Source organism: Odontesthes bonariensis, unplaced genomic scaffold (assembly GCF_027942865.1).
Source record: "Odontesthes bonariensis isolate fOdoBon6 unplaced genomic scaffold, fOdoBon6.hap1 scaffold_119, whole genome shotgun sequence".
Taxonomy (NCBI): Eukaryota; Metazoa; Chordata; class Actinopteri; order Atheriniformes; family Atherinopsidae; genus Odontesthes; species Odontesthes bonariensis.
In genome coordinates, this window is record NW_027457371.1 from 1 (window position 1) to 71,902 (window position 71,902).

The window sequence follows — 71,902 nt, forward strand, 5'->3', positions numbered from 1 at the left end:
AGTCTTGGCACTGTGATGTTCTTCAAGGGTAGCACTCTAGACTTCCCAAGTACAAAGGTGACATGCACTACATCTTTCTGGTTCACCTGTCTGATATAGCTCACGGAGCCGTAGCCACTTTCACTGGCGTCGGCAAAATGATGCAGTTTGGCACACCTGGTCACTCCGAAGCCCTCTGGTTTCAGACATCGCTGCACACTGAAGCCTTTGATCATCTCCAAGCTGCTGGTCCATTTCATCCATCGCTGCGATTCCTCTGGTGACAAAGGCTCATCCCATCCAAAGCCCGCCCGACAGAGCTCCTGTAGCAGCTGCTTGGCTGGAAGAATGAGAGGGGCAAGAAAGCCGAGTGGGTCAAAGATAGAGCTGACAACAGACAGTATGCCTCTGCGTGTGTGTGGCTTTTGGCTTAGGTTGATGTTGAATTGGAAGCTATCTGAGTCTACACACCATTGCAGTCCCAATGCTCTTTCAACTGGCAGGCTGTCTTTGTCAAGATCAAGTGACTTAATGTCTTTGGCTCTGTGCTCTTTGGGAATGGATGACAGCACTGCACGGCTATTGCTCACCCACTGAGTTAGCTGGAACCCTCCTTTGCTGCACAATGCAGTGAGATCGCTTACCAGCTGGATGGCATCGGACTCCTTGGACACTGACCTGGCACAGTCGTCAACATAAAAGTTGTGCCTGATGGTCTCTGCTGCCTGAGGGGGAAAACAGCTTTCATAGTCAGTTGCGGTTTTTTGTAGAGCAAAGGTTGCGATGCTTGGGGAGGATACGGCACCAAAGATGTGCACAAGCATGCGGTGTTCTGTTGGATTCTGATTGGTGTCACCTTGAGGCCACCAGAGAAATCGCAGGTAGTTCACATCGGACTTTGCCACTCTAACCTGATGGAACATTGATTTGACGTCTGCCATGATTCCAATGGGCTCCCTGCGAAACCTCATGATGACCCCAAGGAGAGAGTTGGTGAGGTCTGGACCCTGTAGCAGTTCAGTGTTGAGTGACACACCTTGGGATGACGCAGCACAATCGAACACTACTCTGAGCTTTTTCTTCTTGGGGTGGTAAACCCCGTGATGTGGCAAAAACCATGTTGTTCCTGGCTGCTGCAGGAGTTCCTCCTGTGGGACTTCCTCAGCATAGTTGTTGTCAAAGATGTCAGTGAGAAATGCTGTGTATTCCTGTTTGAACTGCTCATTCTTTGACATTTTCCTTTTTAGGCTATACAGACGCTGTTCTGCCATTTGCCTATTGCCTGGCATGTGCACATTTGCTTTCCTGAAAGGCAGTCTCAAACTGTAGTGGCCATTCTCCAGTACTGCCTCATTTGCTATGCCTAGGAATGTTTTGTCCTCGACAGACATTTCTGTCTTTTCCTCTGATGCATTTTTCCTGGAAGTCCTGGTTGTACTGCGAGATTAGCAGCTTTTCCAGACTTGCAACAGAGATCCTATTGACTGTCACACTTCCTCCAGTACCAGCAGCACTTCTCAATGGCCCATTTACCACCCACCCTAACAGTGTTCTAACTGCGTAGGGACCCCCATTCTGGCTATTTATTACCTCCCACGGTTCTAATAGATGTGGAGCATTCGTGCCAATCAACAGTTCCACCTTTGAACTAATGGAGGGAATTGTGACCTTACCTAAGTACGCCCAATGCGCCAGGTCACTTTGCTTGGGGATGCTGCTTCTGGTTACTGGCATGTCCTTTTGCGTCAAGGTGTTAGGAAGATGGAAGAATATGTCGCTGTCCAGTGCTGAAACTTCCATTCCTGAGATGACATGCGCTGTGACTGATGTTTCCTGATTCATAGTGCGCAGTAGTATGCGTGTCCTCTTTCCTCTTAGATTGAGACATGTCATGAGCGCTTCTGAACAGAAGGTGGCAGAAGACCCAGGATCCAACAGAGCGTATGTTTGTATGACATGGCTGCCCTTTACTGCCTTGACATTAACAGGGACAATGGAAAGAACGCTCTCATGGTCTCCGGCCCCTATATGACCACATGACTCTGCTACACTAACAACATATGGACTGTCTGTTTCCTTGGTTGCAATGTGGAGGATGCTGGGATGGGTTCGTTTGCACACGTTGCAGGTAAGACGCCTACTGCAGTCCTTGCTAATGTGCCCTGGGGTGAGACATCCATAGCAGATGCCCTTGGTTTTCAAAAAGCTTAGCTTGTCTCTATGGGCCTTTTTCCCAAACCTTTGGCATGAGTCGAGTGCATGTTTGGAGCTGCAAAAGAGACATGATGGGTCAGACTTTGCTGCTGTGACAGGGGTTACACTAGTCGCATAGCTACTGCTAGAGGACTTGGAGGGCCGTGTTTTAACATGAGCTTTTGCATTTCCTTTAACAGCTGACTGGTCTTGGAGATCACCAAACATGGGGTCACCTGCTATGCGAGCCTGTTTTTCCATAAAAGAGACAAGGTCTAAAATTCTTACCCTGCTTTGGCGTTGTTGTTGTAGCTCAAATGCCTTGTTGCGCCATTTCTCCTTGAGCTCGTATGGCAACTTAACAGCAATGCTTTTCATGGTGGATATGGTGTCCAGCTCCTCCATGTATGACATCTCCTCCATTGCATTGCAGCAGCTCCTCAGGAACATGGCATACTCCTGCAGGGACTTGGCATCCTGTGGTTTGATCTGAGGCCATGAGAGGGCCTTTTCCAAGTAGGCACAAGAGATCTTATACTCATTGCCAAAGTTTTCTTTCAATAATTGCAGAGCCTTTTGGTATCCTCTATCCGGCGCCATATACTCACAGCTCTTAACTAGCCGCTGGGCTTGGCCCTTTGTGTACTGGATGAGAAATTGCAAACGGTCTCTGTAGTTGTCAGTTTTCCTTTCAATCAGGTTTTCAAATCTGTGAATGAATGACTTATATTCAAGAACCTCACCATCAAAGACCGGAATGCTGCCCTGTGGTAAGGTGGATGACAACTGTTGTTTCATGAGCAGTCTGGTCAGTTCATTTTGATTTTCCAACACATTGATCATATGACTGTCATGTGGTGCGCTGGGTATAGAGGGTGTTTGAGCCTGAGGCTGAAGCTGAGACTGTGGCTGAGGTGGCAAATGAAACTGCAGTTGTTGCTGAGGCCATGGTGGGAGCTGGGGCTGACCCTGTGGTGGCCGAGGCTGCAGTTGAGGCTGAAGGGCCTGCTGTTGTCGAAGTTGAGGCTGCTGGTGAAGCTGAGATGGTAGCTGAGGCTGCAGAGGAGCTTGTAGCAGAGGCGGAGGCAGTGGAGGCGGAGGTTGAGGCTGAAGTGCCTGGTGTTGTCGAAGCTGAGGTGGTAGCTGAGGCTGCAGAGGAGCTTGTAGCAGAGGCGGAGGCAGTGCCTGGGGCTGTGGCTGTCGTTGAGGCAGTGGTGGTTGAGTCTGAGTGGGGGGCTGTGTAGGCAGAGCATCTTGAGCTGAACTAACAACTGGCTGAGCTAGGACAGGGGAACTATTCGAGTCGCCTCCATAGGGAAGACTATGCAGTGCTGTGAACTGCTGCACCTGGTCACTACTGGTGGGCCTATTGGGTGATGTAGGTCCGCTCTGATCTGGGTTAAGCAGAGGGAAATTGACTTTAACATGAACAGCACTTGCTTTGGGTTTTACTGAGGGGGTGTCAAGAAACGAAATTGAACTCTCTAGCTCTTCAAAGTGTGCAGTTTGTGATGCTCCTCCTTCCAACACAGACAAATGAGCTGTGTCTAATTCAAACGGAATGGGACCTAAAGTGTTCCTTTCCACCGCCTTTAAGTAATTAATTTTAGCGTTTTCAGCATCCAATTGGACGCTGATCTCAAGTGCTTCTCTTTGCTTGCGCAGCAATAACTCCTGCTCCTCAATAGCATGTTTTTGCTGCAGTTTAGATGCCGTGGCCAATAAAGCTTCTCGCTTTGCTTCTGCGCTAATGCGCAAAGACCGAGTCGATGAGTGGGATTTGGCTGATGAAGCGGCGCTAGACCTATGCGATCGCGCATCTGCAAAATTTAACTCTGCATTGCCAAGCTCTACTGGGGCTTTGCCGGGAACAGATGGGGCAGGTTCATGCGCTTCATTGGCTGAGGAAGTCACCTCAGTTGCGCCAGGGGAGCTAGAATGTTCGGCAGACTTAATCCATTCAAACACCTTATCAATAAAAGCAACAATGTGTGCAAGCTTCGGCTGATACCATTCCTCCTCATCTTTGTCGCGTGCGGTTTCATCAAGCATACCCGCATATAATGCATGCAACACCTTGAATTCTTCAAAAAACTCATTAAACCTCGTCATATTTTGCTTCACTTCTTCAATGAATTCTTTGTCTGCCGTTAAATCATTTACAATGTTGATTCTCCTCGTAATGTGAGACATTTTTCCTTGCCTTGCGCATACGCGTCACTTCATCCTCCATATTCTCAACAGGTGTCTCGGTCTGAGATTCATTTGAATCGGCCATTGTTCAAAATAAAGTTCCAAAAAGTCACAAAAAATAATATTTTTCTTTCTTTCAGATATTTCAATGTCCAATAAACTTAAAAACAGCTCCTTTTCCTTTCAAACTTAAATGTCGGGTTTCCTTCCAAAAAGAATCTGCGTTTGCCGCTTCCAATTGTTTGGTCGTTAATTAACTACAAAAAACAAGGTATCCAAAAAATATTCACAAAAAACACGAACCAAACTTGCTTCTAAATAATCCAAATATTTTTGTCCAACGAAAAAGTTCTTAATCTTCTGGCATTTTGCCGTACATACCCTCAAACGAGTGGTTCCTTTCTTCCTTTGTGTAACAATTTTCCGCGTGTAATGGCGACAGTTCCTGTTGTCCTCCAGCGCGCAGTGGAAAAGTTTCTCCTGGTGGTCCAAGATCCAAAGTTGCAGAAGTTATTGACTTAATGTACTGGTGAAAACAGGGTTTGGCTTTTCCTGTAGCCCAAGTCCTATCCGTCTTGTCCAGAAATGAGAAGGCAGGTTGGCAGTGTTTGACTCGCACTCTGAATAATCCAATGAGATGGTTTTGTCCGAGAATGTTGCCGTTTTTTTTACAAATTAAAATAAATACAAACAAAAGGATGCAATGAGATGCAAAAATGGTAAAGTCTATTGAAATCACAACTGCAAGACAATATAGCGCATGAGCAGCGTGTCTTGGGGTGAGCGAGGTCAATAACTGTATTCTGCGGCCTGCTCTCCTCCCGTCATGCGCAGTTGGCAACGCTTTATCAGTTCAGTTGGTGGCACCATTCACCACCTATAGAGGGCGCAAGCTCAAAAGTGCAGAAAACAAGAAAATATAAGTCCAAGCAAAACAAACTTAAATGTGGCTCCTACAGTTCTGTTTGTTTGTCTGTTTGGTTGGTTGGTTTGTTTGTGACCCGTTTGGTTAGATCTGTTTGTTTGGTTGGTTCTGTTTGTTTGTTTGGTTGGTTGGTTCTGTTTTTTTGTTTGTCTGTTTGGTTGGTTGGTTCTGCTTGGTTGGTTGGTTTGTTTGTTTGTGACCCGTTTGGTTGGTTCTGTTTGATTGGTTGTCTGTTTGGTTGGTTGGTTCTGTTTGTTTGTTTGGTTTGTTTGTTTTGTGACCCGTTGGGTTGGTTCTGTTTGTTTGTTTGTGACCCGTTTGGTTCTGTTTGGTTGGTTGGTTCTGTTTGTTTGTTTGGTTGGTTGGTTGGTTGGTTGGTTCTGTTTGTTTGTTTGTTTGTCTGTTTGGTTGGTATTTTGTTTGTGACCCGTTTGGTTGGTTCTGTTTGTTTGTTTATTTGTTTGTCTATTATGTTGGTTGGTTCTGTTTGTTTGTGACCCGTTTGGTTCTGTTTGTTTGTTTGTCTGTTTGGTTGGTTGGTTCCGCTTGGTTGGTTTGTTTGGTTGGTTGGTTGGTTGGTTGGTTCTGTTTGGTTGGTTGGTTCTGCTTGTTTGTTTTTTTGGTTGGTTGGTTCTGCTTGGTTGGTTGGTTTGTTTGTTAGTGACCCGTTTGGTTGGTTCTGTTTGTTTGGTTGGTTGGTTCTGTTTGGTTGGTTGGTTCTGTTGTGTTGGTTGGTTGGTTTGTTTGTTTGTGACCCGTTTGGTTGGTTCTGTTTGTTTGTTTGGTTGGTTCTGTTTGTCTGTTTGGTTGGTTGGTTCTGCTTGGTTAGTTGGTTTGTTTGTTTGTGACCCGTTTGATTCTGTTTGGTTGGTTGGTTCTGTTTGTTTGTTTGTTTATTTGTTTGTCTATTATGTTGGTTGGTTCTGTTTGTTTGTGACCCGTTTGGTTCTGCTTGGTTGGTTGGTTTGTTTGTTTGTGACCCGTTTGGTTAGATCTGTTTGTTTGGTTGGTTCTGTTTGTTTGTTTGGTTGGTTGGTTCTGTTTTTTTGTTTGGTTGGTTGGTTCTGTTTGGTTGGTTGGTTCTGCTTGTTTGTTTGTTTGTTTGGTTGGTTTGTTTGTTTGTGACCTGTTTGGTTGGTTCTGTTTGTTTGTTTGTTTGGTTGGTTGGTTCTGTTTTGTTGGTTGGTTCTGTTTGGTTGGTTGGTTCTGCTTGGTTGGTTGGTTTGTTTGTTTGTGACCCGTTTGGTTGGTTCTGCTTGTTTGGTTGGTTCTGTTTTGTTGGTTGGTTCTGTTTTGTTGGTTGGTTCTGTTTGGTTGGTTGGTTCTGCTTGGTTGGTTGGTTTGTTTGTTTGTGACCCGTTTGGTTGGTTCTGTTTGATTGGTTGTCTGTTTGGTTGGTTGGTTCTGTTTGTTTGTTTGTTTGGTTGGTTGGTTCTGTTTGTTAGTTTGTTACCCGTTTGGTTCTGTTTGGTTGGTTGGTTTTGTTTGTTTGTTTTTTTGTTTATTTTTTTGTCTGTTTTGTTGGTTGGTTTGTTTGTTTGTGACCCGTTTGGTTGGTTCTGTTTGGTTGGTTGGTTCTGCTTGGTTGGTTGGTTGGTTCTGCTTGTTTGGTTGGTTCTGTTTTGTTGGTTGGTTCTGTTTGGTTGGTTGGTTCTGCTTGGTTGGTTGGTTTGTTTGTTTGCGACCCGTTTGGTTGGTTCTGCTTGTTTGGTTGGTTCTGTTTTGTTGGTTGGTTCTGTTTGGTTGGTTCTGCTTGGTTGGTTTGTTTGTTTGTTTGTGACCCGTTTGGTTGGTTCTGTTTGATTGGTTGTCTGTTTGGTTGGTTGGTTCTGTTTGTTTGTTTGGTTGGTTCTGTTTGTTTGTTTGTCTGTTTGGTTGGATGGTTCTGCTTGGTTGGTTGGTTTGTTTGTTTTGTGACACGTTTGGTTGGTTCTGTTTGTTTGTTTGTGACCCGTTTGGTTCTGTTTGGTTGGTTGGTTCTGTTTGTTTGTTTGTTTGGTTCTGTTTGTTTGGTTGGTTGGTTCTGTTGGTTTGTTGTTTTGTTGGTTGGTTCTGTTTGTTTGTTGGTTTATTTTGTTTGTGACCCGTTTGGTTGGTTCTGTTTGTTTGTTTGTTTGTTTATTTGTTTGTCTATTATGTTGGTTGGTTCTGTTTGTTTGTGACCCGTTTGGTTCTATTTGTTTGTTTGTCTGTTTGTTTGGTTGGTTCTGCTTGGTTGGTTGGTTTGTTTGTTTGTGACCCGTTTGGTTGGTTCTGTTTGTTTGGTTGGTTGGTTCTGCTTGTTTGGTTGGTTGGTTCTGCTTGGTCGGTTGGTTTGTTTGTTTGTGACCCCTTTGGTTGGTTCTGTTTGTTTGTTTGTGACCCGTTTGGTTCTGTTTGGTTGGTTGGTTTTGTTTGTTTGTTTGTTTGTTTGTGACCCGTTTGGTTGGTTCTGTTTGATTGGTTGGTTGGTTTGTTTGTTTGTGACCCGTTTGGTTGGTTCTGTTTGTTTGTTTGTTTGTCTGTTTGGTTGGTTGGTTCTGCTTGGTTAGTTGGTTTGTTTGTTTGTGTCCCGTTTGGTTGGTTGGTTCTGTTTGTTTGTTTGTTTATTTGTTTGTCTATTATGTTGGTTGGTTCTGTTTGTTTGTGACCCGTTTGGTTCTGTTTGTTTGGTTGGTTCTGTTTGTTTGTCTGTTTGGTTGGTTGGTTCTGCTTGGTTGGTTTGTTTGTTTGTGACCCGTTTGGTTGGTTCTGTTTGTTTGGTTGGTTGGTTCTGCTTGGTCGGTTGGTTTGTTTGTTTGTGACCCGTTTGGTTGGTTCTGTTTGTTTGTTTGTGACCCGTTTGGTTCTGTTTGGTTGGTTGGTTTTGTTTGTTTGTTTGTTTGTTTATTTTTTTGTCTGTTTGGTTGGTTGGTTTGTTTGTTTGTGACCCGTTTGGTTGGTTCTGTTTGGTTGGTTGGTTGGTTGGTTCTGCTTGTTTGGTTGGTTGGTTGGTTCTGTTTGGTTGGTTGGTTCTGCTTGTTTGTTTGTTTGGTTGGTTGGTTCTGCTTGGTTGGTTGCTTTGTTTGTTTGTGACCCATTTGGTTGGTTCTGTTTGTTTTGTTGGTTGGTTCTGTTTGGTTGGTTGGTTCTGCTTGGTTGGTTCGTTTGTTTGTTTGTGACCCGTTTGGTTGGTTCTGTTTGTTTGTTTGGTTGGTTGGTTCTGTTTGTTTGTTTGTCTGTTTGGTTGGTTGGTTCTGATTGGTTAGTTGGTTTGTTTGTTTGTGACCCGTTTGGTTCTGTTTGGTTGTTTGGTTCTGTTTGTTTGTTTGTTTATTTGTTTGTCTGTTTGGTTGGCTTGTTTTTTTGTGACCCGTTTGGTTGGTTCTGTTTGTTTGGTTGGTTGGTTCTGCTTGTTTGGTTGGTTCTGTTTGTTTGTTTGTCTGTTTGGTTGGTTGGTTCTGCTTGGTTGGTTGGTTTGTTTGTTTGTGACCCGTTTGGTTAGTTCTGTTTGGTTGGTTGGTTGGTTGGTTGGTTCTGTTTGGTTGGTTGGTTCTGCTTGGGTGGTTGGTTTGTTAGTTTGTGACCCGTTTGGTTCTGTTTGGTTGGTTGGTTCTGTTTGTTTGTTTGTTTATTTGTTTGTCTGTTTGGTTGGTTGGTTGGTTGGTTGGTTCTATTTGTTTGTTTGTCTGTTTGGTTGGTTGGTTCTGCTTGGTTAGTTGGTTTGTTTGTTTGTGACCCGTTTGGATCTGTTTGGTTGGTTGGTTTGTTTGTTTGTGACCCGTTTGGTTGGTTCTGTTTGTTTGGTTGGTTGGTTCTGCATGGTCGGTTGGTTTGTTTGTTTGTGACCCGTTTGGTTCTGTTTGGTTGGTTGGTTTTGTTTGTTTGTTTGTTTGTTTATTTGTTTACTTGTTTGTCTAATTGGTTGGTTGGTTTGTTTGTTTGTGACCCGTTTGGTTGGTTCTGTTTGTTTGGTTGGTTGGTTGGTTCTACTTGTTTGGTTGGTTGTTTCTGCTTTGTTGGTTGGTTTGTTTGTTTGTGACCCGTTTGGTTGGTTCTGTTTGGTTGGTTGGTTCTACTTGGTTGGTTGGTTCTGTTTTGTTGGTTGGTTCTGCTTGGTTGGTTGGTTTGTTTGTTTGTGACCCGTTTGGTTGGTTCTTTTTGGTTGGTTGGTTCTGCTTGGTTGGTTGGTTTGTTTGTTTGTGACCCGTTTGGTTCTGTTTGGTTGGTTGGTTCAGTTTGTTTGTTTGGTTGGTTGGTTGGTTTTGTTTGTTTGTTTGTCTGTTTGGTTGGTTGGTTCTGTTTGGTTGGTTGGTTCTGCTTGGTTGGTTGGTTTGTTTGTTTGTGACCCGTTTGGTTCTGTTTGGTTGGTTGGTTCAGTTTGTTTGGTTGGTTGGTTGGTTGGTTTTGTTTGTTTGTTTGTCTGTTTGGTTGGTTGGTTCTGTTTGGTTGGTTGATTCTGTTTGTTTGTTTGGTTGGTTGGTTCTGTTTGTTTGTTTGTCTGTTTGGTTGGTTGGTTCTGCTTGGTTAGTTGGTTTGTTTGTGACCCGTTTGGTTCTGTTTGGTTGGTTGGTTCTTTTTGTTTGTCTGTTTATTTGTTTGTCTATTATGTTGGTTGGTTCTGTTTGTTTGTGACCCGTTTGGTTCTGTTTGGTTGGTTGGTTTTGTTTGTTTGTTTGTTTATTTGTTTGTCTGTTTGGTTGGTTGGTTTGTTTGTTTGTGACCCGTTTGGTTGGTTCTGTTTGGTTGGTTGGTTGGTTGGTTGGTTCTGCTTGTTTGGTTGGTTGGTTGGTTCTGTTTGGTTGGTTGGTTCTGCTTGTTTGTTTGTTTGGTTGGTTGGTTCTGCTTGGTTGGTTGGTTTGTTTGTTTGTGACCCGTTTGGTTGGTTCTGTTTGTTTGTTTGGTTGGTTCTGTTTGTTTGTTTGGTTGGTTCTGTTTGTTTGTTTGTTTGTTTGGTTCTGTTTGTTTGGTTGGTTGTTTCTGCTTGTTTGGTTGGTTCTGTTTGGTTGGTTGGTTCTGCTTGGTTGGTTGGTTTGTTTGTTTGTGACCCGTTTGGTTGGTTCTGTTTGTTTGTTTGGTTGGTTCTGTTTGTTTGTTTGTTTGTTTGGTTCTGTTTGGTTGGTTGGTTGTTTCTGCTTGTTTGGTTGGTTCTGTTTGGTTGGTTGGTTCTGCTTGGTTGGTTGGTTTGTTTGTTTGTGACCCGTTTGGTTGGTTCTGTTTGTTTGTTTGGTTGGTTCTGTTTGTTTGTTTGTTTGGTTCTTTTTGTTTGTTTTTTTGTTTGTTTGTCTGTTTGGTTGGTTGGTTTTGCTTGGTTAGTTGGTTTATTTGTTTGTGACCCGTTTGGTTCTGTTTGGTTGTTTGGTTCTGTCTGTTTGTTTGTTTGTTTATTTGTTTGTCTGTTTGGTGCGTTTGTTTGTTTGTGACCCGTTTGGTTGGTTCTGTTTGGTTGTTTGGTTCTGTTTGTTTGTTTGTCTGTTTGGTTGGTTGGTTGGTTCTGTTTGTTTGGTTGTCTGTTTGGTTGGTTGGTTCTGCTTGTTTGGTTGGTTCTGTTTGGTTGGTTGGTTCTGCTTGGTTGGTTGGTTTGTTTGTTTGTAACCCGTTTGGTTGGTTGGTTCTGTTTGTTTGTTTGTTTATTTGTTTGTCTGTTTGGTTGGTTGGTTCTGTTTGTTTGGTTGGTTCTGTTTGTTTGTTTGTCTGTTTGGTTGGTTGGTCCTGCTTGTTTGGTTGGTTCTGCTTGTTTGGTTGGTTCTGTTTGGTTGGTTGGTTCTGCTTGGTTGGTTCTTTTTGGTTGGTTGGTTCTGCTTGGTTGGTTGGTTTGTTTGTTTGTTTGTGACCCGTTTGGTTCTGTTTGGTTGGTTGGTTCAGTTTGTTTGTTTGTTTGGTTGGTTGGTTTTGTTTGTTTGTTTGTCTGTTTGGTTGGTTGGTTCTGCTTGTTTGGTTGGTTCTGTTTGGTTGGTTGGTTCTGCTTGGTTGGTTGGTTTGTTTGTTTGTGACCCGTTTGGTTCTGTTTGGTTGGTTGGTTCAGTTTGTTTGTTTGTTTGGTTGGTTGGTTGGTTCTGTTTGTTTGTTTGTCTGTTTGGTTGGTTGATTCTGCTTGTTTGGTTGGTTGGTTCTGTTTGGTTGGTTGGTTCTGCTTGGTTGGTTGGTTTGTTTGTTTGTGACCCGTTTGGTTGGTTCTGTTTGTTTGTTTGGTTGGTTGGTTGGTTCTGTTTGGTAGGTTGGTTCTGCTTGGTTGGTTGGTTTGTTTGTTTGTGACCCGTTTGGTTCTGTTTGGTTGGTTGGTTCTGTTTGTTTGTTTGTTTATTTGTTTGTCTGTTTGGTTGGTTGGTTTGTTTGTTTGTGACCCGTTTGGTTGGTTCTATTTGTTTGTTTGGTTGGTTTGTTCTGTTTGTTTGTTTGGTTGGTTGGTTCTGTTTGTTTGTCTGTTTGGTTGGTTGGTTCTGCTTGTTTGGTTGGTTGGTTGGTTCTGTTTGTTTTGTTGGTTCTGTTTGTTTGTTTGTGTGTTTGGTTGGTTGGTTGGTCGGTTCTGTTTGTTTGTTTTTGTCTGTTTGGTTGGTTGGTTCTGCTTGTTTGGTTGGTTCTGTTTTGTTGGTTGGTTCTGTTTGGTTGGTTGGTTCTGTACGGTGGCCGAGAAGGGCAAAACAAAATTACAAACTCTGAAACACTTTTAAATTTTGGAAAACAAAATAACATTTCCCAAAACAAATTAACATTTCAGAAAACAAATTAACATTTCAGAAAACAAAATAACATTTCCCAAAACAAATGAACATTTCAGAAAACAAAATTACAAACTCTGAAACACTTTTACATTTTGGAAAACAAAATAACATTTCAGAAAACAAATTAACATTTCAGAAAACAAATTAACATTTCAGAAAACAAATTTACATTTCGCGAAACACTTTTACAAGTTCCGAAACAAATTAACATTTCACAAAACACTTTTACAACGTCGACAATATTACGGAAAGGGAGGTTCCAAACCTCCAAGCTCCGAGGTTGACCCGGAAGTTATAACGGAAGCCTTCGATTTGAATTCATAGTGATCCAAGATGAACAGCGATATAGCAGCGGGCAGGGGGCCACCGCGACGGCGGCCACCGCGGCGTCGCGACGGCGGCCACCGCGACGGCGGCCACCGCGACGGCGGCCACCGCGACGGCGGCACTGTAACACCATTCAGGATATCTGTTGGAACAGGGAAACACGAGTTAATGACCACAATAATGTCACATATACATAAAGAGAGTAAAGTGAGGAAAGGTGTGTCAGATGGGGCCCCCCAGCAGTCTAGGCCTATAGCAGCTTAACTATGGGATATTTCAGGATCACCTGAGCCATCCCTAACTATAAGCTTTATCAAAAAGGAAAGTTTTAAGCCTGGTCTTAAAAGTGGAAAGGGTGTCTGCTTCCCAGACATTTACTGGCAGCTTATTCCACAAGAGAGGGGCCTGATAACTGAAGGCTCTGCCTCCCAAACTGGCAGCTGGTTCCACAGAGAGGGGCCTGATAACTGAAGGCTCTGCCTCCCATTCTACTTTTAGAAACTCTGGGAACCTCAAGTAAACCTGCAGTTTGGGAACGAAGTGCTCTGTTAGGAAAATATCTTATAATGAGATCTTTAAGATATGATGGAGCTCGGTCATTAAGAATTTTATATGTAAGGAGAAGAATCTTAAATTCTATTCTAAATTTAACAGGGAGCCAATGAAGAGAAGCTAAAACTGGAGAAATATGATCTCTCCTGTTAGTTCTCGTCAAAACTCTGGCTGCAGCATTTTGGATCAACTGAAGGCTTTTCAGAGAATATGTAGGACAGCCCAATAATAAAGATTTACAGTAGTCCAATCTTGAAGTAACAAATGCATGAATTAGTTTTTCTGCATCACTCTGAGACAGGATGTTCCTGATTTTAACAATATTACGAAGGTGAAAGAAGGCAGTCCTAGAAACCTGTTTTATATGCGAGTCAAATGATAAGTTCTGGTCAAAAATAACTCCAAGGTTCCTCACTGTAGAACTAGAAGCCAAGGAAATACCATCTAGAGTAACTATATAGCTAGACAATTTCTCCCTGAAACGCTCAGGTCCAAAGATAACGACTTCAGTTTGTCTGAATTTAGCAGCAGACAGTTCTGAGTCATCCAGGTCTTTATGTCTTTAAGACATGCTTGTAGTCTGACCAACCTATTGGTTTCATCTGGTTTTATAGATAAGTACAGCTGAGTATCATCAGCATAGCAATGGAAATTTATGCCATGCTGTCTAATAATGTTCCCTAATGGAAGCATGTATAAAGTGAAAAGAATCGGTCCAAGCACAGAACCCTGGGGAACTCCATGACTTACTCTGGTGTGTGAGGAAGATTCTTCATTTACAAGAACAAACTGAAATCTATCAGATAAATATGATTTAAACCAGGCTAATGCAGTTCCTTTAATCCCAATAACATGTTCAAGTCTGTGTAATAAGATACTGTGATCGACCGTATCAAATGCAGCACTGAGATCCAACAGGACAAGCACAGACACAAGTCCGCTATCAGAGGCTAAGAGGAGATCATTGGTAACTTTCAGCAGTGCAGTTTCTGTGCTATGATGCACTCTGAATCCTGACTGAAACTCTTCAAACAGATTATTTCTGTGTAAATGAAAAACGATAACGTTTGTCATTGAATTTGCAACTAGAGACTTGTCAAGATGCCTGGCTGGTGTTCAGCATACAACTGCTCAAACGAGCGAACCAAGGAAAACAGAAGTCGTGGGATTACTTTTCACAAGTAAGATTTAACATTACCGTACTATTGAATCTATTTGTTTTACCAGAGTGTTGTAGTATAAATAGATGCTCCTGAGGCCGTGGCTAGCTAGATTAGCTCACAAAATGAATATGAATGGCTTGATGATATGATAATGAAATTAATGAAAATGAAAACATGACATAGGCTACTTGAACAACAAAGTAATAGCGGAGGGCAACGGCAGAGTAATATTGGCGTATTAACACTATGCGACCACATCGTAAATGAATGACCGATCAGCTAACAGATGACAGCTGAGAGCTGACAGCTCGGCATCAACCATAGCATCATATTATATAAATGGCTTGAAATTAAGGAAATGAAAACATGACATACTTTAACAACAAAGTTTAAAATAAAGTTAACAATAAAAAACTGTACAGCATTTTATGAACTTCATTTTAGGCGAACGTATGCTAAGGTTACTGAGTCGTATCACTGTTGATATGGGTGGTGGAGAAGTAGCACATTACAAATGAAAACCAGAACATGAATGTGAACATGATGAACAACAAGGAATGACCAAAGTTACATCTGACACTTTTTAAGGTTTCCACAGGATACAGAGTTGAGAAAAAAGTGGGAAGTGGTGCTGAGGAGAGATGAGTTCGCAGCAACGGATCATTCCATAATATGCAGCCAACATTTCATGCAAAGCAGTTCTCTTTCAGGGCTTATAGTCCTCTCTGTCTCTCCCTCTCTCTCAATTCAATTCAATTGAATGAGCTTTATTGGCATGAAAAAATAAATGTATTGCCAAAGCATAAAATATAATGAACATGTAATGATTAATTTATATTATACACATTGTTTTTGCTGCAATAAAGTGCAGTGTGTCTGAGGGACTTGTTTTGAGGTGCATCCAAAATTGTAATGCTCTTTTTTGTATATTAATGGCCAGTGGATATCTTCCCTACATATATATATATGTACATACACATATATATATATATACATATATAATTGTGGGGAAAAAAAGAAGTGTGAAAAAAAACAATATTGAAATGTAATGTTGAAGGTCCGTGTATGATTCACTTAAGAACTAAAAATAAAAATAAAATGAAAAACTGACTCGTTATCTCATTGTTTGTTTTTCAAAGGTGAACCATGAACTATTAATGACTCATGTAGGCCTATATTGTGTTACGTTATGCCAAGTATGAACAATAAATCCCGCCAAACCATGTTTTTTTTTTTATCAGTGCTTCACGGATGACATTTAAAACGCATAAACACGAGTGTTATTCAGCGATATATTATTAATTAAATGCGCTGACTGTTCATTGCTCCTATCAACCCGGTTATACTGAATGGAGCGAATCACCACTCCAATATGGCGGCCCTGCGTTACGTTCGGCCCAAGAGCGGTTACGTTCGTTGCTCAGTCTAGTGTTCTATATGATGTCTATGTTCAAAACGCTGCTATATCGCTGTTCATCTTGGATCACTATGAATTCAAATCGAAGGCTTCCGTTATAACTTCCGGGTCAACCTCGGAGCTTGGAGGTTTGGAACCTCCCTTTCCGTAATATTGTCGACTTTGTAAAAGTGTTTTCTAAAATGTTAATTTGTTTTGGGAAATGTTATTTTGTTTTCCAAAATGTAAAAGTGTTTCAGAGTTTGTAATTTTGTTTTCGGAAATGTTAATTTGTTTTGGGAAATGTTATTTTGTTTTCCAAAATGTAAAAGTGTTTCAGAGTTTGTAATTTTGTTTTGCCCTTCTCGGCCACCGTAGTTCTGCTGGGTTGGTTGGTTTGTTTGTTTGTGACCCGTTTGGTTGGTTCTGTTTGTTTGGTTGGTTCTGCTTGTTTGGTTGGTTGGTTCTGCTTTGTTGGTTGGTTTGTTTGTGACCCGTTTGGTTCTGTTTAGTTGGTTGGTTCTGTTTGTTTGTTTGTCTGTTTGGTTGGTTGGTTTGTTTGTTTGTGACCCATTTGTTTGGTTTGTTGGTTGGTTCTGTTTGTTTGTTTGTTTGGTTGGTTCTGCTTGTTTGGTTGGTTCTGTTTGTTTGTTTGTTTGTTTGTGTGTCTGTTTGGTTGGTTGGTTGGTTCTGTTTGTTTGTTTGTTTGTCTGTTTGGTTGGTTGGTTGGTTCTGCTTGGTTGGTTGGTTGGTTGGTTTGTTTGTGACCCGTTTGGTTGGTTCTGTTTGTTTGTTTGGTTTGTTGGTTGGTTCTGTTTGTTTGTTTGTATTTTTTGTCAATATTGGACGTTTCTCCTCATACAATATTATTGACGGCATCGTCTTTCTTTCCTCTCAGATTCACATCAAGGATGCTCATGCTCAACCATTCTGGATTGCAGTCTGTGTAATATCTGCTTGAATGAGTCACCATGAGTCGTTATTGTGTGTACTCAACTACACAGACGTCTGAAGGCCTTGAGAGTTGAGAATATAAGAATACAATAAAATAAGTAAGACACAAAGAACATTTTCTGTTGCAGTTGTTCTTTAGTTATTTCTCTTTAAATGTCAGATACAGCTTGTAACACCAGTTAGAAAATAAGTGCCCCAAAATAGACATGTGCTGTGTAGGGAAAAGGATGGTACACGTTGTGCTTTTGGCAAAATCTGAGTCTAAATTAAATCCCTGCAAGGTTGTTATAAAGGCATTAAGAGTTAAGGGAGACCTTTGTATTTCATCACATTCATCATTAGATGAGACAAGGTGATGCATATTTCAAAGGTTCGCAAGACAGGTCACTATGACATTTTATGTCGTAGATGCTGTTGCCTTTTCCTTTAATCATTAAAGAAATGTTTCATCTTTAATTTCACACCTTGTAAAAATCAGAGCCTCTCTTACCTGGTGAGTGTAGTCACGTGAACTAAATAAACTCAACACAAAAGCCTAAACCAAAGAAATTCATACCTTTTGATTGAAATTACGCAGGAGCAACATTAATGTTCCCAGCATGTGAACACTCCTGGCACACGGTGACACAGAGAATTAATTTGGCCTGCTTCAGTTTGATCAGTCATTCATCAATGTCACTAACCCTGTCTGCACAAGAAGCAAAAACTGGGGAAAACTGCACTCTGTGTTTGGATGGTATAAAAGGGCCCACTCAGCTTTCTTAATAAATTAATCATTAATTACATGTAAAAATCGTGTGACTTCCGCTGCAGTGACAGGTCGTTAAGCTTAACCAGCCTTTAGTTAAACTGCTTTACTCATTAAAAACACAGGCAGTGGGCAAATGGGGCTGTTTTTTTTTCTGCTTATTTTAGCTTTCTTACACCTTAATTATGAACATTGTACAACATAATAACCCTGATATGAGACACATCAGTTTTTGTTGAGTGGGAATGTGTGATGAGATCCAGAAATAACCACAATTTGCGAGTTCAATCAGGTTTTTATTGAACACTGATCTTTTTAATACACAAGAACATCATAATGAAACAGACTGGTACCGTGAGCTTACATTGCCTCGAAACCCAACAGTCAATCTCTGACAACTGAGAATAACAAACATGCGGCTGTACCTGCTAAAGCTCGACAGAAATCTAAGAGTCCCTTTAGTTATATGAGTGGCAGAGCAGGACACAAGGGGATGTGCAGGATGTTCAAGGAGCAGCACAACACCCAGAGTTCAAAACAAAGATAGCATTGTTCAAACCAAAGATACCATGCCATGATGTGTTCAGGGTCCCTGCTAGAGAAGTCCGACTTCTGACAGCTGTTCTGAGAACAAGCTGGGGCCCAATAGGATTCCTGTTTTAGTTAGTAAAAGAAGGAATCGAAAACAGTCAACTTCCAGGGTGAATCTATCTAATCTGTTATCGGTACCACGTACAACTCAGATTACATCAGAGACCAGTGTAAACTCCACAAAGCTAGCCTTACTTAATATTAGATCTCTGTCCAATAAGTCACTGTTAGTTAATGACTTCATAATTTCACACAATTTAGATTTTCTTTTTCTGACAGAAACATGGTTAACAGAGAGCACAAGTGCTACTGTTCTTAATGAAGCAGCCCCCCCAAACTTTAGTTTTATGGATAAATGCCGAAATGGGAGGTGGGGGGGGGGGGGGGGGCTGCCTTATTTAAAGATACATTCCAGTGTAAAGAGATCTCTTTTGGTGATTTCACTTCTTTTGAATATCTGAGTTTTATTTTAAAGGGTGTTGTAGTGGCTATTCGTCCTCTTGTGTCGTTAATCAAAAAACAAAAAAGATGTCAAAACCATAATAAACTAAATGAAATCAAACGGCCACTGAGACACCATGGGAGTGAATTTACGCAGGTAATTGAATCCATTGTCCAGGCAAAAACCACGTTTCTTTCGGTTTATTTCTCCAAAACAAGCAAACAAACAAATGACAATGGCCTTTGCCGCCTCTCTTGCCCTGGTAAAAACCTATTTGCCCTCAGGTGCCTGCTCACCTGTGATTGCCTGCTCATCTAAGTAAACTCTCCAGTGCACCCCAGCTCCCCAGTGCTTTCAGAATAAAAGCATAATTAAATACCCAAATTAACTCAAACAATACTAAATATCATAAACAACCAAAAAAGGTTTATTCCCCAAACTAAACCCCCAAAAGATAACTAACTAATAAGTGAGGCAAATATACAAAATAACAAATAGCTCCAACATTCCGGCCCCTAATTGTGAAAAGTTTAAACTCACAATTATATTAATTTTTACAAGGAGCTATTCCCTTTATCTCTCCCAAACTCTACAAAGAGGATTCTTCTGTCTTCTTCTGGTATGCTGTGAACAAAAAACACAGACAGAGGATAGAGTAGTCAGGGAGAAAGAAAGAATAATGTCCAATGTCCATGATCCTATACTGTGGCCTCCAGGAGCAGGCAGATCTTTGTTACAGGCCGCTGGCATCAGACTTGGTACTCAGAACTTGGCCCATCATCCAGGATCCTCTGGGAGCTGTAGCATCAGCGATGATGACAATATCTTCTCCGGTAAATCTGCCATCTTCTGCTCTCCAAGTTTTGGCGTCAAAATCCTCCCTCGAAGTGTGGCTTTGAAGCTCTGAAGTTTCTGTTGAAGAGAATTTTCAGCTCCTGTTTCCTTGTTGGTGTTCTCCATGTCCTTTGTATCTGCAGTAGCATCTGTATGTTCAGTATCTTTGTTGCTTGGAGGTGTCAGACTGTCCAAAGTCATTCTGCCCTCAAACTTTTGCTGCCTTTTTTGATGCTTTGCTTGCTTCTTTGCCTTTTTCTTTGCTTTTTTCTGCTGGTATTTGCTGCCAGCTCCAACAGGAATATCATAATTTCCACTTGTCGAGGCAGGACTGTTTGTGCCATTTTTTTCCAGTTCTGTTGTAGTTTCCATAGTTTTCATGAACTTAATGTCCTCTCTTGACATTTCCAATTGCTCCACTGATGTTTTTTCACTGAAATCATGATTATATTGACTAATAAGCATCTCCTCCAGATGTTCCACAGAGATATGATTAGTCGTGACGACAGAGCTGTTTCCACAACGAAGTGGTCCATTGATTACCCAGCCGACTCTGGTTCGGACTGCGTATGGTCCTTCCCCCTGACTGTTAATCAGTTCCCAGGGTTCCATCACCTTAGGAGCATCTGTCCCAATGAGCAGATCAACCTCTGCATCCAGGGTGTGAAGTTTTATGCTCCTCAGATAAGACCATTTTGCAATATCCTCTTGCTGTGGAATGTTCAATCTTGACACTGGCATGGTCTCTTGTGTCAAAACACTTGGCAACTCAATAAAATCATTTGCATCCATACCAGACACTTCCACACCAGACAATACAGTGGTACTCACAATTTTCTTCTGACCCATGGTTCTCAATAAAATGTTGGTTGGTTTGCCTTTCAGGCCCAGTCTCCTTGCCAGACTGATGGTGCAGAATGTACCTGAACTCCCAGGATCCAGAAAAGCATATGTTTGCACAATCTCATCACTTGTGTGGCATTTAACCTGTACTGCGACAATGGAGAAGACAGCATCATCCTCATCACCGGCCCCAATAGCTCCACATGTCTGCGAAAGCCCAGGAGAAACACTCTGTGGGGGGCTCACAGTAGCTTGTGCATCTTTAAAGGATGTAGCTTTATCCTTTTCCTGAATGTGAAGGACTGATGGATGCTTCTGATCACACACGATACAAACCAAACGACCTCTACAATGTTTGCTTGTGTGACCAATTCTCAAGCAACCAAAACAAATTCCATTTTCCTTTATGAAATTTATCTTGTCCCGATGCATCTTCAACTTGAACTGTGAGCATTTATCCAGAGAGTGACTGTTAAGTTTGCAGAATAAACAGCATTTGAGATGGCTTTGATCAGAGGAGGACTTGATGTTACTGTCCATGTAGATTTTGTCACCTTCCTTCACTGTAGCGACACTGGTGGCAAAAGTGCTTCCACTTCTTCTTTGCTTTGTGTAACTGACATTTGAGGCTTTGCTCCGGCTGACAAGAGGCAGATCTTGAATATTACCAAAGAGCGGATCAGAGACTATTTTGGCTTGTTTTTCCACAAAAGTCACCAGGTCAGTGAACATTACTCTGCATCCATTTTGCTCCTGCAGATCACATGCAACACTCCTCCACTTCTCACGTAGCTTGTAAGGAAGCTTCATCATAATAAGTTTGAGATTGGAGGGCATGTCCAAATCCTTCATATAGATTATCCGCTGTGTCAAATTGGAGCAACCTCGAAGAAACAGGGAAAACGATTGCAATGCTAGTACATCCTCTGCTTTAATGGGGGGCCAGTTGAGAATTTTTTCAATGTAGGCTGAAGAAATTTTATGCTCATTTCCAAAATGCTCCATAAGAAGGAATTTGGCTCTCTGATAACCCACGCTTGGGGGTAGATGCTGACAGCTCCTGACAAGATCTCTTGGCTGCCCCCTGGTGTACTGTTCCAAAAATGACAAACAATCACTGAAATTGTTAGTTTTTCCTTCTACACAGTTTTCAAAGGATCTCATAAAAGACTGGAACTGAAGAGGGTCACCATCGAAAACAGGAATATTTCTCACTGGCAAAGCAGATGCCAAATTTTGCTGAACCAACAATGCAGTGATGTCATTCTGCCTTTGCATAATGTCCATAATATCGTTGCGTGAGTTCCTGTTGCTGGCTCGATTCAGAGCGTTAGGAACCATTTGTGTTGTTTGAGTTTGACTTATTATTGGGCCAGTGTCAGTTTGTGTTGTTGCTGCTCGTCCGAGTCTGACATTCACATGGGTATTAGTTGTCATTGATGGTCTGACGGTGACAGCTTGAACCTCAATGTGAGCTTTCCTCTGAATGTTATTTGCTGCATCCTTTTGTGGAACAAAGTCATCTGCGTGTAGATTCAGCCGGTGCGTTCCCTGAGCATCAGTCCAGTTCCTGTCGAAATATGAGTTCATTGCGTCCGATCCTTTAGAGCCACATTTTGAATTGATTTCCAACACATTCAGTTTTGCATTAGCGGCAGCAAGTTCCGTTTCCAAAGCGAACAGTTCTTTTTCCTTTCTGAGTTTTTCCGCTTTTGCTTCCAATGCATGTTTCCTTTCTAATGCAGCCATGCGCTCTATAAGTGCTGCTTTATCAGCTTCTGTCTTTATTCTTGCAGATGATGTAGATGATGCTTTGGATAACTTAGAATGTGCTCTGGAACGTTTCTCCTCTTGACTTGAAACGTTTGAAACACTGTCTTCGGGATTAATCTCATCAGAAGCCACACTTAAGTTATCAGGAGGTTGTTCATCATCATTTGATTGAGCATATGGATGGCCAGCATCAGACAACCAACATTTGACATTTTTAATGAAATCAGAAAACACAGACCGTTTTGCATGAAAATACGTATTTTGCCGTTCAACTTCATCCTCTGGCAAATTAAGATTCAAAATGGCTTCATGCATATCATTGGCTTCTTCAAAGCACTTAATACATTTGCTCAGCTGAGCTTGCACTGAGTTCACATTGTCATTGGATTCCATCAAATCGCGTATTTTATCCATACACTTCTTTACTTGTTTGCACTTCGTAGACCTTTTTTCTTGACATGTCTTTACATAGAATTCCAGACCCTTTGAGGTAAACGTGACGCTCCGTTTTGAGAGCACGGACACAGCGTCATTTGCTTTAGATGCAGCCTCAGACATGTTTTCCACATCAAATAGTTTTCAGTCTTCTTTAATTTCCACACTCTTTGTTGAACTATTCACAACACACAGGGATATCGTTTGTGACACACGGCTCCGCATCAAATAACTTTATGAATGAGAGTAGGCGTGGTTTACCGTGACAGTAGTAGTATTGCTCAGCACACGCGCGTCATCCAAACTTCCAAAGATCCCAATAAACATCCAGTGAGAAGAAACGATGATTCAAACACTCCAATAGTTAAGCCGTTTTCCAATACAGCCTGCTTGTAATCCGTTGCTCACCGATGCTGTTGAGTGGTTTCGTGCGATGTCCGTCGGCCAGTGACTCTCCAAAACTGACGCGTTTTCCAATCCAGCAATCCTCTTTAATTTACCATCAATCCAATATCCAAGCTTCCAGAGATTCCATCCTCCTAATCTTCACTTTAGGGAAGGTTTTTACTTTATGTAGTGGCTATTCGTCCTCTTGTGTCGTTAATCAAAAAACAAAAAAGATGTCAAAACCATAATAAACTAAATGAAATCAAACGGCCACTGAGACACCATGGGAGTGAATTTACGCAGGTAATTGAATCCATTGTCCAGGCAAAAACCACGTTTCTTTCGGTTTATTTCTCCAAAACAAGCAAACAAACAAATGACAATGGCCTTTGCCGCCTCTCTTGCCCTGGTAAAAACCTATTTGCCCTCAGGTGCCTGCTCACCTGTGATTGCCTGCTCATCTAAGTAAACTCTCCAGTGCACCCCAGCTCCCCAGTGCTTTCAGAATAAAAGCATAATTAAATACCCAAATTAACTCAAACAATACTAAATATCATAAACAACCAAAAAAGGTTTATTCCCCAAACTAAACCCCCAAAAGATAACTAACTAATAAGTGAGGCAAATATACAAAATAACAAATAGCTCCAACAGGTGTTCCTAAAATCCTGTTTTTAATCATTTACAGATCCAGGATACTGTGCAAGTTTTATTGATTATTTTTCTGAATTATTGTCTGTTATTTCGACTGATTTTAACCATTTTATCTTGACCGGGGATTTTAACATTCACATGGATAATATGACGGATGGTAATGCCAAAGAATTTTCTTCTGTGCTGGACATGTTTGGTTTGTGGCAACATGTAACAGAACCAACCCACCTTCGAGGTCACATTCTGGACCTGCTCATTTCTAAAGGTGTTGATATTTCTTCTGTTGTTGTTACTGATTTGGCCTTGTCTGACCATTTTTGTATTTTATTTTATTTATTGATCACTCAGAATGTTCAAACAACCAGCTTCTCAGTTAAGAAGAGGTACATCAATGAGAACACAAGTGCTCAGTTTAGGGAGGCCATAGCTATGTTACCAACAATGAGCGCAGAGTCGGTTGAAGGAATGCTGGATCATTTTAACTTGAAAATTTTTAATGTAATGGAAGCTGTTGCACCGATAAGAATCAAGAGCACCTTGATCAAACAGAAAACCCCATGGAGAAACACCACTACGGTCAAAGACCTGAAAAGAGAATGCAGGAAAGCTGAATGTAAATGGAGGAAAACAAAGCTTCAGATTCACTATGAGCTGTATAAAGAAAGCCTGCGTAGTTATAACAATGAGCTGTGCAAGGCCAGACAGCTGCATTTATCTGAAATGATTAATAAGAATGTCAACAAGTCTCGAACTCTGTTTGCTATGGTTGAAAAACTCACAAATCCTCCTAAACAGTCAAATCCAGACCTCCTCTCCACTGAGAAATGCAACGAATTTGCCCACTTTTTTAGCCAAAAAATCAAAACAATTAGACAAAACATTAACGCAACACAGACAAACAAGAAAACTAATCTGTGTCTAAAACCTAGAAATAACTCTGACGTTATGTCACAATTTAATATTGTTAATTTAAAAATCCTAGAGGAAACAGTTCGGCAGCTGAAATCTCTGGACATAATACCATCCGACTTTTTAAAAACTGTTTTTACCTCAGTAGAAAGTGATCTCCTACGAATAGTTAACAGCTCACTGGCATCAGGCATTTTTCCCAAGTCACTAAAGACAGCTGCCATTAAGCCACTCCTAAAGAAGAGAACTCTAGATGCCTCTATGATGAACAACTACAGATCTGTCTCTAATCTCTCTTTTATATCTAAGATTATTGAGAAAGTTGTATTTAACCAGCTCAACGACTTTCTGAATGAAAGTGGAAGTCTTGATAACTTTCAATCAGGCTTCAGACGTCATCACAGCACTGAAACAGCTCTGGTCAAAGTGTTAAACGACATCAGGTTGAATACTGATTCTGGTAATGTTTCAGTCCTGGTTCTGTTGGACCTCAGCGCTGCGTTTGGTACTGTAGATCACAGAATCCTGTTGCACAGGCTGGAAAACTGGGTTGGACTTTCTGGAGCGGTCCTTAACTGGTTCAGGTCCTACTTAGAAGGCCGGAGTTATTTTGTTACAATTGGCAGCTATGAATCTGAGCGAGTGGCCATGACTTGTGGAGTCCCCCAGGGGTCCATTCTTGGACCTCTTCTGTTTAACTTGTATATGCTCCCTTTGGGTCAGATATTGCAGAACTTTAACATCAATTATCACAGTTATGCAGACGATACACAACTTTATGTGTCTCTGTCAGCGGACGACTGCAGCCCAGCAGACGTACTGTGTCAGTGTCTGGAGGAAGTAAACACCTGGATGAGAGAGAATTTTCTACAATTAAATGAAGACAAAACTGAGATCTTTCCGTTTGGTAGCAAAAAGAAGAGGGTCAGCGTTGGTAAATATCTTGAGACTCGGGACCTTACAATCACTGACCAAGTTGGTAACCTCGGAGTGTTGATAGACTCAGATCTGACTTTCAGCAGCCACATCAAAGCTGTCACCAAGGCAGCTTTTTACCATCTCAGAAACATCAGCAGAATTAAAGGTTTCCTCTCCCAAAAAGACCAGGAGAAACTCATCCATGCATTCATCTCCAGTAGACTCCATCACTGTAATGCTCTTTTAACTGGACTTCCCACAAAGAGCATTAAACATCTGCAGCTCATCCAGAACGCTGCTGCTGGAGTTTTAACCCGGACTAAGAGATCTGAACACATCACACCAGTTTTAAAACCTTTACACTGGCTTCCAGTCAGTCACAGAATAGATTTTAAAAGCCTGCTGATGGTTTACATCTGTGATCTGTTCAGAGAATATAAAGCCAGCAGAGCTCTTAGATCCAAGGACTCAGGTCAGCTGGTCCAGTCCAGAGTCCAGACTAAACATGGAGAAGCAGCATTTAGCTGTTATGCTGCCAACAAGTGGAACAAACTGCCAGTGGAGATTAAACTTTCACCAAATGTAGACATTTTTAAATCCAGGTTAAAGACATTTCTGTTCTCATGTGTCTATGCATGAAATCTGCACAATATCTCTGAACTTATCTGGACTGTTGCTGGTTTTTAAATTCATTTAAATGATTTTATTTGTTTCTCTTTATATTCTTTTATGTATTTTTAATGCTTCTTACACTCCCTGCTGCAATGCTTTTATTTTATGTAAAGCACTTTGAACTGTTTGTACATGAAATTTGCTATATAAATAAATTTGATTTGATTTGATTTCAGCTGAAAAAAAGTGTAAACAGTACTATGTAGAAGAAGGCAGAGACATACATTCTGTCAGAACGCTGCTTTTTAAACCAATGTTGAGCTATTAAAAAGTGGTAGCCTTAGGGCCATTTCAGACCAGGGCGGCAAAGCGTGGCGGAACGGAAGCGATTTTCACCGGCGGAGGTGAAAATACATGGAAACAGATCTGTCCTTGCACACCGACGCGGCGGTAGTCGGGTGGTAGCGGCGCGGAGACGCCTCCCTCCCGCGCTGCTTTTTGAAAATAGAACTCGAGCGGAATTTGGACGGCAGCGGCCGGCGGCGGCTGGCGGTGTCCCGTTGAAATGAATGGGGAATGCAGACAGGGCTGGAGCAGAACTACCACGGCCGCGGACTGTCCGGTGTGAAAAGCCAAGTTGAACACACCGCCTGATAACCGGCGTAAAGACTGCCGTCGTTTCGCTGCCGCCACGCCACGCTCTGGTCTGAAATGGGCCTTAAAACAGTGATTGTCAGCGGAAGTGAAGGAAACAATAAAGAATTTCAATGCAAAAGTTGAGAAATCAGGTGACCACCAACTGTGATTAGCAACACAATGAGAGCTTAAAGGCGGGGTAGGGGATCTTTTTCTGGAAATTTTTTTTACATATTGCTTGAAATACTCTTCACACCCCCATTGCAAACAATTAATTAAAAGTTTTGACACAAATATGAAAAGTTCTAGTGGCTTCTAGAACATACAATCTAGGAAAAACAGTATCCAATCATTGTGAACGGACCGTTAACGATGATTGGATACTGATGCGTCTATCAAACTGCAATCTGCTCCTCCCTCCCCCTCCTCCCCCCCCTGTGCGCGTACCCTGCTCCGTGAACGAATTACGCGTCCAGAAGCTTTGCAGGAAGCTAAACTAGAGCTAGCTTGGCTAGCACCTAGCATTATTAAACGTATAGTTAGCATATACTAAATACGGCAACGATCGATGCTTGCTGTCAAAATAGCGCTTGTGGACCTTTGTGCGCGTTCATGTACTCTAGAGGCGTGGCTTCGGGGGTAAAGTGAAGAAAACGGTTGGGACTTTTTACCTGTGTATTTTCAAAATGCAGCTTCGCTGGACTCAAAATCCAGGATCTCCTGCCCTACCTTTAATGCAAACACTTTCAGTTAAACAGTCAGGGAACCCACTGACAGCCAACCCAGCAGAACAAACCCCTCACAAAGTATATATGTAAAGGTTGTCACATCTGCACGATGTGAAGAACCTTCACACAGATCATTTCCCACACGGTTTAAAAGAACACAAAGTGAGTTGAAAACTGCTAACGGAAGAGTTTTGATAAAACAAAACAGAAAAAAAATCAAACCCAGGTGTAGATATGAACTATTATTAACTAATAACATACAGTACAAATGTGTGGTATGGCGGGATGCAAAAAAAATGTAGTACAAACATCTAAATATCTGTATCTTTTTCTTTATGCACAGTAAACAGCCTCCATGAGTTTGGGATAACGTGTGATAGAATCTGTAAACAACATGAGTGGACTCATGAGATCAGCAACACAAAACAACGTTAAGAAGAGGCTACCAGAGGACGTTATCAGTGTCTGAGAGGATGTAGAGCTAAACATTTTTAAGGGCTCAAAGTGTACTTACATCTAAAAGGATTCGTCTGGTTAATCAGTTCTACAAGTCAACAGACTGAGGAAGTGCTCTGGATCAAAAGATAAAGCTACATATGAATCTATTTACAGTATCCATGCATTTCACTGCCTATGACATTAAAGCAGCAGGAAAACTACAAATAGGTCACATTTGGAATCGGCACAAATTCACTTTACTGAATTTGTTCAGTTTCGCTGTTCTAATTTTACTTTAGGTCTTAGTAGGTGTCTAAGTATCTATTAATTGTCGTAGTTTGAACTAAAACAAAACTCAAGATCACAAACTGACTTTATAAGCAATGAGAGAATCATTTAACAACGGTCTCGTTTCAGATATGATCTGTGTGTGGGAGCATGTGATGGCAGTCTATTAACATAGAGTAAATATTGTGTTGTATCCGGCAAATCAGATCATTTCTCTGGATGTGAATAACATTTTTTTTTAAGGATTTAAGGAAAGCATAAGGAATTCAAAACAAAAACTTCACAGCTGGACATCATAAGAAATTAAGTGAGGTCACTGTTTTATTATTTGGCCGATACACAAAAAACAAATCAAAACTAATCTAATATCAGTAGCTGTGAGATTGTAGTTACAAAATTATACATAGGGGCGGTCTGTGGCGTAGTGGGTACAGCAGACACTCCAGAGGCTGTGGTCCTTGTGGCCCCGGTTCAAATTTTGCATCGGATGGCCCTTTGCTGTGTGTCGTTTCCCTCTCTCTGCCCCTTGCTTCCTGTCTCTCTTCACTCTCCTATAATAAAGGCATAAAAAGCCCCCCCCAAAAAAAAATTATATATAGATTATGTACCTACATCGAGCGCTTCTATCAATTATTATTGAATAACCTCTGCCAAAGAGGTTATGTGATTAGCACCGTTTGTGCATTTGTTTGCAATATTGTGCTTAAATTATCAAGCCGAATTTTTATGAACTTGGACTTGGAGTGTGAGCAAAGAAAGAAACCCATTAAATGCTGGAGCGGATCAGGATGACTTTTGTTCAGATTTCAAAACCTTTCAGCATTGGCCTCGGTGGTCGGTGCGCTCTCTGACATCTCTTGTTGTTCACTTGCTGGGAACTGATAGAAGACCGGACCCAGATGAGCTGAGGGGTCTGGAAGGTTCATACTGGGTCAGGAGGTCCCTGATGTGTTCTGGTCCTGGACCATTCAGAGCTTTATAGACCAGCACCAGAACTTTAAAGTCTATCCTCTGATGGACAGGCAGCCGGTGTAAAGACCTCAGAGCTGGACTGTTGTGCTCCACTTTTTTGGTCTCAGTGAGGACTCGAGCAGCAGAGTTCTGAATGAGCTGCAGGTGTCTAACGGACTTTTTAGGTAGACCTGTAAAGATGCTGTTACAGTAATCAAGCCTACTAAAGATGAATGCATGGACTAGTTTTTCCAGGTCCTGCTGACACATCAGATCCTTTAACCTCGATATATTCTTAAGGTGATAGTAGGCTGACTTTGTTACTGCCTTAATGTGTTTTTCCAAATTTAGGTCTGGGTCCACCACTACACCCAGATTTCGGGCCTGGTTGGTAATAGAGGACATAGAGGACACGCGTGTTTTGCTACTCCACAAAGGAAGTCTGGAGCGTTCTTATTCAGACTGGCAGTCTTTGTGTGTACATGGAAACATTTTGATCACAAAAGATATGGCCCCTGTGCTTTCCCTGTCAAAGTTTTAAAAAAATCCAGAACAGCCCGCACGGTTTCTCTTGAGTCATTTATTCTGAAACACACCCTGTTTCTTAATCATTCACCTTGTCCAAACAAGAGATCGTGGGAGCTGCGTTTCAAGTCATCCAAGATTCTCTGTAGATGTGGCCTTGAGGTCATGTACTAGACTTTCTAGTCCCTATATTTTTTACTGCTTTTTTTTGTTTCACATGTATGAGGTTTTCTCTGGTAACTGTTGTCAAACTTGTACCTCCTCCATCACTTCCATGACGATTTTCCTGGGTCCGGTCAGAATCAGGTTGCTGATGGTCCGGTAGTCGTGACAGAGGACATTCAGTCCATTCACAGACACCACAAACTGACACACCTGGAAACAGACAGACAAACGGGAGAGCTTCTTTGGCTTGTGAAATAAAAGGATAAACAGTACAAACATGAAAGATTGTGAGAAATAAAGGAATACCCCCCCCCCCCCCCAAAAAAAAAAAAAAAACTCTTCTTGTAGTATCAGTTACAAAAGACTTGAAAAGTTTGACAGCTGCTTTGTTTTAAAGCTATGACGATGCTGTCGGGTTTCTGGAATGTGACAAACGTAAAGATTAATGCTGCTGTGTGAACATGTCTTTACTTATTTATGAAATTACAAACGATGGCTCTGGATCATCACTGAAATCAGTTCAAACTATTCATAAAGCTGCAAAATTAGGCTGGCTCCTTTAGAGTCATCCCTTCAGCCCACAGATTATTGGCATTATTCTAAACAGATTAATATTTGATGTATACACTCTGTTTATTCAGTTTAGACACAGATTTGATGCTATCCTTTTTGTATGTGCCAGTGAAGTGAATGGCTTTGGGTTTGACTTTTGGCAACATAAAACAATCTCAACAAATGACATTGGTGATTTAACAGGCATTTTTTTATGCAACAACAAGCACACAATCATCTGATAAATCCGCCCCAACACAATCCATAAATCTACTACTTTCATGTCTTTTTTCTATTCATTTTTCTCTGATTGATGATTATCTGGATTCTTTTTTTAACATTTCTTAGAGCTCAGCATTAGTGTACAGTTCCAACAAATAATTTTTTTGTTACACATAGGGAGCATGTTTATAGCCTTTGGTTTGGGTCTTGATACTCTTGATACTAGATTGTTTTGGGGTTTTTTTTCTTTCTTTTTATTACTCTTCCAATCACAACTGATAAAGTTCATAAAAAGCAACCAAACACAGGGAGAGTCAGTGAGCATAATCATAGCTCCAAAGTCAACAGCATGAAGGCTGACTGACATGAAGTGATAAGTGATTCTAAACAACACCAGGACACACACCGAGTTCACTCTTCTGCCACACCTGAACTCCGCTGTTCTTATCAATAAATCAACAGTGCTGCAACGCTGCAGGTTCCAGATTAAATTAAAACACCTCGTCTGAGCTGATTTTTAATCATTCAGATCATAGGTGTTGTTAAAAAACAATCTTTTTAAAAACCTAAGAAGTGCTTGAAAACACCCTCCTTAAATTTTCTCGAAAAAAATATATATCTCAGCCTTTGAAGACACTTTAAATATGTCATTCAACCCTTTTACTTTTACCTTTTACCCTTTTACCACTACCATACTGAGCAAGCTCCATGAAATTGTCTGATTTGTTTTATGGTAAATGATGTGGCCTCTTTTTCTGTTTCAACCTCATATCAGGGTTGCACTGCTATAAAAACGTGTTTGCACATGGTCTGAAGAATGCACGAGAAGCACACATTCTCACAGCAAATTGTTCCTTTATAAATACCAGTTTGTGGGTAGAAAAAGGTCCGCACATAGTTCTGTGTGTAAACTTCTTTTAGTTATCTTGCCTCAGGTCTTCAAGAGAAGATACGGGCATATGCGAACAGTCCTGATTCTTTGCTGGCAAGAGCCCTAAAAGCATGATACATGTAAATGAACACACATACTTATATTTGTTTTTAAATCAAAGGACAGACAGAAACAGCTGAGTGAGGAAAAACTGAGTGAAGAAAAACCTTTACAGATGTTTCGTGGACTCTACAGCACAAGAAGTATCACAAACAAAGAGAGCAGCCATTCATAAATTATCTCTTGCGTACATGTAGATGCTTTATGTACATATCGTGATAGTTTTTACAGCGAAAAGATGTACTACCCCCCTCAATATTTCAGTAAAAGAAAGGCGAATAGGTGACAGATGGATTAAGAGATATAAAGATACTTTATCTTCACACCAGCTGATGACTTTCTCTGTTCTAGGTTTCCTATAAACCTGTTTAACTCTCTCCTTACACCTCCCCCTCCTGTCTCTCTGCCATTGCTATTCTTTTTTCAGGCCCTTGAGTTGTTGGTCTTGGCTGGGGTCCAGCAGAACTTAATGACTCCTTGTGCCGAGTGTTAAAAACAGAAAAAAGAAAAGACAAGGAAAAGGATATGAAGAAAAGACATGGCAGCTGAAAAAGGCAAAGGTGAGCCACTCATAGCAAAACTACTCAGGTAATAGATGAGCCAAGACAGCACATTTAGGCTGAATGCAGTCTATATACTGCATGTTGCATTTACAATAATAAAAGCCCAGCCTCACTGAGAAAGTAGAAGACTGATACCACTGATACCTTAAAGCTAGGAGACAGCTGGCTCAGCTTAGCATGATGCTGGGGTTTTATTAGCCAAAAACGAGTTGTGGTTTCACAGTGTGATACATGCCTGGATCACAGCCAGGAGCAATGGCTTGCAGAAGTCCAGTGGTTGCCTGGCAACCTCAATGTGACAACAAGATTCCAGGAGTACTAACAAGTGAGGTTTCCAAATGTCAAACTACTCCTTGGTATCTTTTTCGATTTTTCTCAACATCTCATGACTGTGTGCATCTAAAGTGTAATGGAAGTATTCTTCATTTAATAGCTCACGTTTAAGATGTCACATTTTTAATTTTATGCCTAAAATTTATTTTATAGTGAGGTGAAGAGACTCTTTTGTCCATGTTATAAAAATACAATACCGGGACCTATTATTTTCTGAATCCGTATTGTAATGGTGAAGCATTCAGAATAAATGGACATGAGGTGAGACAGACACCCTGCTCTATGTTCTGCTTTAGAAAGTGCATCTGATTAAGCTCAGAAATAATGTATCCGACAGTTAGATAAGTGCTCCAACGGCAACGTTGACGTGTGTCTGTGTGTGATGGAAAAAGAGACACACAGACCAAAATTAAAACGTTTGTGAGCGTGTGTGGGTGATGAGAAATTAATGTTTTTTACAACATGCAGTCAGAGTACAGTGGGTGTACACCTCTCCTTTGGTCTTTTACCTGGAAGTGGCAACTCTTTACAAACTCAGTAACTCATCATCTTAATTGTGTTCTTGACTCATCACACATCACTAAAACTATACAGGTGAGGGGAAATGGGAGTTACCTACTGGGAAGTGCAAGCAAATAAACGGGTGAGGTCCTAACAAACTGCTGCACACCAGAACTGCAGCAATTTAAGGCAAAAAAGAATGTGATAAATCTAACCCAATATTCAGATTCTTCAGCTTCGCTCTTAAAGCTGCAGTCTGCAACTCTTTTTCAAGCATAATGCCTGGAACTGTCCGGGGATTCTGAAAGTAGTACATTAAATACCCCAATACAAAATAAAAAGAGTTCTCTAGGTCCCCTATATGTCCCGCTAGGTCCCTCCAAAGCCAGCAGGTTTGTTTACAAAATTGCAGACCGGACCGGTAAAAGGTAACCAATCAGGTTTACGAGCTGGGCTCTGCTGCCTGTCAATCACCGATTGTGCACGTGCGATACAAGGTAGGCTCGTCCCCACGCTTATTTATCTGGACTATTGAACTTCATTACGGGCTAGTCTACTTACTGTGTCTTCCATGATCGCAAATGACAGGTGAGTTGATGAATGAGGAGTCGTGTACGCGCATCTGGCGTGCACGTCTACGTGCACGAGTTCTCATGTGTTTTGATGGGGCGGGACAGGAAGTTGAATAACTTTTTATTTTTCGGTTAAAAAATAAGCATTTCTTGCATTTTGCGACTACGGAGGTCACCGTTTTCAACTTCAAGCGTTCTGATAGATCATGTAAACTCTTAAAATGCCAAAAATTAGGACTTTACGTATGACAACAACAAATCCTGCAGACTGCAGCTTTAAAGACTGAATTGTGATAAACTCACAAAGAAAGTTTCAAAATCAGTCCACCATGCCTTCGAAAGGACAAATCACACACATAAAAAAATATTAGCAATGAGAAGTTTATGACCAACTTGAACCATGATACAGTAGATGTTTCCATGGTAATAAGAGTAAGCAGAACTGATATTATTTCCACTGACCGTTTCCTCTTTTTGTGTTGATACTTAAACTGTTCCACATCTACCTCCTTCCTCATCTTCCACAAACTTCAACTCACATGCTTTAATTCAAACATGACAATAATCACTGCAGTTACTAGTGATGGGATTTTCGGCTCTTTTTCGAGATGCGGCTCTAATTGCTCATCTTAAATGTGGAGAGCCGGCTCTTTCGGCTCCCAAACGGCTCCCCATATATATATATTTTACATTATTAATTAATTTATAGCTTAAACCTAATTTTATAACTTTTTGTTTCATTATTGACATTGTTAAGCACTTATGATGAGTAAAAATGCTGCATGACAATGCTTTATGAGTAAAAGTTTGATTATAACCACTTAAATTTTTACAAAATAGCACCACTTCCACAAAAATAACTTTAAATAAAGTAAACGGTTATAAATACAAACACCCACTACAATATGAAAAAGTATCAAAGCAGCTACATAACAAAAAAGGTGCCACAATACAAATATCAAATACAGTGCTATTAAATTAAAGTATAAAACTATGAAGGATAAAAAACATGTGAACAACAAGTTTTGAACCACTAGAGATGAAGAACTCACTGTATTAAATCGCTCAAAGACTTACAGATTGGCGTTGAGAAACACCAGGTGTTTAAGCTTTTTGTTTTTAAGTTTTAAGGTGTTTAAGGGAGGGAGAGGGAGAGGGAGGGGGAGGGGGAGGGGAGAGACAGCGAGGCACCGAAGGACAAAAAAAACGATGTGGGGAAAAAACTGTCGGCTCTGTGGCAATTGCAGAGCACAAGCGCAACGACAGGGAGGCGGAGAGACAGCGAGATACTGAAAAAAAAACGGCTCCACAATGGGAGCCGTTTTGGGATCCTATTTGGGAGCCGTTTTTTTCCTGTCGTTCACTTCAAAGAGCCGGCTCGAGCCGGATCGTTCGCGACCGACACATCACTAGCGGTTACTTAAAAAAAAGCAAAAAAACACATCACTTCTTTTTTAGGGAAAACAAAAACAAAAAATAATAGTTTCTCAGTGGCTGGGGGATATCTTCGGGTGGCTGGATCATTTTCATTATGCTTTAAAAGTTTTTTATTTCATCAATATCAATCAACGCCTCAAATCATTATTGAAATGTTATTCTTTCGCCACCAGAAAGATTTTTTCCCCTCCCACTGCTTTTTCCATTTAGTCCGTTCTGGTTTTACCTTCATGCCAGCAGCAGCTGCAGGTCCACCAGGGTCCACAGCCTGGATGTGACAGGGTTTGCTGCCTCGCACCACGAAGCCCCAGCCCACAGCATCGCCCACAATCTAAGAAACCACGGCAACGGATTACATGTCAACATGATGAATCACTGTGTTTCGCACGGAAATAAGGACCTCTGTACACAGATCCTATTCACAACATGGTGTTTAACAAAACATCAAGTGTCTATAAACTATCGCATGCACTTGTATGTAAAGAACTCTGCAAAGGTCTTGACCCACACCTTGTTCATTTACATATTGCTGAAAAACCAGGAAATAGTTGCAGCGATTTACTGACACATTGGCAAACATAGATGTAAATATAGTATGACAGTAACAGAGTTTGTACAATTACAATAAACTTGGAAGTGAATAATTGGTCCGACCACCTTTATTCTTCAACACGGCCTGAGCCCTCTTAGACAAGCTTTCTTGTAATCCTTTAAGTCTTCCTTGAAGGACTTTTCAAAGCTCTTCTTTGGACGTTGGATGCCTTTTGTTCCGTTTTCTGTCAGATTCCACCCCACACTGCTTCAATAATGTTGAGCTCTGGGGATGATTCATTACATCATACGCCTGTTGCCACAGATCTTTAATCCAGTTGTGTCATTTGGCATATCTCAGCCTTTTCTCCCTGTCTCCCTTCCTTAAGGATGGCTTTTTGACAGCCACTCTTCCATGGAGACCATTTCTGATGAGACTTTGGTGAACAGCAGATGGTTCAACTGAAGGCCTAGATGCTCCGGTGCTGCTTCAGGTGATTGCTGGATGTTTTTTTAAGTTCCAGATTTTGTTCAACTACTCTAAATACATTTTTAGGCCTGACACTTTTTTCTTTCGTCATCCACTTGTCCAGTTTCCTCAAGTTTTATGCCAATATTTAACCTAATACCTCTTTGGGAATCATCTTGTTGGGGAAAAAATGTCATGCCTGTCGAATTTAAAAGACATTCTTTATTACATTGTCTGGTATACTTGGACACGACACTGGTTCATCCCTTGAGTTAGGACCCCGTTATTATGCTTAAATGACTCATAGGTCGGTGTTAATTGGCTTGAGAAACTAAAAAGCACATTGCTCAGAAAATGGTCAGGACCAAATTAAAAGTTTGTCTCCTTGGAAGAAAAATGTAAAGAAATGAGAGGTGTCCCAAGACCTTTGCACAGTACTGTATGTGAGAGGGCACATGCGCCTGTGTGTGAGTGTTCCCTACGGTGAATCTCTTCTTTACAAAAGGCCCTCCTGGTGACTGCAGCTCCTCTAGACTCACTTGTCTCTTTAGAACTGTAGAGAAAAAACCCACCAACACAGCACATAATGTTACTTTGTACAGTGAGACAAAATCAGTTACCCACAGTAAGATTAAGATTGACCCAGAAAGCATGGATTAAACAACATATCTGAACATTCAAAATCAAGCATGAGAAAACACATACAGTACAAAGTGAAACCCAGAGATCTAATCTTACAATCATATATTTGTTTTTAAAAATGTGTATGCATGTGTGTGAAGCAAAAAAAAGGGTTGGTCACGTGCTGACAGAGCCTGAAGGAATGTTGCTTCCTGAAACAGTGCAGCATTTCTCTCCTCCAACTTCCCCTTACTATTACTCAGTTCAACATAACTCTATTAAGGGATTAACAATAACTTTGCATCTAAAATGACTTTAAATCAAATTCTTTAAAGCAAATGACTAAAAAATGTTAAAACTTAGATAGCTCAGGGTGACACCTGAGTATACAGATTACATTAAAGATTATACTGTGGTGGACTAGTAACAAGTCCGTGTTTTAACCAGCCTCTCGCCCAGTGCATGCTGGGATAGGCTCCAGCCCCCCAGCGACCCTGAACTGGACTGAGCTGGCACAGAAGATGAATGGATGATGCTTTTGTTTCTTTTACTCCTTCAGACACTTTCTTTTCTTGTCATTCAGTCTCTTTTCTTTAGTATTCTTTCATTCAAATGTGCTTTTTCTGGTCATTATCAAAACATTTTAAACAGAAGCCCTTAAGTTAACAAACCGGTGATGGAAGATGATGACTAAATAAAAAACACTGTCACCTATAAATTAAAAAAATGTGTGTAACAGAACGATGAATTACTCTCACGATGCTTAAATCAGAGTGTGCTCCTTATAATGCCCTAAGGCCTGTGTGGAATGCACTGTATGTGTGTGTGCTGTGGCCTGTGCACTATCTCACACTGATCTGATAAGAAAAAGGAAGTGAGAGTAAAAAAAAAATCCCTTTTTTCAGGACAATTTCATAATATCTCATTTGAATCCTGATCTGATTAGATATACGGAACAACTTCGTTTTAATACTTTTTCCATCTGTCGCTTTCACCTCATATTACAAGCCAATGTCAGGCGAATTCTTTTGATCTGTCTGACTTCATAAGAGCATAAAAGCAATCACACCAGACACTAAGCTCATCATATTTGTAATATCTGCTGTGAATGTTATAGACTTTCCTCCTTATCTTCTTATCATGTGATACACAAAACTAACTATGATGAGGAAAAGGAAGATGGGAAATACCCCAACAGTATATTTTTTATGTGTGTGTGTGTGTGCGTGTCTCCATTCCTCTTTCTGTTCATTGTGTGAGTTATATCGACGGGATTCTGCTGCTTCAAAGACAGTCCTGTCAATAATTCAGTTTGAATTATATATCAAAGGGAAACCTCAAAGTAGTCAAGATACAGAAAGTAGAAAAACATACAGTGAACGATGTGCATTCAATAGTTCAAACAGTTTATGTCAACATTATTTTCCTGATCATTATTATGAACAAGCAGCCTATATCTGTTTTTGTCTCTAGTAAACAAACCCTCCTTTTTAGCACTTATAAATCCCCAACAACAAAAAGCAGGTGAGCTGCTTTGTGGTTTGTGATGGAATTTGAGTCCTGATCTGTTGTGAGTCTTCTACATCTACGATTAATTAATTTTACAATCATTAACTGAAAAAGCAAATTACGATTAAATGTCTTCTAAATTGGTATAATCCTTTAAATTGTCCGAAGAGCTGTTCAGATTTGCAGGGCCAAAGTAAGCCAAAACTCTCAGCTCAGAGTATTGCTGCCCAGCCTCCTCATCTATATCTCACCCAAGTTCAGCTTCAAATAGTGCTGCATTCGCTGTGCCTGAGAATTAGGAAGTTCTAACTCTTTCACTCCTGCTTTATGCTTTTACAGCAGATTCTCACCAGCATCCAATAAATCCCTTAGCTCAAAAATAAAAGGAGCTAATAATGCTTTTCCAGTCCTTTGTTTAATGTTTTATAATTAAACTAGAAAATAATTTACCTCTAACGGGAATTCTTTTACTTTTTTTTACCAGTCAGAAGCTAGATTTGCAGTTTGTCATTGAATGGAGAACACTCAACATTAACTCCTAAAAACTAGAGCAAAAAAGAGAGGAAAGGGCCCACAGTGTAATATCATGTCCTCTTTAACTTTAACTTCTCTTTTTTTCATTTTATCAGTACTTTTTATTGAGCACCGACAATTAACAAATACACAACAAAGACAAGATCCTTGAAACAATGCTCACATATTTTCATTTATGTCACACACACATACTTACACATACACTTAGTCCCCACTCCCCCATCCCACCCCGCAAACAACCAACAGAAGGGACACTCACCCAAAGAAGCAAAGGAGGCATAAAGCCGTGTACTGTTCATAAAGTTATACACTATTTGCTATGTTTTGCATGAAGGAGCATAACTGAGAGAAAAGACTGCTCAGTGAGAAGGAGTAGGCATAGTTTTAGTCTAGCTAAATACGTCAACACCGGGTTCCAGATGGAGAAGAAGTTTTCCCGAGACCCTCTGAGTGTATGTTTAAAGGTGAGAATGGTTGAATGGGGCATTAATCCTTGTTCTGTGATGTGATATGTAGCCCAAAAAAAATTGGTTGGGTCTGTAATGGCTCAGAACCTCCCTAAAAGGCTCTCTGAAACAGCTGTTACTATGCTGGGTTTAGAATGCGTCGTTTTCCCTTATTGGCGTCGTTTCAGAGCTTTTCTGGCAACCTCATTATGAAATGCAGGTAGGTGTTGGCGCTATTCGGTTGCCGTTGCTTGATTGGCTGCCCTTGCTCTCACTGAAAACAGAGCTATAGAGTAACACACTGACTGGAAACAGAGCTATAGAGTAACACACTGACTGGAAAGAAAGCTCATCAGAATCAGAATTCGTTTTATTGCCATTGTTAGTGAACAGTGTTCACTAACTAGGAATTTGCTGCGGCGTAAGGTGCAAACATGTAACATAGGATATAATAATAAAAAATAAAGAATAAAAATATATGAATATAAAATGTACAAGGTGTGTACAACAATACACAGTATCCAATATACAGAGCAACAACAGTGCAGCTTCATTAGTGCAGTTTTAATGATGGTAAAGTGACTGGGGCAGGTTATGAGGTGATTATGAAGTGTTCATAAGTCCAACTGCAAGGGGAAAAACTGTTTTTCTGACGGGAGGTTCTGGTCCGAATGGACCGAAGCCTGCCCGAGGGGAGCGGTGCAAATAGAGAAGGGTCAGCTGTGATCCCACCTGCTCGCCCCATAGTCCTGGAGACTGCAGGTCATGGATAGATGGGAGACGTGCAGGTCATGGATAGATGGGAGACTGCGGGTCATGGATAGATGGGAGGCTGCAGGTCATGGATAGATGGGAGGCTGCAGGTCATGGATAGATGGGAGACTGCGGGTCATGGATAGATGGGAGACGTGCAGGTCATGGATAGATGGGAGACTGCGGGTCATGGATAGATGGGAGGCTGCAGGTTAATGGATAGATGGGAGGCTGCGGGTCATGGATAGATGGGAGACTGCGGGTCATGGATAGATGGGAGGCTGCAGGTTAATGGATAGATGGGAGGCTGCGGGTCATGGATAGATGGGAGGCTGCAGGTCATGGATAGATGGGAGGCTGCAGGTCGTGGATAGATGGGAGGCTGCAAGTCATGGATAGATGGGAGGCTGCAGGTTAATGGATAGATGGGAGGCTGCAGGTCATGGATAGATGGGAGGCTGCAGGTCATGGATAGATGGGAGGCTGCAGGTCATGGATAGATGGGAGGCTGCAGGTCATGGATAGATGGGAGGCTGCAGGTCATGGATAGATGGGAGGCTGCAGGTCATGGATAGATGGGAGGCTGCGGGTCATGGATAGATGGGAGGCTGCAGGTCATGGATAGATGGGAGGCTGCAGGTCGTGGATAGATGGGAGGCTGCAGGTCATGGATAGATGGGAGGCTGCAGGTTAATGGATAGATGGGAGGCTGCAGGTCATGGATAGATGGGAGGCTGCAGGTCATGGATAGATGGGAGGCTGCAGGTCATGGATAGATGGGAGGCTGCAGGTCATGGATAGATGGGAGGCTGCAGGTCATGGATAGATGGGAGGCTGCAGGTCATGGATAGATGGGAGGCTGCAGGTCATGGATAGATGGGAGGCTGCAGGTCATGGATAGATGGGAGACTGCGGGTCATGGATAGATGGGAGACGTGCAGGTTAATGGATAGATGGGAGGCTGCGGGTCATGGATAGATGGGAGGCTGCAGGTCATGGATAGATGGGAGGCTGCAGGTCATGGATAGATGGGAGGCTGCAGGTTAATGGATAGATGGGAGGCTGCGGGTCATGGATAGATGGGAGGCTGCAGGTCATGGATAGATGGGAGGCTGCAGGTCATGGATAGATGGGAGACTGCAGGTTAATGGATAGATGGGAGGCTGCAGGTCATGGATAGATGGGAGGCTGCAGGTTAATGGATAGATGGGAGGCTGCGGGTCATGGATAGATGGGAGGCTGCAGGTTAATGGATAGATGGGAGGCTGCGGGTCATGGATAGATGGGAGGCTGCAGGTCAGGGATAGATGGGAGGCTGCGGGTCATGGATAGATGGGAGGCTGCAGGTTAATGGATAGATGGGAGGCTGCAGGTCATGGATAGATGGGAGGCTGCAGGTTAATGGATAGATGGGAGGCTGCAGGTCATGGATAGATGGGAGGCTGCGGGTCATGGATAGATGGGAGGCTGCGGGTTAATGGATAGATGGGAGGCTGCAGGTCATGGATAGATGGGAGGCTGCAGGTCATGGATAGATGGGAGGCTGCAGGTCGTGGATAGATGGGAGGCTGCGGGTCATGGATAGATGGGAGGCTGCAGGTCATGGATAGATGGGAGGCTGCAGGTCATGGATAGATGGGAGGCTGCAGGTTAATGGATAGATGGGAGGCTGCAGGTCATGGATAGATGGGAGGCTGCAGGTCGTGGATAGATGGGAGGCTGCGGGTCATGGATAGATGGGAGGCTGCAGGTCATGGATAGATGGGAGGCTGCAGGTCATGGATAGATGGGAGGCTGCAGGTCATGGATAGATGGGAGGCTGCGGGTCATGGATAGATGGGAGGCTGCAGGTCATGGATAGATGGGAGGCTGCAGGTCATGGATAGATGGGAGGCTGCAGGTCATGGATAGATGGGAGGCTGCAGGTCATGGATAGATGGGAGGCTGCAGGTCATGGATAGATGGGAGGCTGCAGGTCGTGGATAGATGGGAGGCTGCAGGTCATGGATAGATGGGAGGCTGCAGGTCATGGATAGATGGGAGGCTGCAGGTCATGGATAGATGGGAGGCTGCGGGTCATGGATAGATGGGAGGCTGCAGGTCATGGATAGATGGGAGGCTGCAGGTCATGGATAGATGGGAGGCTGCAGGTCATGGATAGATGGGAGGCTGCGGGTCATGGATAGATGGGAGGCTGCAGGTCGTGGATAGATGGGAGGCTGCAGGTCATGGATAGATGGGAGGCTGCAGGTTAATGGATAGATGGGAGGCTGCAGGTCATGGATAGATGGGAGGCTGCAGGTCATGGATAGATGGGAGGCTGCGGGTCATGGATAGATGGGAGGCTGCAGGTCATGGATAGATGGGAGGCTGCAGGTCATGGATAGATGGGAGGCTGCGGGTCATGGATAGATGGGAGGCTGCAGGTCATGGATAGATGGGAGGCTGCAGGTCATGGATAGATGGGAGGCTGCAGGTCATGGATAGATGGGAGGCTGCGGGTCATGGATAGATGGGAGGCTGCAGGTCATGGATAGATGGGAGGCTGCAGGTCATGGATAGATGGGAGGCTGCAGGTCATGGATAGATGGGAGGCTGCAGGTCATGGATAGATGGGAGGCTGCAGGTCAGGGTTAGATGGGAGGCTGCAGGTCATGGATAGATGGGAGGCTGCAGGTCAGGGTTAGATGGGAGGCTGCAGGTCATGGATAGATGGGAGGCTGCAGGTCATGGATAGATGGGAGGCTGCGGGTCATGGATAGATGGGAGGCTGCAGGTCATGGATAGATGGGAGGCTGCAGGTCATGGATAGATGGGAGGCTGCAGGTCATGGATAGATGGGAGGCTGCAGGTCATGGATAGATGGGAGGCTGCAGGTCATGGATAGATGGGAGGCTGCAGGTCATGGATAGATGGGAGGCTGCAGCCGATCAGCTTCTCAGCGGAGCGCACAGCTCGCTGCAGTCTGTCTGTCCCTGTCGGAACTGACCCTGTACTGAGCATTAAATTCCGACTGAAGCCTGCTCGGAATCGTGCAAGCTTTGTGAAACTGTACTCCGTGAAATGTGCAGAGCAAAGGAAAAGTCGGCGGTTGTATGTACAGGGGATGCTGTTAAAAATAAATAAAAGCCATTGATCGCGAACATTGCTTTCCGGGATCGTAGTCCGCTCTCACAGCCTTGGAAGGCTCACCAGTTCCTGTTTCTCGCCGAAGGGGCGTGTCTGAAACGGGGTGGCTGTGGATTTGGGTGTGGGGGGGGTGATTGCTGAAAAAGTGACATCACTTTTTCACAAAAACGGATTGGCACTTTTTCAGGGGGATATTCAAAAAAGGGGATTACTTGAAACAGAGGTTCTGACACTTGCTGGCACTTGGTGTGTACTCCCCACAGCGGGGAGACTCAGAACTAACACCAAAAACGGGAAAAAGACGATTTTGATTCTCTATCCCCTTTAATCTTTTCTAGTTGTATGAATTGCATCAGATCACATAACCATTATGACACTTTACGTTGATTCTTGGATTTCCGATGTAATAATATTCTCCTGCGTGCCAGTAAGGTGATAAAAGCAATGATATGTTTATCTTTTCCTAATTGTAAAGCAGTTCCTATCTGTGACACCAAATATAGCCATAGCGGCACTGGGTTGTAGATTAATATTCAACCATTCTGACAGTGTTTTAAAGATCACCGACCAGTAGGTTGTCAGGGAGGGACATGCCCAAAACATATGAGTTCGGTTGGCAGGAGTGCCATGACACCTGTCACAGCAAATTGTATTATGCCGGGTTTTGCACAAGAAGTACTGTTATTTACTCTTCGTAGAGCGCTGTTCCAAATATCCTCAAAACAATTCCTCCCCTAATTCATTCTCCCATTCAGCCCTGATCTTTGCAAGGGAGATGTTTTTAATAGGTTATAAAGACATTTGTTCTTGAAATGAGTCTCCTTGAGTCTAAAGGAATTTCTAACAGATTACCCAAGGTAGACATTGATATGTACGGGAAGTTCGGGTCATGACATTTCAGAAAATGATGGACTTGGAAATGGCGGAATAAGTTAGACCGAGGAAGGCTGACTTTTAGGGATAGGTTGTCAAAACCATTTATGTACATATCCTTAAATGCATAAATCCCATGTCTTTTTAACTTTCACTTTTAATATTTCTTGTATTAGATAAGTCAAAGATCATCCATGTGATCATACCAGATTTAGGGTTGCAGAGGACAGGTGGACTGCTGCTGCTCATGCTGCTCCGCCGGGCTCCGACCACTGAGACAAGAGGGAGAGAGAGGCATTGCACTAAATAATATGCAGGTCAATGAGCAGTTGAGTGCTAACATAGAGCCTTTACCTTAACAAATATTCAAAGACCATCTTACTAATGTTGCACATTGGAACTTTAGGAGTGACATGCAAAACTCTGGTCAAAATATAAAAAATGTCTGCATGTAAAAATAAATAAATAAATAAAAACAATGACATCATTTCCAAAAGTCACTAGGTTAAAGATGACACTTTGTTCGGACAAGCTACATAGTCTGAACTTTTAACACAATCTCTGACCCGGCATGATCACTGTGTGTGAGAGCTTTCAGTAGCAGTGAAGAGTCCTTTTTCTTTTTTGGAGAATTTTCTTGCATTCTTCCTAGAAAAGGCTTCTCATTCTGTGAGATTCTCAGGTCATCTTACATGCACTGTTTTGAGGTCTGTCCACAGATATGTGATTACTTTTTAAAGACAGTGAGGGCCATGGGAAAACCTTCAACTTTCACCTTTTGAGGTGGTCCATTTTGGATTTTTGTTACATGTAGTTAGGATCACTGTAAAAAATCAAAGCTTTCCTCTTTTTATATTTAGCTTTTTTTTGTTTGTACAGACCACAGAGTGGTGGTTTTTTTTAATTGTTTTTTTTAAATCAGCAATTTATTCTTTTTTTTTGTTATGTCAAACATGGGCTTTAGATTTACATCTCTATCAATCTTAGGAGCTGTTTTATTGGCCTTGCAGACTTCAAGTTGACTTCCACATTGCCATTAACAGCCATACTCTACTACATAAAGAAATAAAGGAAAAAGTTCTGGGAAATTTCTGTGCTTCCGTCTTATGACCTCTATCTGCTTTGTGGATATTAATCACTTTAATTTTAGAAAAATAGGGCAGCTGCTGAGGAGAGCCCATCGCTGCTGCATGTTCGGATAATCCCTAACAACTAAATCATCAACGTCTTTGACCATACTGAAAGCTACGAGAGCTGGAAGGTTTTACAATTTGATTTGCTTATGACAACAGCTTTATGCCACTCTTGTGATATGAGCCTGTTTCCTCTTGTGTGCATGTAAGCGTCTCCAAAAAATGCTTTGAGCTAAAAACAAACAAACAAACAAACAAAAAAGTCTCTAAACTAAAATTAAAGACAAGAATCACGATAATTCATATCTATTGATATCCTGATCCCTTTGACATTCATACAATGCAGTAGTATAACAGTGGAATAAGGCTTATTCAAATTCCAAGAAGCTACTTATTTTTGGAAATGTTATGATGACAGTTGAGCACTTTTCACAATCTTATTCTGACCGGTAACACAAAGCAGGACAGCTTTGTTAGCTGTACATCGCAGACGCCACCAAGGACATTGGCTGCCTGCGTTTGGGTATGTGTGTCAACAGATGATAAGACAAATGGGATAACTTTGTCACTGTTCAGTAAAGAATAGGGGCAATTTCCAGCTTCTATAATTAGGCTACAGCTGCCTCGGCGAGCACACAACAATATCGCCACATTTAAAGTTTTCGATGAGAGAGCAAAAGTTAGCCTGTACCACTTCCCAGAACATGTGGCGCCATCTTCAAATGTAAGCAAATCCTTTTAAAGAAAGACTTAACCTAAACTTTTTCCTGATTTTAACAATATTACCAAGGTGAGAGAAGGCAGTCCTGGAAACCTGTTTTATATGCGAGTCAGAGGACAGATCCTGGTAAGATATAACTCCAAGGTTCCTCACTGTAGAACTATGGGTTGCCAACTCCTTGATAAAAAAATAAGGGACACCTCATTGGCAGGAACGGCCGACCCGATTGCCTTCACCCTTCCATGCATGGTGATTTTTTTTGGGGTCTTTTTTTGTAAGTGAAATGATTTTTTAACTATTTGACTTGAACCTGAATTGAATTAAATGCATATTTTTGAGTGATATAAACACATGCAAAACAAATGTTTTACCAGAAATGTACTTTCTTAAAAAATAACAATAAACTGAATAAAATAAATATCTTTCTTAAACAGAAATGTCTTAAACCTAAAACTGTATAAATAAATATAAATCGATAGACAACGCAGAACTTGAAGAGGGCAATTATTTGTGTTCCTATTTATCGAGTCATTTTCACAATTTAGTATGTCAGCATTGGTGGTCCAGAGGGTGGACGCCCGCCCGCCACGCGGAAGGGCACGGGTTCGACTCCCGGCCAATGCAATTATATTTATTATTCATTATTTGATATAATATTTATACTCTTTAGGCGGCCGTCGCTCAGTGTTTAGAGTGTATAGTTTCTCTCTTGACTTATGAGGCTCTGGCTTTCTTTGAGATTTTAGTCACAGCATGCATGATAACTGAAGGCTGTATTTTTTTCATTTTTTTTAGGGGAAAGACTTTTTACATGCTGCACCTGATTTAAGTCTAATATAGTTTGATTTGATTTATTAAGATCTCAATTCAGCTCAACCATTGCAGATGCAGGCCTTTATTGGCCGTAATGGTTTTGCCTCTAATGTCCTGTGCCAAGCTAAAATTATTGCTGCATACATTTATTAATGACATTCATGCTTTTGATTACCAACATGGACAGAGCAAGCCGTCTTTTTGGTAAATGCATGTATTTATGTTGTTATTGAATGTTAGGTAAAGAGAATGTTTTCACTTTCCATAGAAACCCTTTGAGAACAGCTAACCATCTAAACCAGTCAGAAATGTACAAAGACAGTATGACTGGATTTCCTGGCAGACAGCAGAGCAGTCAATGGAAACTCCAGGCCTCTGCTGATCTGGTCTCATCTCTACTGAAGTTAATGTAGTTTTAAGGATGATCTGTTCACTGTCAGACAGGCAGGCAGCACTTGTTCTTCCGTTTGGTTTGGACCGATCTAATTATGTGAGCAGTTGTTAAGGTTTCACAGCCTAAAGTCTGATACCTTCATTTTTACAATGTGTACCTACCGGATAGCTTTCATTTTTCTGCTATTTCAGTTGAATAAATATTCAGAGCCTTATTTCAAATGTTCCAGCTATTACTTTTATACCTGAAACCTGTCTGAAGTGCACTGTTTGAGTTTTGGAATGGACAGGTCAGTGAATAACAATAGTTTAAATAGAGTGTATTAGTGTCTCTCTCTCTCTCTCTCTCTCGCTCTCTCTCTCTCTCTCTCTCTCTCTCTCTCTCTCTCTCTCTCTCTCTCTCTCTCTCTCTCTCTCTCTCTCTCTCTCTCTCTCAACGGACATTGTCTCTGATATGGCTTGCAGGGCTCTTTGTATCGTTAAAACTTGTAGGTTATTTTGTTTCTGTGACTCTGTCACCAGTGTCATACAGAAGAGACCAGACCACCAACTTGAGACGGTATACAGATTGAAACACGCATCACATGCACCACAGCACTAAAACACCAGAAGTGAAACATTCATTGAAGTTGTTATGCTTTTTATTTTTTAGCAGTAAAAGAAGAAATCTATCCTACATTAATCATCAGTAAAGGAGATCTAGGAGTTTTTCTTCCCTTGCTGTATTCTGTGGTACGCCAAGTTTCTTATCTCAGATGGTAAAACAGGAGTATGGGTTATATTGTGGCTATCAATTATGAATGTTGGAGCATTCTTGAAAAACCATCTGTATTCTGTCGGCTGCTGTGAGCTGTGGACATTGCTGCTAGAGCAAAGTGTAGCAACATTTGCCAGAGGCAGCTGCAAAATGAATGAATGAATGATCATATGCACCCTTCTCTCATACTTGAATAAATGTTGTGCTGAAGATGCAACATGAATTCAAAACCAAATGTTCTACTTGGTCCTGCTTTACAGTCTCCACAAGGTTACAACATCAGATGGACATTGAGTTTGACTTTTTCTCTCTACAGGATGATGAACATGGAGAACAAGTTAATACAGACTCGAGAGGAGGAAGGCGAGTCGTTTGAGCGGACGCTGGTGGCGTCTGAGTTCGTCGACTGGCTGCTGCAGGAGGGGGAGATGCCAACCAGGGAGGAGACTGAGCGGCTTGGACGACGGCTTCTTGAGCATGGAATCATTCAGCATGGTGAGGACGAGGGTTACTGTGTGCACTGTTTGAGCCCTTAAAGATGTAACGCAACAAATAATCAATTTTCTTATGCTAACTATGAAAATCAAAGTGAATATGAACGGGTCCCTCATTGCGATTAACTCACAAAGATTTAACTATTTGTTACATTTACACTTTATAACGTGGTAACACTGCTTTATATTTATCTTATTGTTATATATGTTACATTTTCACTCTCTGTTTTGCTTTGCCAGCCCATACTTGATAACTTTGGTTACTCTCACTGCTCTCAACACTGTCAGGCTGCTGTCTTTAGGGAACAAATCAAATCAAATCAAATTTATTTGTATAGCACATTTCATGTACAAACAATTCAAAGTGCTTTACATAAAATAAAAGCATTGCAGCAGGGAGTGGAAGAAGCCTTAAAAATACATAAAAGAATATAAAGAGAAACAAATAAGATAATTTAAATGAATTTAAAAACAAGCAACAGTCTGGATAAGTTAAAAGATATCGTGCAGATTTCATGCATAGACACATGAGAACAGAAATGTTTTTAACCTGGATTTAAAAATGTCTACATTTGGTGAAAGTTTAATCTCCACTGGCAGTTTGTTCCACTTGTTAGCAGCATAACAGCTAAATGCTGCTTCTCCATGTTTAGTCTGGACTCTGGACTGGACCAGCTGACCTGAGTCCTTGGATCTCAGAGCTCTGCTGGCTTTATATTCTCTGAACAGATCACAGATTGTAAACCATCAGCAGGCTTTTAAAATCTATTCTGTGACTGACTGGAAGCCAGTGTAAAGATTTTAAAGCTGCTGTGATGTGTTCAGATCTCTTAGTCCGGGTTAAAACTCCAGCAGCAGCGTTCTGGATGAGCTGCAGATGTTTAATGCTCTTTGTGGGAAGTCCAGTTAAAAGAGCATTACAGTGATGGAGTCTGCTGGAGATGAATGCATGGATGAGTTTCTCCTGGAAACCTTTAATTCTGTTGATGTTTCTGAGGTGGTAAAAAAGCTGCCTTGGTGACAGCTGTACAGTTGAGTACAGTTGAGGTCTCATTGTGCCAAAGACTATGAAGCACCAGCAGGTTTTCTGTGGTCAGCAGTCAAGATATTTACACAGTACATCTTAAACTTACTCTTTGTCTGACAAAATTTCATCCTGAATCAGTTAACAGAGAAAGACCAGCCCCTCAGTGAAGAGGAGTGTAAAATACACTGAAGGCTGATCTATGGTGTGTGTGTACTTCTTTTTTCCCTTTTGTCATGCATAATAAAGGGAATATGTCAGGCTGATTGCAGCCTTGTATCCACAAATTGGCTGGTGAACTAACCACAAGCCTGAGCTGTATTACTTACAACCAGGTTAGTATTCAGCAGAAATGCATTCAGTTAACATGACAACATAATGTGGGGCAGATCTGTGGACTACAGTGTGTAAAGAAAACACCAACTGAATGCATAGTTTCTGTCATGGTCTCGGGTTTTTCTTATGTTTTTTATTCTGTTTGTATCTTGTTTTTTCTCATTTCCAGGTTTTGTCATTTTAGAAATTCTGCATTACATTTTGTTAATCTTTCTAATTCTGTTTAATTCGTTCGTTGTTTTAGTGTTCTTTTAATATTCCCTTTGTCTTTTCATTGGGTTGTTTCAGTCAGTCCTGCTTTCTGCTCTTCCAAACCGTTTTCAGTTTGTCAATTACATCACACCTGCCTTTTGTACCTCCTCAACACCTTCTGAGTAAATGTTTCCTTGGTCCTCTGTCAGGTCCTTGTCTTGTTATGGTTGTGTTTCTCACCTTGCTATGTCCAGTCTTGTGCCAAATGCTCTGTTGTTTTTTTCAGTTTGTTATTTTATTTTGCTCTGGCCTGCCTCTAGAATCTCATCTGCATATGTCTCCTGCACTTCTCAATACACTACACTGCATAAGACTTCATACGTGGAGAAAATGGTTCTTTTCAAGTACTTTTTTCAATCTTAAGTGTGGGTTTCAAGTGCAATGTCAACAAACCAACACAATAATGAAAAATGATGATTTTTTAAGCCATCTCATCTGGATATCTGGTTTATAATCGGGTCAAAGCTGATTTCTAGGCATGTCAATGTAGTCAGCAGAGACTGGAGTTCATTCATTTTAGAGGACCTGCTGCTGTAAAAAACAATTTTTTTCTATTTATATATGACATTTCTCTAAATTGATTTACAGATGACATTAAAGCTCAGCTTCTGATAAAGATAATCCAGTTAACAGATGCTCCTCAGTCTTGTCATAAAATATTATTGACAGCTTAACTTGTACATAACTTATGTACCAACCACACTGCATATTTTTTTTATATACATTTTCCATTGGCTCTTTTAGTTTTAGCTTAGTATATGTCTTACCTGTGTGCCCTGAATGTTTACTTTGTATTGATATGTCCTGTCCTATCTGTTGTGCCTGTGCACTTTATATGTCACCGTGAGAGTGTGTGAAATGTCCTCTCGATTCCTTTGGATGTTTTGGCATGTGAAGAAATTGACAATAAAGCAACTTTGACTTTGATATAATACTTATAATATAAATAATATGACAAATATAATTGATTATAAATGAAATGATGATAATATATTAAATGATAATATATTATCATTTAATATATTAAAAGATAATAAATTAAATGATAATATATTATCATTTAATATATTATCATCATCATCATCCTCTACCTTCAAAACGTTGTGGCCTGTGCATTTATCTGGGTGGGTTGGGTCAGGATTGATAAATGCACAGGCCACAACTGTCTGAGCAGCTCTATAAAAGCTGCTACATTTACCAGAACATAGAAGCAACATCAGAAAGCATGAGCTACACCTAGAACTCATGCTTTCTGATGTACCATAGGTATAACACATACCAGCTGATACCCCACTGGGGTGGGGGGAAAGGTGGGTTGGGCAGTCAAAGAACTGTAACTCTACAACAACTAAAACTGTTTAGATCTGTTTCCTCCAGACAGGAGACATGTTCTCCTGTATCCTCCATGACAACATCCTCCAGCACCAACTCCAGCAAAAAAACACACACTACGATACAATGGCCCCTGTTAACCCTCACCTGACCACCTGGCTGACCCTGAGAAAAAAAACCAATCATGCTGCCTCAGACCACCAGCAACAGGGAACTCAGCCCTGCTGCCTCATACAGAGACATGTCTTCCTCCTGCCAGTGACCAGGGTTCTTCTCAGCTGACAGAAGGTAGAGTGGAGATCTTCTCTTTGGAAAGACAAACATTCACTTCATTCCTCTGAGTATGCTGTGTTTATTCATCTGTTGATATCATTCTTATGAATCCATTCTTTCATATCACAGATCCCAGTATCTAATTCACAGTTCCATTGTTTTTCTGTAGGCCTTCCTCTCTTGTGAATCCTTCATAGCTGAGACAGCTGTAACAATGACACGTTTTGTGCTAACTACATTAATGAGCGCTTCACTGTGTTATTTAGCTGTGAAGATGATTTTCATGGGGAGAGAGGAGGTCCCACTGTGTCAGCTGAAGCTGCAGCAGGTCCTCAGTGCAGCATCAGGCCTTCTTAATGAGCCTCACAGGTAAAAATACCCCTGTTTCCTGGGTGGAGGACGAGGAGGCAAGGCAAGGCAAGGCAAGGCAAGGCAAGGCAAGGCAAGGCAAGGCAAGGCAAGGCAAGGCAAGGCAAGGCAAGGCAAGGCAAGGCAAGGCAAGGCAAGGCAAGGCAAGGCAAGGCAAGGCAAGGCAAGGCAAGGCAAGGCAAGGCATCATTATTTATATAGCGCATTTCATACCACAGGCAACTCAATGTGCTTTACATAAAGACAAGGCATTTAAAAGAACAGCATAAAGCAGCATAAAAACAAGCAATTTAAAGAGAAAAAAAAATAGAATAAAAATTAAAGCAATCAAAGAAGAGGGGAAAAAGAAAAATATAAACTCAACCATAAGCACACTGAAAGAGAAATGTTTTAACCTGGATTTAAAAGTGCTTACAGTTGTGGCTGATTTCAGTTCTGCTGGTAGTTTGTTCCAGTTGTGTGCAGCATAACAGCTAAAAGCTGCTTCACCGGGTCTAGTTTGAACTCTGGGCTCCACTATCTGACCTGAGTCAGCAGATCTCAGAGCTCTGCTGGGTTTATACTCTGCTAGCATGTCATTCATGTATTCTGGACCTAAACCATTCCGTGATTTGTAGACGAGCAGCAGAACTTTAAAATCTATTCTGTATCTGACCGGGAGCCAATGTAAAGACTTGAGAACTGGGGTGATGTGATGTGATCTCTTTGTTCTGGTTAAATCTCGGGCTGCAGCGTTCTGAATGAGCTGCAGCTGTTTGAGACTCTTTTGGGGGAGTCCAGTCAGAAGACCATTACAGTAGTCAAGTCTGCTGGAGATGAAAGCATGAATCAGCTTCTCCTGAACTGTTTGGGACATGAAACCCTTCATTCTGGATATGTTCTTAAGTTGATAAAAGGCTGATTTGGTGACTGATTTCATATGATTGTTGAAGGTCAGGTCTGAGTCTATCAGCACGCCGAGGTTCCGGACTTGGTCTTTAGTTTCTAGAGACAGTGACTCAAGATGTTTACTGACAGCAAACCTCTTCTCTTTGTTGCCAAACACAATGACCTCAGTTTTTTCTTGATTTAACTGAAGGAAATTTAGGTTCATCCACTTTTTGACTTGCTCTAAGCAGTCGCACAATGACTCTATAGGACTGCAGTCATCTGGAGACAGTGTGAGATATATCTGTGTGTCATCTGCATAGCTGTGGTAGTTGACTTTAGAGTTCTTCAGAATTTGACCCAGAGGCAGCATGTATAGGGTGAACAGAAGGGGTCCAAGAACTGACCTCTGAGGAACTCCACATGTCAAAGCCACTCAATCAGATTGATTACTTCCAATGGTCACAAAATAACTCCGCTCCTCCAAGTAGGACCTGAACCATTCTAGGACTGTCCCGCTGAGTCCTGCCCAGGTTTCCAACCTGTTCAGCAGTATACTGTGATCCACAGTGTCAAATGCAGCACTGAGATCCAACAATACCAGAACTGACACCTTGCCTGAGTCAGTGTTCAACCTTATGTCATTTAACACTTTAATAAGAGCCGTTTCTGTACTGTGGTGAGGTCGGACGCCTGACTGAAATTTGTCAAGGAGTCCACTGGAGTTCAAGAAGTTACTGAGTTGATTAAAAACCACTTTCTCAACAATCTTGGCTATAAAAGGAAGATTTGAGGTGGGTCTGTAGTTGGTTAAAATGGAAGCATCCAATGTTGTCTTTTTTAGGAGTGGCTTGATGGCAGCTAATTTTAAGGGTTTAGGGTGGAGTCACTCTGAAAAACGGGGAGTGCTTAGAGGGCAGACAGCTGGAAGCTTGTCCTGAGAAACACTTCAGAAACAGTATGGCACATGTTAATTTTACTTCGGTAATGAATGCCATCAACACTGACCTTCTGTTTCGATTTGTACACAAAGGCATTTGATTAACTGAAGCATGTCTCTGATTTTGAAATTGTGGAGCTGACCCTGTGCTTTCTTCTCTTAACGATAAACTGAAATAAGAATGTGAATCCAGATGTCCATTCAGACATGTTGCCATGAAATATATATGTACACAATAACACATTGTTGAGTCTGTATTCTGTTCCTCTGATGCTTCTCTTTTTGTTTCCTCCTTCCTGTTATGTAGTTCCTGACATAGTTGTTTGTGCTGTTTTCTGTTGTATTTTTCCTGTAGGTCAGGATGAATGTGAGCTGTGTCACTCATCCTGTGAGACGTGCTTTGCTGCAGGGAAGGAGAACTGCAGCAGCTGCCACACAGGTACGCTTATTCCATCTATAGGTTGTGTTGGAGTGCCTTGGAAACTAGGAAAGGTTTAGTCTTGTCATAAGCTACTGGAAAAAATTCCTTCACAGCACAAATATTTTTATCAGGTGGCGGTGTGTGTAAGGGCGATAAAGATCAGCATCTACCTTGATTGCATGTCATGACATGCTTCAAAGGAAACACAAACCTTCACACGGCAGCCGAGATATTAACTGCTGACAACCTTTTTATCCAGCTATTTTTTTTTCTTGAAACGCTGTTTAGATTCTTTTTTTCTCCCCCCCTTTAGGTCGATTTTTGACTGCTCATCAGACTTGTGTGTCTCACTGTCCATCTGGTACATTTGGCAGCAAGACATCTGGCAAGTGTGAGGACTGCTTGAAGGGGTGTATCACATGTCAGGAGGCCCAAGTCTGTCCGCAGTGTGGCCAAGGACTTTATCTGCAAGAGGGAGCGTGTGTGGTTGAATGTCAGAGGTGCTTCTCGTGTTGTCTCATTTCTTAATTTGTACATAAACACACGCCATGCATTAGCACTGACACCTCTCTCTTCCTCATTCAAAGAGGGTTCCCACGAGATGATGTATGCCAACCGTGTGCCCCAGAGTGTGGATCCTGAAAGGAAAGTCCCTCCCACTGTCTGAGCTGTGAGAAACTGTTGCTGCTGCTGGACCACTCCTGCAAGTCCCAATGTCCAGAGGGCTATTATGCCAGCAACACAGAATGCCATCGCTGCTCAGATCACTGTAGCAAGTGCAATGAGGACGGCCTGTGTAAGAGGAAGTGCACTCAGAAGAGTAGTGAAGGGTAGAATGATGGAGGATGTGAGGATGAAGATTAAAGAGATGCGGACTGGAAATGTGATTTAATTTAGAATTGAAGTGGCTGGCTGAAGAGAGGAGGAACATGAAGAGGAGATGCGCAAGAGAGATAATCAGCAAGGACAGCGAGATCCCTCTCTGCTCCCTGCTCTGCGAGTGGTTCAGCCTAAATTTAACAGCAGAAGGGGGGGCCGGTTGTAGGAACCACAGTAAAAACATAGCAGAAATGATTAACATGAATACAGGATATATAAAACCATCATTTGTTAGGATTAGAGTAGTTTCAGTAGTGACACCTTTGTGTGTATTTTAGGCATATTGAATATCATTATGATTGGATTTCATATAATGCACAAGGCTTTAGTGCGTAGCTTCTGGGAATTGGAAGATTGTTTGACTTGATAAAAGGTCAACTGATTAGCTCAATGGACAGGATTGCTTTGAGCAGTTTAGAAATGATTAACACCGAGACAAACTGAAATCGTTCTTCTTGGCTGCATCGTGTTCCAGAAGTGAATCCTGGATAATATAGACAAACCAGTAAGAGGTTATGGGCTGTTTCTTGTTAGCCCAATCTATTTCCCTCCTTAAACCCAACAAGGTGAGATCGTTTTTAGTCATTATACTGCCATCTCCTGGTATTAGCTCCCGCTGGACCTTTGTTTGCTCATGTCTTCACTTTAACATATTTTGTTTTGAAAATGTCTTTTCCGGTGCTATTTTGATTTGCCTTTGAATACTGAATTTATGAAAATTAATTCTAATTCCCAAATCTTTTTTTTTGCAAAAACGTTTATATTTATCCATGAAATTTGTTTCATAAATTTGTCTTGCTTGGAAAATATTATGGGGAAAATATTCAGTTAAAGTGAGAAACGGCTGGTGAACAGGGTCAAAGTTTAACCTGGCAGGTATCAGGAAGCGTCCTCATCTGTGAGTTGATTTCTAGTTTCTGAAACACAAAGTGTGTGAACTAGAATTTTTTTTTTATCTCTTATTGACAGATTTCAATAGAAAATCCTCTTTACAGGTTTACGGAGAACTGACGTAATGGTAATGGAAGCATTTTTCCAACCGTCAACTGCATGTTTCATGTAACAAAATAAACATAAAAATGTGTATTTTAGAGATTTTCTTTCCAAGTGCCTGAAAATGACGAAAAATGTCTGGACAAAAAGCTAAATGATTACAAAGCTTTTGCTGCATTATGTAGAAATTTTAATTTTCAGTGCGATAACAGATCAAATTTCAGCTTTTCAGCAGTGGAACTTTAGAGTTTAAGAAAAAAGAGTGAGTTGCTTGTATATGACAATAGTCTCAATCATATATGCCAAACTGGTCCTGTAGACCAAGTACATGCATATTATGAAAAGCAATAATCATTTATAAATAGACTTTATTTTTAACTTAAACTACCTAACCAAAATTCAAATTGTTGTATTTTCTCGACAGTAAAATAAACGAAACACAAATAAAAGCCCACACTGAGTCAGCTGAGACTTCAGTACAATGTGACAAACACAACCTCTCCTTTATTATCTTGCATATTCTTTTCTTCTATCTCCCAGAGTGTTCGGAATACTACTTCCTCCATGAGGATAAATGTGTGGATGATTGTCCCACTGGATACTTTGCCAGTGAGAAGCAACAGGAGTGTGTGCGGTGTCACGCTGATTGTGCCTCGTGTGACGGACCGGACATTGATGACTGTGAAGTGTGTCACAACCCGAAAGCTGTGCATTACAACGGAGAGTGTCTGTCTGAGTGTCCAAACAACACGTTCTATGAAAAGAACACCAATGAATGCAGAGGTGTGGAACTCCAAAACTGATATCACAGTAATATTCATGATATTAATGCACCTGTAATGTGTTACAGGTGCTTTCCAAAAAAAAAAATGCCTTCTCATTTTTTCACAGACTGTGACAAGTCATGTCTGACCTGCTCAGGACACGGGCCCTCAAACTGCCTCAGCTGTGATACCAACAGACGGAAAGACGCCAGCGGACACTGTGCGTGGTACAGTCAGTGCGCCCCGGACACATACGTGAATCAGAATGGGGAATGCCAACAGTGCCACGCACTCTGCAATCGCTGCTCCGGGCCTGGAAAAGACCTCTGCCTCAGCTGCAAGGAGCCATGCTTCCTGCTGAGTGAGTCCTCAAAATGCCAGAGTTGTAGTTTGTGCTCATTCAGGTGTGCTTCCAATCTTTTTAACTTTAAAGTTCTTGACTTTGTGTGTGCGTCCATCAGACATCACCTGTGTGAAAGAGTGTCTTGTGGGTTACTATGCTGAGGACAAGGATGAGCGTGTGTGTGAGCGCTGCCACCTAAGCTGTCAGTCCTGTGTTGGTCATCATAGCGTGCAGTGCGTCACCTGTAAACCTGGATTTTTCAAGCTGGGTAGCAGCTGTGTTGAAACCTGCTCAGAGAGGTTAGAGGACACGCGACAGACTGAACGAAAGCCTTCCCACTAGTCTACTGACACCTATCAATTGTTCTTCCTCTCTTTTAGTCACTTTGGCAACATGGCCACCATGGTCTGTGAGCGATATGACCCCTCCTGCAGCCAGTGTTCAGGTAGTAGTAACAGAAACTGCCTGAGTTGCCGGGAGGGCTACGTCTACCTGGGGCAGTGGGGCCAGTACCTGAAGAGCTGCCCTCCAGGCTACTACAAAGGCAGGAGGTCTACTACCTGTCACAAGTGTCACCCTACCTGCAAGACCTGCAGCGGTAAAAGAAGCCCGTTGTGGCTTTCTGTATTATTATTATTATTTACCCAGCTTTTTTGTATTTTTGGGATATGAGATGTGGTGAGAAGTTAACACATGTTGATTATAAAGACGGGGCAAAGACAGGGCAACATACCCATCATATGATATACTTCGGCTGGGCTTTTTGATTCAGTTGTTGTGCTTCTTTGTTTGTAAATTCCAGCTCAGTCATGTGTTTACGCGTTCTTCTTTGTGTTATATCCCTCTCCTAACAGGTGAGGGTGCTCTTGCCTGCCTATCCTGTTATGATGGCTTTGACTTTAAGAGAGGCATCCGTTACAACCCTTGTTTCGTAGGCTTCTATGCTGCCTCACAGGTGACAGACAGCTTTTGTGTTACTTTATGTACAAAAGGGTGTTTTGCTTCATGAAAAAATAAAAACAACATCCTGGCTTTGTGTCAAGATTTGGTGAAGTATCCGCAGGTCAAATTCACTCACAAGAGTGTGGCGCTGCAGTCTAATCTGTATTCTGTTGTTGCTCCAGGATTCAGAGAGTGAGAAACCAAATTGCAAAGCTTGCGACCTGTCTTGCGAGGGCTGCCATGGTCCCAGCATGAGGGACTGCACTCTGTGCCCTGCGAGCCAGATCTTGTCTGATGATGGCCAAAGGCTGATTTGGTGACTGATTTGATATGATTGTAGAAGGTCAGGTCTGAGTCTATCAGCACGCCAAGGTTCTGGACTTGGTTTTTTAGTTTCTAGAGACAGTGACTCAAGATGTTTACTGACAGCAAACCTCTTCTCTTTGTTGCCAAACACAATGACCTCAGTTTTTTCTTGATTTAACTGAAGGAAATTTTGGTTCATCCACTTTTTGACTTGCTCTAAGCAGTCGCACAATGACTCTATAGGACTGCAGTCATCTGGAGACAGTGCGAGATTTATCTGTGTGTCATCTGCATAGCTGTGGTAGTTGACTTTAGAGTTCTTCAGAATTTGACCCAGAGCCAGCATGTATAGAGTGAACAGAAGGGGTCCAAGAACTGACCTCTGAGGAACTCCACATGTCAAAGCCACTCAATCAGATTGATTACTTCCAATGGTCACAAAATAACTCCGCTCCTCCAAGTAGGACCTGAACCATTCTAGGACTGTCCCGCTGAGTCCTGCCCAGGTTTCCAACCTGTTCAGCAGTATACTGTGATCCACAGTGTCAAATGCAGCACTGAGATCCAACAATACCAGAACTGACACCTTGCCTGAGTCAGTGTTCAACCTTATGTCATTCACCACTTTAATAAGAGCCGTTTCTGTACTGTGGTGAAGTCGGAAGCCTGACTGAAATTTGTCAAGGAGTCCACTGGAGTTCAAGAAGTTACTGAGTTGATTAAAAACCACTTTCTCAACAATCTTGGCTATAAAAGGAAGATTTGAGATGGGTCTGTAGTTGGTTAAAATGGAAGCATCCAATGTTCTCTTTTTTAGGAGTGGCTTGATGGCAGCTACTTTTAAGGGTTTAGGAAACGTGCCTGATTGAAGTGAGCAGTTTATTATTTGCTGCAAATCTGTTTGGACAGAGCTTACAATAGTTTTAAAGAAGTCAGATGGCATTGTGTCAAGACAGGATGTTGATGGTTTAAGATGCTGGACTGTTTCTTCTATGGTTTTTTGGTCAACTGTATTGAATTCTGACATCATAGTTGATTGATTCCTAGGTGGTTTTAAGGTTTGTGTCATTTTATTATTTTGCTGATTTATGTTGATATTTAGCCTTTTAGATTTGATTTTTTTCATTGAAAAAACAAGCAAATTCATTGCATTTTTCTGTGGAACAGAGTTCTGAAACTATCTGTTTTGGGGGGGTTGTCAGCTTATTAACCATAGCAAACAGAGCACGAGTGTTGTTGATGTTCTTATTAATCATTTCAAAATTTCATTTCATTTCAAAATTACAAAGACTTTGTTTGTCGAGGTCATGGTGAATTTGAAGTTTAGTTTTTCGCCATTTACGCTCTGCTTTCCTGCATTCTGTTTTCAAGGGCTTTACCATAATAGTGTTCCGCCATGGTGTTCGCTTTCCGCTCAAGATCATCTTATTTTTAACAGGTGCAACAGTATCCATGACATTTGAGATTTTCAAGTTAAAGTTATCTAAGAGTTCATCAACTGTCTCTGCACTCGCAGTTGATGACATAGCTATAACGTCCATAAACTTAGCACTGGTATTCTCATTTATGTACCTTTTTCTAACAGACACACGGGTTAACTGAATGTTTGGAGTTAACTGTAAGCCAGAGAACACACAGAAATGATCAGAGAGCGCCAAGTCCTTGATATCAACAGAAGAAATGTCAACACCTTTAGAGATAACCAGATCCAGTGTGTGGCCTCGAGTATGTGTGGGTCCATTCACATGTTGAAGGAGGCCAAAAGTGTCAAGTAGAGAGCAGAGTTCTTTGGCATTAGTGTCCATGTTATTGTCCATGTGAATGTTAAAATCCCCAGTTATGATAAAAAAGTTATAGTCAGTGCAGATCACTGACAGCAGTTCAGCAAACTCATCAAAGAAAGTTCCTGGGTATCTTGGTGGTCTATAAATGATTAGGAAGATAACTTTTGGATCCCCCTTTACTAAAAAACAGAAATATTCAAAAGAGCTAAAATCACCAAGTAAAATTTCTTTGCACTGAAAGACTGATTTAAAAATGGCAGCAACTCCCCCGCCCTTCTTACCACTTCCACACTTATTGATAAAACTGAAATTTGTTGGTGCGGCCTCATTGAGAATGGTATCACAGCTACATTCAGTCAGCCATGTTTCACTAAGAAATAAAAAGTCTAGATTATAGGTCATGATCATGTCATTTACTAAGAGGGATTTGTTGGCTAGTGATCTGATATTGAGTAGGGCTAATCTCGTGGAGACAACAGGTGATACTGGTGTGTTTCGGGGTTGACACACTATATTCAATAGATTGGTAGATTTAACTGAACCTTTTTTATTTCTCACCAGTTTGACCACTTTTCTGTTACCTGTCATCACAGGGATTGAAAAGGCTGTCTGAACTCCATAGGGCCCTGACTTTATCTGGGGAAGAGCATTCTTGATATCAGTATTACAGCCTGGACCCGGCACATATCAGTCAGACTCACAGATATGATGATTCAGAGGAGGTGGGGGGGCTTGGTCACTTCTGTTTGAGGGTTGTTTCCAACGTGATGGACGTGGTGGAATGGGAGGGGCTGGATGAGGTGGGATGTTAGGGGGGAAGAATATGGGATTTTGGCGTGGTGTCAATTGTATTCCAATATTGAGAAAGCTCTTCATCCTGTCCGGGAAATCTAGAAGTAAGGAGTCCAGAGTGAGTGGAGACTGCTGGGGGCTGGGTGGGGTCCGGGGGGGCGAAAGCTGGGGGTTTCCCACTGGGGCTGGGGGAGACTCCGCCTGTTGGACTGCCGGGGCTGGTGAAGACTCCTTATCTTGGGGTGAGGATGATGACGTTGCAGGTTCTTTCTGGATCTGCTGTCCTCCATGGTCAGAGGAGGAGGGGGAAGCGGCCACAGCGGAGGTTGAGGCCACAGCAGCGGAGGCGGAGGAAGCGGCCACAGCAGCAGAAGGTTCCTCTGTGAGAGAGAGCCAGACAAACACCTTACAGATGTCTCTGGCTCTCCCCACATTTTTGTGGAGTGCGTAGAAACGCTCCTGCGTCTCCGCGCTGTGGCACATGAAGGTGGCCAACTTCCCCCTCATGGCCTCATCGTTCTTCTGGAAGTTCTACAAAAGACAAATTCATGCTAGAGTCAGTATGGATTATGGTTAGGCTGTAAAAATCAAACATCAGGTGTCTGTTATACTCACATAAGTCGACACTGCTGTCCTTAGGTCGAGGAGGCTGGGGGAACCGGTCAGGCCCATCTCGGACCAGACCTGGCGAAGGTACCTGACCAGGTTGTTCGCCTCCCCCCGCCCAAGGGACGCGAAGAAGTACGTATTTGTTGGCACAGCACGTTGGCAGAGGGCGAGCCAACGTGTGCACCAACCATACTCCTGCGCGTCCAGGAAGATTTGTGCCACACCAAACTTCCTGACCGTCTTGTGATCCAGCACCTGCAACAAATAGAAATGACAGAAAGCAGAAAGAGCAGTCAATGTGATGAACCTATGAAAACCCAATTTAACCTGATTTTCAAAGTGATCACATCATGACACTGTTTGAAATTACACTGAAACTTACATTAACGAGGTATCCACTCTGGGCGTCCCCCAACGGCCTCCTTCACCTCGGACGCCCGCATCCGGGTGAGGACGCCTGCCCTGTGCCCATAAATAGAGCACAGGAAAGCTGCGAGGTACCCAAAGAAGCGATACCTCGTCTTTGGGTCCTTGGGCGGTGCCTCCTCGATGTCGTCTGAAATGAGTTTAAGAGAGAGAAGAGAATAATGAGTGACAAAAAGTGTAGTGTGTGTGTGTGTGTGTGTGAGAGAGAGAGTGACAGAGAGAGGCAGCACAGACTTACCAAGAAGCGAAGGAATCTTGGCCAAGGCCAAGACCTGGCATTTGGCCAGGTCTTCCCGGGTCACCAGCCTCTTCATTTTCTCCTGTTTGAGCAGGTGCTGGTGACCCAGGATGGTCCGGCCAAGATCCTTGCAGAGCTTCTTGAGCTCTCTGAACAGCAGTGCCAACTTCCGTGCGGGCATTCGGGAGTACTTCGGGGTGACGTCCCGAACGTACTCCACAAATGCTATAGCCTGGCCCACGTACAGGGAGATGGTCGTCGGGGCCAGGCCAAAGGACCGGAGGAGAGCAGGGTCCATCTGTGGAAAGAGCAGTCTGCATTTAGTCTTTATCGTTCATTTGTTTTCAGTACTTACTATGTTCTGTCTTTCAAAGTTCACTACTTACAATTTGACCAGCGGGATGTTATCCAGGAACTCCCAAGTCCAGAACTTGACCGAAGGCCAGCCGACCATCATGAACTTTACGAACACTTTGGTTCGGCTGGCCTTGGACACTAATTCTGCTGCATCTTGGGAGTTCCTTCAGTACATCCACGTACGACTGCATGTACCGGTCTATGAGAATAAAACACATGTGCTGATTAATGTAACAAGATAACACTCCACACACCTGCACAAATATACTATGTGTGATCTCAGTGATACACCAAGCCAATCTCAGTGACAAGCTGCATCCTACAGCCTTGCCACACCGGGTGACAATTCTTGGTGGAAAGTAAGAAATAACTTAACACTTAACTGTATCACACTTATACATGTTTTTGGAACTGTTTTTATTTGTTTACGTTGCTATTCTAATATAGTATGAATTAATTTGTGAGTGTTCATTACATTTTTCTGCTATATTGTCAGCATCCACAAAGGTACGAGCCAGCTGCAGTAACATACCACCTGGGCACAAAGAATCACTTTGTGGCATTCCACAAACTGGGCGCTGACAAAGACTGGCATTTTTACGATGGCCTTGAGGAAATGCTCAACCCTGGCAAGGGTGATGTTGTCATCACTGACACATTAAGGAAAAAGAAACTTAAGGCTAAGAGTAAAGTTAGCCACATTGTCATGGTCAGGGTAAGTATGGACATTAATTATGGCATAACACTGTCTTGACTTCTAAAACTAGTTTTCCTTAATATATGACATTTCAACAGATAACAAAAATATTCATGTCTTTTGGTTCACAAATAAGAAATTGAAATTAATCACAGTAATAACTAAACGTGTTAATCAGACTTACTTGTCTTTCACATTCAGGTGACAATCCTTTCTGGAGAAAATAGGTGATAGTCCTCTTACATAATCTCTTCATAAAAAATTATTTGTTTTCCTCTTGCTTTAGGACAAAGCAACAGAAGCTGTTGAAGCCAGGCGGCAGGACAATGAACAGCTTGTTACATTCATTGTGGACCACAATGGAGCTGATGGAAAGCTGAGGGTACGTCTAACATGTCATAACTTTCCCATATGGAGCAATTTTACTAAAAAAAGCTATGAAATTACAGAGCAACACCTAACCTGATCCATTTATAATGTATCACCCTGTGATAAAATGTGATATATTAAACACCCATTAACCAATTACTAACTTAATGGCGAATGTGCAATTAGTTCAGTGAAGAAACATCTGTAACTGCTTGTGGCTTGTTCGCTTCTGCCAAGAACACCGTTCTCCTTACATGGACTGCACTAGACTGCACTTTATACCAGCACATTCAGATACTGAGGTGTATGTACCCACAGACAAAATGGAGGAAACAGGCCTTATTTGAGTTCATTGAGTCCACAGCTCTATAAGTTCATTAAGTTCATAATGGTTGCGCGCGCCTCCGCACGTCTCCGTGCAAGACACTAAGATACACTGAAGAATAAACCCCTTTTTCTTACCAAATGTAGATTTGATATGAGACATTCTTACAGTCAGACCATATCTTTTGGCTGTACGCCTGGACCAGTCGCCTTGAATCTTCTTTAAAAGTAAGGGACTTTCTCTCCCCGGGCAGAGAGTTTTTCCATTTGACAACCGGCTCTCCCAGAAAATGCATTTTCTGTAATTGAGATGGACCTGACGACAGAAATAAAGATTTCTTTTGTTCGACTACGTCCGTTTCAGCAGCTTTCTTCATCACTCATTTTCTGCACCGGTTTTTGAGGGACCTCTCTCAGAATTCACCACAATACCATAGTAGTTAAGTCAATTAGTTTTACAGTAAAGCAAGTTTCATTGCAGAGATTTAAAGACACATATGTCTACTGTGGAAAGAAAGCCACTATTTGGGGTATTCTGGCCTCTTGCTGTGAATGGAACTAATGAAATAGGCTGAGACACGGCGATGCCTCACAGCACCACTGTGTGTGAGCAGATAAAAATTAACTGAACGTTTTTAAATATTCATGTTTAATTACTTTCATAATGAATTCAAAATAAATAAGTAATGTAGTTTCCATAAAGGACCCAGTTTAGGGTGATCAGAATTCCAAAAATGCAGTAAAATGGCCCTGTTCTGCATTTTCACAAATCAGAAAAAGGTTTCACAAATCCCAAACAAGGTTTTAATGAATCTATAGCCTCTTTAGAATAATTCTATCCAGATTTGAGCAGTCTAAGTAATGTAGTTTCCATACAGGACCCAGTTTATGGTGATCAGAATTCCAAAAAAGCAGTAAAATGGCCCTTTTCTGCATTTTCACAAATCAGAAAAAGGTTTCATGAATCCGAAACAAGATTTTAATGAATCTACAACCTCTTTAGAATAATTCCATCCAGATTTGAGCAGTGTAACTATTGTAGTTTCCATACAGGACCTTGTTTTGGTCGATCAAAATGCAAAAAAGCAGTGAAATGGCCCTTTATGCCCACCCCTTTAATGCGCGAATCGGAGGCTGGCGAATCGGATGCCAACTTCAGCGTCGTGTACCGCCCACAGGTGAAACAAACGATAACGCTGGAATGAGCAATTAAAGAGACAGACTTCAATCTTGATAACGGTGTTCGTTGCGTTATTAGCTAGCAGGGTATTTCTGGTTGAATAGCCAGGGTCCGACTTCCTTGTGTAGGTCATTCTGTCGCTTTCATCTAAGCCAGCTGCTCTTGGGAAACTAGTCATGAAGAGCCTTCCGTATTTCTGTCGAGGAGAGGTTATTCGAGGCTTTGGAAGAGGAAGCAAAGAACTTGGGATTCCCACTGGTAAGAAAATAGTTTAGCCTATATCTCTTTGGGCTTTTCAGTTGGCTAATATGTAACGCAGTGCTTACGCAGACAACGTAAACCCAGTGTACATCGTTTTTCTACCAAACCAGAGCAATATCAAGGAATAAACCATGTGTGAGTATTCTTATCACGACAATCACTTCTTCTCAGGTGACTTATCAGATACTTCGTGGTTGTTCATGCACACTGGATACATGAGCGTTAGCTACACTGGTTACGACACTCTTTCACGTAACGGAACTTGCCCTGTTTTCTACCTGGTTTGTCGCTATGGATGTTTCCATAAACCTGTTGTAGGTGGATAAAAATGTGCTCTTGGATACTGAATTAGTTAAGCAATTTATGAGCGTCGAATGTAGGGAAAATTGAATTTTGTGACAAACATGCACTCTTAATGTTCGTTATTTCTCTAACATTCAGCCTGAAAATAACTGCGAATGTTTAAGACGTACAATTTCATTTTGTCATGGGAATTCTGAGTTCAGGACATCATATTTGGCAAAGTGACAATGCAGACAACGGGGAAGTGAATATTTGTTTGAGGTGGTTCAAGCTTTGTTTAATCAGAAGGGAAATAATACCAAAGTATGACATTATATTATTAAAGCGATACTCCGTAGTAAATTCACCCTGGGGTCATTTGAACCGTGATATCCAGCCAAGTAGCCCACCCGCAGTTTTTTCGATCTTGGCTGAACATCAGCTGAGTTACTGAGTTATCCCGAATAGCTTCATACAAGGGTTAATGGATCCTGGTCTGTATCTCCAAAATTACCACACTAAAATCACATGCCATGACACCAAACTTCTACAGTAGTACAAATATGGTCTGTACTCACCAAACGATGCATTTGGAAGTTTGTACATAGTCCAGGAGTTTATTATTATCAACACAAGCCTGATAGCTTCTCTGCAGCTAAAGCTGCGTCGACGTCACTTCTGGGAGCTGGGAGCTTCAAAGTAAGATGAGGGTTGATCTACTACTGTAGACAACAAAGTATATGCTATATTCTACATGTTTTTTTATGTTGTAGAGTAGTGAATTTATTTTATTAATGGAGAAATTGAGCAGTCTTGCTTTGTTGTCTACAGTAGTAGATCAACCTTCATCTTACTTTGAAGCTCCCAGCTCCCAGAAGTGACGTCGACGCAGCTTTAGCTGCAGAGAAGCTATCAGGCTTGTGTTGATAATAATAAACTCCTGGACTATGTACAAACTTCCAAATGCATCGTTTTGTGAGTACAGACCATATTTGTACTACTGTAGAAGTTTGGTGTCATGGCATGTGATTTTAGTGTGGTAATTTTGGAGATACTGCCAGGGTCCGTTAACCCTTGTATGAAGCTATTCGGGATAACTCAGTAACTCAGCTGATGTTCAGCCAATATCGAAAAAACTGCGGGTGGGCTACTTGGCTGGATATCACGGTTCAAATGACCCCAGGGTGAATCTACTCTGGAGTATCGCTTTAAAACTGTCCTGATCTGGAAGTAGTCTGCATCAACTATTGAAAACCATTGTAGGTGGGTCGCTACTCCTTGTTACATGCCCCTGCTTCTTACCTTTCTTTGTACTTCTTCTGACTCTTGTCTCTGTTTTCCAGCCAACTTCCCAGACTCGGTGGTGGACAATCTTCCATCAGATATCAGTACAGGGATCTATTATGGCTGGGCCTGCGTCGGTAACGGTGATCTGTACAAAATGGTGATGAGCATTGGCTGGAACCCTTACTACAAAAATACCAAGAAATCCATGGTAAGTATAAGATTTTTTTTAAAAAAGTATTCATTACAATCAGCTCGGTCTGAAAAACGGTGTGCACATTTTAAATATGTTTCCAGTATGTTCGATAGTCCACGGTCTCAAGCTTATTGGAACCCATATATTACATGACTACACATCCGATTATATATGTCAGTTTAACTGAGCATTGGAGTCTTTCTGGACTCTAATGGGAAGAAAGATATTGGAACCATTTTGATTTGATATATTAGATAAAGTTCCTTTTATATATAAAAAAAACCTCTACTGATCAGAATAAAACCAGGAAAACCCCACAAATCATTAAAAAAATGGCCATTTTTGTGTGCGTGTGTCTGAGAGTACTTTGGTTGTCAGCTCCTAATGAACCAACATGAAATCAATGGTTGTATTTATTGCTCATTGAATGCATCGTATAAAGTTGGACTACGGTCAGTCGCGTAAGAAGCTGGCTGCGGGCCCCGGTGCGACATGCGGAATACGGGCCCTCTAGTGGTCATAGTGACATTTAAAGCTGCCGTCGGCAGGTTTTCAAAATTGCGAGTCTAAAGTCGGAAAATTCGAACTGATACAACTTTCAGGTCCCTCCCCCAGCCTCTAACAAGCTCCGAATCGCCCCCAAAACCCCTCCCCCTCTGTGGACGAGGTTGTGCACGTGAGTTCACACCAGTGTGAGCGCACACAAGCTGGGGCAGACTCACGCTCAGCAGCGTGTGCACAAGCTGTGATTGACAGGTAGGATTCCTCCACCCTAACGTGATTGGTTAAAAACAGCCGGGAGCGCTCGGTTTTTGCAAGCATGATTACAGGCTTCAGAGGGAGCTACAGATTTCATTATTTTTCCTAAACAGCCTATTTAATATTCTACTTCCAGAATCCCATGACAGTTCAAGCTAATATGACAAAAAAAAAGTTGCCGACCGCAGCTTTAAGGGAGGACTTAACATAAGGGTGCCTAATCCTCAAGGATCAAAGATAGCCTATAGAAGTAGTTTATATTGTTGTACATAAAAACATACTCCACAACATTGAGTCAATAATATGGGAAAACTTTACAAATCATTTTTATTAATAGGCCTATACGGTAATCAAATATATACAGCATTGACATTAGCGCATGCCATGGAAGTAGGCTCAAAGCGCTGAAACCTCGCCTTCTGCTGAAACAGCAAGCTCTTACAGTATGGTTGCCCTAAATATGAACTGCGCAGAAACTGAACTTGGGCTTTACAACGGTGCAGGAACAAAGAAAAAAAATATTCATACAACTGTGCAGAAACAAAGAAAAAAAATATTCATACAACTGTGCAGAAACAAAGAAAAAATCATACGACCATCACTGTACATTAATCATCACTAGAATGCCATTTTACGAGCCTTGCGTTGTGCAAAATCATCAACGATGTCACCAATATTTAATGCTCTGGCTCTCCTGTTTTCAATGGATAGTATAGCTAACCCACTGAGTCTGTCCTGCCCCATGCTGCTCCTTAGGTATGTCTTTATAAGTTTTAGTTTTGAAAAAGATCGCTCAGCTGTTGCCACAGTCACAGGTAGTATGAGAAACAGCATGAGCGCAGTGCACACTTCACCGAATGTGGATGTTACCGTATCACAATCCACCACAAGCATTTTGGCCAGTTGTAAAATGGATGTTTTTTGCGCAATCTCTGATTTGAAACACGACCTAAATGAGAGGAGTTGACTTGGAAACGTTGGTGCGATGTCCCTGGCGTAATAATCAGATAAACGCTTCGCTTTTGCAAACAGGTCGTCATCATCACCTGCGAGCAGAAGGGTGGTAGGACGCAAAGCTTCAAACTAACGACACGTTTCCCGCATACTTTTAAATCTTTGTGTGAGTTGGGCGTTTATTATGTCCAGAGTGCCATTAAATATATGCACTCTGAAGTAACTCTCTGCGTCGGTAAAACGCTCATCTTCAGACAGTTCGTCAAAGTGACGCTTCACTCTCCTTGCCCTAACATTTTCAAATGCACTCTGAACCCCCCATTTACTTGCGAGCATCTGCGCTGTAGTCTTGGCCTGGTCAAATGCACCCCAGTACTCAGAGATGACTTGTATCGAGTTTTCTAGTAACTGAATTGTGGTCTGCAAATCTGTGTCTGTCTTTTGAAGTGTTTTTGACACAGCATTGACAGTCTCCAACACTTTTGTCTGCACAACGAGCAAAAAAATGAAATGAAATTTTTCCATCAATTTCGTAAGCCCAGCGGCTTCGTTTCGCTCATCCCTTTTGTCGCTTGTCAGAGCTATTTTTGTCAGCACCCGCATTACATCCACATACCTGTACCGTATAGCACTGAGGGAATCGAATCTGGAGGACCAGCGAGTGGGGCATAATCGCTTCAGAGTCACATCTGGGTGATCTGAGCCATCTGCTGTTATTATGCCACTGAGCATGTTCCATCTTTTAATGCTGGTTCCAAAGAATGTGTAGATGTGTTCTATGGTGTCATAAAACCGGTCAATCTCTGGGATGTTTTTCACTGCATCATTCAAAACCAAATTCAAATTGTGCGCTGCACAGTGAACATATGTAGCAAGCGGCTCACTCTCCCGTAGTCTGGCCTGCACCCCTGAGTAAATGCCACTCATATTTGCGGCTCCGTCGTAACCCTTTTTCGATAGCTGGACTTAGGTATTTAATGGAACCCTGTGGTCGGCTTATGAGCTCTTTCAGTAAAGGGTCGTAACCCGCGAGCAGCTCAATTATAGAAAGAAAATTCCCACTATTGGGCTGTCCCAGTACCTCCTGATGAGCCCTGAATGCAAGGTTACAAGACGCCAGAGTAAGTGTAACATTGACTATGCGCTCCAGCACTCCTCGCCAAAAAAGTGCGGCATTACGCACATCCCTCTCCAAATCTTTGTCAATGGTACCATGGAGCTTCCATTGCTCAAACACAACACAGGCTGCTACAAAACAAAACAAAGCTTCAGATTCACTATGAGCTATACAAAGAATGTCTGCGTAGTTATAACAATGAGCTGTGCAAGGCCAGACAGCTGCATTTATCTGAAATGATTAATAAGAATGTCAACAAGTCTCGAACTCTGTTTGCTATGGTTGAAAAACTCACAAATCCTCCTAAACAGACAAACCCAGACCTCCTCTCCACTGAGAAATGCAATGAATTTGCCAACTTTTTTAGCCAAAAAATCAAAACAATTAGACAAAACATTAACGCAACACAGACAAACAAGAAAACTAATCTGTGTCTAAAACCTAGAAATAACTCTGACGTTATGTCACAATTTAATATTGTAGATTTAAAAATCCTAGAGGAAACAGTTCGGCAGCTGAAATCAACAACTTGTTCTCTGGACATAATACCATCCGACTTTTTAAAAACTGTTTTTACCTCAGTAGAAAGTGATCTCCTACAAATAGTTAACAGCTCACTGGCACCAGGCATTTTTCCCAAGTCACTAAAGACAGCTGCCATTAAGCCACTCCTAAAGAAGAGAACTCTAGACGCCTCTATGATGAACAACTACAGATCTGTCTCTAATCTCTCTTTTATATCTAAGATTATTGAGAAAGTTGTATTTAACCAGCTCAACGACTTTCTGAATGAAAGTGGAAGTCTTGATAACTTTCAATCAGGCTTCAGACGTCATCACAGCACTGAAACAGCTCTGGTCAAAGTGTTAAACGACATCAGGTTGAATACTGATTCTGGTAATGTTTCAGTCCTGGTTCTGTTGGACCTCAGCGCTGCGTTTTATACTGTAGATCACAGAATCCTGTTGCACAGGCTGGAAAACTGGGTTGGACTTTCTGGAGCGGTCCTTAACTGGTTCAGGTCCTACTTAGAAGGCCGGAGTTATTTTGTTACTATTGGCAGCTATGAATCTGAGCGAGTGGCCATGACTTGTGGAGTCCCCCAGGGGTCAATTCTTGGACCTCTTCTGTTTAACTTGTATATGCTCCCTTTGGGTCAGATATTGCAGAATTTTAACATCAATTATCACAGTTATGCAGACTATACACAACTTTATGTGTCTCTGTCAGCGGACGACTGCAGCCCAGCAGACGTACTGTGTCAGTGTCTGGAGGAAGTAAACACCTGGATGAGAGAGAAGTTTCTACAATTAAATGAAGACAAAACTGAGATCATTCTGTTTGGTAGCAAAGAGAAGAGGGTCAGCGTTGGTAAATATCTTGAGACTCGGGACCTTACAATCACTGACCAAGTTGGTAACCTCGGAGTGTTGATAGACTCAGATCTGACTTTCAGCAGCCACATCAAAGCTGTCACCAAGGCAGCTTTTTACCATCTCAGAAACATCAGCAGAATTAAAGGTTTCCTCTCCCAAAAAGACCAGGAGAAACTCATCCATGCATTCATCTCCAGTAGACTCGATTACTGTAACGCTCTTTTAACTGGACTTCCCAAAAAGAGCATTAAACATCTGCAGCTCATCCAGAACACTGCTGCTGGAGCTTTAACCCGGACTAAGAGATCTGAACACATCACACCAGTTTTAAAACCTTTACACTGGCTTCCAGTCAGTCACAGAATAGATTTTAAAAGCCTGCTGATGGTTTACAAATCCCAGAATGGTTTAGGCCCAAAATACATCTGTGATCTGTTCAGAGAATATAAAGCCAGCAGAGCTCTTAGATCCAAGGACTCAGGTCAGCTGGTCCAGTCCAGAGTCCAGACTAAACATGGAGAAGCAGCATTTAGCTGTTATGCTGCAAACAAGTGGAACAAACTGCCAGTGGAGATTAAACTTTCACCAAATGGAGACATTTTTAAATCCAGGTTAAAGACATTTCTGTTCTCATGTGGCTATGCATGAAATATCTTTTAACTTATCTAGACTGTTGCCTGATTTTAAATTAATTTAAATGATTTTATTTGTTTCTCTTTATATTATTTTATGTATTTTTAATGCTTCTTGCACTCCCTGCTGCAATGCTTTTATTTTATGTAAAGCACTTTGAACTGTTTGTACATGAAATGTGCTATACAAATAAATTTGATTTGATTTGATTTACATGTGGCTGAGAGGACTCGTGACATTCAATTTTTTAAGACAAATGGCCCCAATCATTTACTCCATTCACCCATGCGTTATTATAATGCGATGAACGGCGATCTCCAAATAGCCAGCATGGTTCACAGTAAGCACAATCCAATTTTGGTGAATAGCAAAGCCACATCCGTGGCAATTTGACACCTGCCTTTGTTTGGGTATGATAAAACACATCAGAAAAAGAGCGATTGTGTTTATTTTTAGGAAAAAGGCCGCTAAGTTTACATGAACCCATTGTTGAAATGTAGTTTTTAAAGCTGCGGTGGGCAACTTTTTTTTAGTCATATTAGCTTGAACTGTCATGGGATTCTGGAAGTAGAATATTAAATAGGCTGTTTAGGAAAAATAACGAAATCTGTAGCTCCCTCTGAAGCCTGTAATCGTG

General features: G+C 41.7%; 2 protein-coding genes and 1 long non-coding RNA gene across 3 annotated transcripts in view; 2 read left to right on the forward strand and 1 right to left on the reverse strand.

Annotated features, from left to right (window-relative positions):
* Positions 1–27,877: 27,877 nt before the first annotated feature.
* On the reverse strand, positions 27,878–34,725 carry LOC142375920 (uncharacterized). Its single transcript, XR_012769124.1, has 3 exons — positions 34,637–34,725; positions 29,333–29,449; positions 27,878–28,149 (listed from the first exon to the last, which is right to left on the reverse strand). It is a non-coding gene; the product is annotated as an uncharacterized LOC142375920 (long non-coding RNA).
* Positions 34,726–55,991: 21,266 nt separating this feature from the next.
* Positions 55,992–57,641, forward strand: LOC142375914 (proprotein convertase subtilisin/kexin type 5-like). The gene is made up of 5 exons (XM_075459899.1): positions 55,992–56,055; positions 56,164–56,397; positions 56,760–56,977; positions 57,234–57,334; positions 57,504–57,641. The coding sequence occupies exons 2-5, from the start codon at positions 56,309–56,311 to the stop codon at positions 57,639–57,641; spliced, it is 546 nt and encodes a 181-aa protein (XP_075316014.1). The 5' UTR covers positions 55,992–56,055; positions 56,164–56,308.
* A 6,769-nt stretch (positions 57,642–64,410) lies between these two features.
* Positions 64,411–71,902, forward strand: part of LOC142375919 (riboflavin kinase-like) — a 12,212-nt gene continuing 4,720 nt past the window's right edge. The window contains exons 1-2 of the mRNA XM_075459903.1: positions 64,411–64,661; positions 66,290–66,441. Of these exons, the coding sequence (XP_075316018.1) occupies positions 64,580–64,661; positions 66,290–66,441 (234 nt within the window). The 5' untranslated portion in view covers positions 64,411–64,579. The remainder of the gene's footprint in view (positions 64,662–66,289; positions 66,442–71,902) is intronic.

Bases quoted from the DNA above. Each gene is read 5' to 3' on its own strand.
- LOC142375914 (XM_075459899.1), top strand. From the start codon at position 56,309: ATGCCAACAGTGCCACGCACTCTGCAATCGCTGCTCCGGGCCTGGAAA. The intron at 56,978-57,233 runs GTAAAAGAAGCC...CTCTCCTAACAG, and splicing joins TACCTGCAAGACCTGCAGCG to GTGAGGGTGCTCTTGCCTGC. The intron at 57,335-57,503 runs GTGACAGACAGC...TTGTTGCTCCAG, and splicing joins GCTTCTATGCTGCCTCACAG to GATTCAGAGAGTGAGAAACC.